The 64,907-nt window shown below is 42.7% G+C and overlaps 1 protein-coding gene across 1 annotated transcript; it reads left to right on the top strand.

Annotated features, from left to right (window-relative positions):
- Positions 1–6,319: 6,319 nt before the first annotated feature.
- Positions 6,320–59,936, top strand: LOC124622984 (venom carboxylesterase-6-like). Its single transcript, XM_047148773.1, has 8 exons — positions 6,320–6,377; positions 7,503–7,688; positions 20,096–20,295; positions 26,131–26,296; positions 36,912–37,093; positions 41,252–41,381; positions 51,069–51,201; positions 59,620–59,936. Exons 1-8 carry the CDS (start codon positions 6,320–6,322, stop codon positions 59,765–59,767), a joined length of 1,203 nt encoding a protein of 400 aa, XP_047004729.1. The 3' UTR covers positions 59,768–59,936.
- Positions 59,937–64,907: the final 4,971 nt, after the last annotated feature.

Genomic DNA, 64,907 nt, shown 5'->3' with positions numbered 1-64,907 from the left:
GAAAATTATACCCCTCCTCTATGCCCCACCTGCTTCCCCATCCACTGTCTGCAAGAAATGGTGTACTCTACCATTTCTAGGTAAGGTATCACAGACTATAGCCAAAGCACTGAAATCCTGCAAGTATAGGGTTTCCTACTATGTCAGGAACACTACAGCCCAGTGTGTTTTTAATAGCAAAGATAAGATCCAGTTATTAGCCAACAGTGGGGTATACAAAATCACCTGTTCTGATTGTGACAAATTTTACATTGGTCAGTCAGGCAGAGACATATCAACTAGGCTGGCTGAACATGAACGCAGCTGGAGGTTGCAGAATTCAGACTCTGCATTTGCTGAGCATGTACTGAGTGAGGGTCACAACTACCAGCCAGTGTCCCATGTACTTCACTTAGCAAACAAAGGCCATAAACTCAACCTGCTGGAAGCCCTGGAAATTAACAAACATCTTGCTCACAGTCCAGATCTCATCTTAAATGACCAGACACAACTCAACACTTCCCCTCTCCTAAACTTCATATAATCATCTTTGTTGTTCATTACTTCCCACACCCTCTCTTCCTACATATTCCCATTTTCCTGTAGTCATTAAGTTGTTTTTATTTGTTGCAGTTGTCTTTGTATTCCACATATGCTGTAGTTTCAATAGTTAAGGGTTTGCTTTTAACTTGTACTTGTATTACTGTCCATGTTTAACTCCCCTTGTAGTTGTCTCATCAAATACTGTTCATATTTTACTTTGCTCATTTATTTAATGTTAACTGGTATACAGCCACTGCTTTGATTATAAAGTTAATGTTAAAATGCAGTACCACCACACTCTCAAACTGTAGGTTCCCTCAAACACCTCAATTTTCCTGCATTTATTAATTTCTGTTTATCGTATTGATATAGCTTAAGTTCTTCGTGTATTCTGTATTTACATTGACAACTGTCTCTTCTTTTTTAATTGGTTGTGTATCACTCTCCATGTTTCATACCTCTTGATGCAGCCTTGCCTAGTACTAAGTTTATCTTATTTCAATAGTTTTGTTTATCAATAGATACCGTTATGTAGGCATGTTATTCTTATATTGTGCTAAATGTTTTTCTGTCAACTCCATTGTTATTTATGTACTGTTCAGTTTTTACTATTTCATTGCAAAGATGTTACTCACTGTATGTTTCTACTTCACTCTAGATGTGTTACTTCTCTTCCAGTGTTGTCTGCTAACATTTAACTTCTTTGGTGATAATACTCAGTAAATGCCTGAAGATGGCCTTGTAAGCCGAAAACCGGTTAGCAATAAAAATAATATTGTAGAACAAAAGCAAACTGGTGCTTTTCATTTATGATTCTGTATTTTAATTTTAAAAACCTACCTGTTACCAACTGTTCGTCTAAAATTGTGAGCCGTATGTTTGTGACTATTACAGTGCCATCTATCACAAAGCGAAAAAAGTGGTCCAACTAAAATATTCATATTTCTTTACGTACTATACGAATACGTTACTCGTGGTCTAAGGGTAGCATCTTTGATTCACAATCAAAACGTTTTCGGTCCCAGGTTCGATCCCCGCCACTGCCTAAATTTTGATAAATAATCAGGATTGGCGGCCGAAGACTTCCGTCATAAGAAGTCACCTTCATTCTGTCAACGGCCTTTTCAAAGAATGCCGGCACGGTAGTTCAGCGTGTTCGGTCAGAAGGTTAGCAGCCCACTGTAATAAAAAAAACTGAGTTAATCGATCAACAACGAACTTAAACGGATGTCTTACGACGTCCGCCCCGAGCAGATTTAACGAACAAAATGAGATGTTAAAAAAAAAAAAAAAAAAAGAGGGCGGAGGAGCGGATAGAGGTTCAGGGCACTCTCTTGTCCTAGGGGTGGGAAATTGCCCCTAAAGGCGGAAGAATCAGTAATGATCAACGACATGAGGATGCAGAAGGCAATGGAAACCACTGCATTAAAGACACGTAACGTGTATCCACAGGACATGTGGCCTGTAATTGAAGAAGTGTCATGACGATCTCTCCATTGGCAAAAGATTCCGGAATAGTCCCCCATTCGGATCTCCGGGAGGGGACTGCCAAGGGGGAGGTTACCATGAGAAAAAGATTGAGTAATCTACGAAAGGTTAACGTTCTACGAGTCGGGGCGTGGAATGTCAGAAGATTGAACGTGGTAGGGAAACTAGAAAATCTGAAAGGGGAAATGCAAAGGCTCAATCTTGATATAGTAGGGGTCAGTGAAGTGAAGTGAAAGGAAGGCAAGGATTTCTGGTCAGATGAGTATCGGGTAATATCAACAGCAGCAGAAAATGGTATAACAGGTGTAGGATTCGCTATGAATAGGAAGGTAGGGCAGAGGGTGTGTTACTGTGAACAGTTCAGTGACGGGGTTGTTCTAATCAGAATCGACAGCAGACCAACACCGACAACGATAGTTCAGGTATACATGCCGACGTCGCAACCTGAAGATGAACAGATAGAGAAAGTGTATGAGGATATTGAAAGGGTAATGCAGTATGTAACGGGGGATGAAAATCTAATAGTCATAGGCGACTGGATTTCAGTTTTAGGGGAAGGAGTAGAAGAAAAGGTTACAGGAGAATATGGGCTTGGGACAAGGAATGAAAGAGGAGAAAGACTAATTGAGTTCCGTAACATGTTTCAGCTAGTAATAGCGAATACCCTGTTCAAGAATCGCAAGAGGAGGAGGTATACTTGGAAAAGGTCGGGAGATACGGGAAGATTTCAATTAAATTACATCATGGCCAGACAGAGATTCCGAAATCAGATACTGGATTGTAAGGCGTACCCAGGAACAGATATAGACTCAGATCACAATATAGGCTGAAGTTCAAGACATTAGTCAGGAAGAATCAATACGCAAAGAAGTGGGATACGGAAGTACTAAGGAATGACGAGATACGTTTAAAGTTCTCGAACGCTATAGATACAGCAATAAGGAATAGCGCAGTAGGCAGTACAGTTGAAGAGGAATGGACATCTCTAAAAAGGGCCATCACAGAAGTTGGGGAGGAAAACGTAGATACAAAGAAGGTAGCTGCGAAGAAACCATGGCTAACAGATGAAATACTTCAGTTGATTTATGAAAGGAGGAAGTACAAACATGTTCCGGGAAAATCAGGAATACAGAAATACAAGTCGCTGAGGAATGAAATAAATCGGATGAGCAGGGAAGCTAAGACGAAATGGCTGCAGGAAAAATGTGAAGACATCGAAAAAGATATGATTGTCGGAAGGACAGACTCAGCATACAGGAAAGTCAGAGCAACCTTTGGTGACATTAACAGCAACGGTGGTAACATTAAGAGTGCAACGGGAATTCCACTGTTAAACGCAGAGGAGAGAGCAGATAGATGGAAAGAATACATTGAAAGCCTCTATGAGGGTGAAGATTTGTCTGATGTGATAGAAGAAGAAACGGGAGTTGATTTAGAAGAGATAGGGGATCCAGTATTAGAATCGGAATTTAAAAGAGCTTTGGAGGACTTACGGTCAAATAAGGCAGAATTTCTAAAAGCATTGGGGGAAGTGGCAACAAAACGACTATTCACGTTGGTGTGTAGAATATATGAGTCTGGCGATATACCATCTGACTTTCGGAAAAGCATCATCCACACAATTCCGAAGACGCCAAGAGCTGACAAGTGCGAGAATTATCGCACAATCATCTTAACAGCTCATGCTTCGAAGCTGTTTACAAGAATAATATACAGAGGAATGGAAAAGAAAATTGAGAATGCGCTAGGTGACGATCAGTTTGGCTTTAGGAAAAGCAAAGGGACGAGAGAGGCAATTCTGACGTTACGGCTAATAATGGAAGCAAGGCTAAAGAAAAATCAAGACACTTTCATAGGATTTGTCGACCTGGAAAAAGCATTCGACAATATAAAATGGTGCAAGCTGTTCGAGATTATGAAAAAAGTGGGGGTAAGCTATAGGGAGAGACGGGTCATATACAATATATACAACAACCAAGAGGGAATAATAAGAGTGGACGATCAAGAACGAAGTGCTCGTATTAAGAAGGGTGTAAGACAAGGCTGTAGCCTTTCGCCCCTACTCTTCAATCTGTACATCGAGGAAGCAATGATGGAAATAAAAGAAAGGTTCAGGAGTGGAATTAAAATACAAGGTGAAAGGATATCAATGATACGATTCGCTGATGACATTGCTATCCTGAGTGAAAGTGAAGAAGAATTAAATGATCTGCTGAACGGAATGAACAGTCTAATGAGTACACAGTATGGTCTGAGAGTAAATCGGAGAAACACGAAGGTAATGAGAAGTAGAAGAAATGAGAACAGCGAGAAACTTAACATCAGCATTGATGGTCACGAAGTCAGTGAAGTTAAGGAATTCTGCTACCTAGGCAGTAAAATAACCAATGACGGACGGAGCAAGGAGGACATCAAAAGCAGACTCGCTATGGCAAAAAAGGCATTTCTGGCCAAGAGAAGTCTACTAATATAAAATACCGGCCTTAATTTGAGGAAGAAAATTCTGAGGATGTACGTCTGGAGTACAGCATTGTATGGTAGTGAAACATGGACTGTGGGAAAACCGGAACAGAAGAGAATCGAAGCATTTGAGATGTGGTGCTATAGACGAATGTTGAAAATTAGTTGGACTGATAAGGTAAGGAATGAGGAGGTTCTACGCAGAATCAGAGAGGAAAGGAATATGTGGAAAACACTGATAAGGAGAAGGGACAGGATGATAGTACATCTGCTAAGACATGAGGGAATGACTTCCATGGTACTAGAGGGAGCTGTAGAGGGCAAAAACTGTAGAGGAAGACAGAGATTGGAATTTTTTTTTTCCTATATTTAGTTTCGATTCCCCCTAAAGTGGGCGGGCTGGCAGCAGCTTATTACGCCGCTCTTCAGCCTACAGAATTCATTTTAAAAATAGGAAGATAATAAAAAATAATAACAGTTGGCGATAAAACCGGTGATTTAAAGGTAAAATGGCAGAAAATTCTGGAGTGTGAAACATAAAACACAGGGTGGATGATGTTAAGAAAATACACAGGAAGCAGAAAAAATAATAGACAGACAATTAAAAAACACGTCGACAGTCTGGGTTCTGTTCACAAGAGTTATAAAAAGCACACCCAGCGACAGCATGATTTCTGTTTGCAGCATTGTGGAAGGACGCACAACACTGAACACTCACTTAAACACTGCGCTAAAAGTTGGCACAAATATGACATACCACACCCGAGAGCAGGTGGGGGGAAACTGGTCAGATGACAGGAAAAAGGGGGGAGAAAGGAGAGGAAAAGTGAAGGGGGGGGGGGGGAAAGGAGCCAATGGAAGAGGAGGATCGATAAGAGGGTTGGGGGGTGCTTAGCAGACGTGCCAGGGAGTGGGGAAGGTAGAGGAGGGGAGTACAAAAGGACTTGTGGGGGGGGGGGGGGAGATTGGAATACGTCAAGCAAATAATTGAGGACGTAGGTTGCAAGTGCTACTCTGAGATGAAGAGGTTAGCACAGGAAAGGAATTCGTGGTGGGCCGCATCAAACCAGTCAGTAGACTGATGACTAAAAAAAAAACTACACGAATATGTAATAAAACTATGGGTTCCTAGTTAAAAAAAGTGCAGTTGATACCCGTTTGGCCTATGGCAGCGCCATCTAGCGGGCCAATCATAGCGCCATCTGGTTTCCCCCTTAAAGCTAGAGAAGTTTCGTTCTTTGTAGTTTATTCGTTTGACTATTATTTCGTGAGATATTTGTCCCGGTCACCACTACCGTCATAATTAATTTTGATGTCCAAATAGAAAACTTGTCCACTACATAGAGCGTCACATTTCCCGCTCTGTTCCCATTGTTTTATTTGCGTTCATCTTATAACCTTTTTTGACAACAGTATCCATTCCGTTCAAGTGTCGTCCAAGCCCTTAGTCCTCAGTCGTTTCTTTTGGCAAACTTTCTTGGTTTTTTCATTTCTTCTCCCTGTATTTTCATTACCTTTCCCCTACTTCTCCTGAAGTTCGTTCACTCTTTTCCAGATTAAATAATGTCTTATGGGCTACAACTCTGTCTCACTCCCGTTTCATTTAATGTCCGTTTCCTGTCCTTTGCCTTTTAGAAATGAAGTACAATTTCTGAAAAATTCGTAAAAAACTTTTCGCTTTCCGATCCCTTCAAAATTCTAAAGAATGAACCCTAATCAAAATGCAACAAACTGAAACAGCTTATATTTGAAATGAATGATGTGAGTTTTTACTGAAACTAATCATAAATGTGTCACAAAAAACTTGCAACTCATATTACTTTGCTACACATTGAAAATGATAGCCCCAATGGTTTCCAACAACCTGCTACAGTTCATATTCACAAAATCCCGAATCCATACACCCAGTAAGTCTAAATATTTGAACAGGTTGAGGTACGGTACTCTATTAGTGGTTTTCAATGGCTTTCAGTTAAAATCAACCGCAACAAGAAGGTACAGCTACTTTTAGCGAAATTTCTATCTGTTGTGAAGTGTTCTCTTTTTATGCAACGAGACAGAATACGTTAATAGACACAGGGATTTCACAAAAAAATGTAAATTAGAATTGCATACTATTCAATCGCAGTCTTCATTATAAGCACTTAAGTATGAAAGTACTTCCATAGACGTCTTCACTAGCGCACTTATCCTCTGGCTCTCAGTTCAGATGTAACAGTTTCGAATCCTCTTGTTAGAAGAAATTTTGGGTGTCAATATTCAACTGGTAAAGAGAGGGGGCTACGTCATTTTCTTAATCGTCTGCTGCTGCAGCAATGCCTTGGATCAAATTTCCAATGTCTTGGATTGACTAACGGAAGGGCGGTCTGTGAAACTGTCGTTGATAGTTCGTCCTATTGTTTCCTGACATGGCCAGACTGGACACTGGCGATTGGTAATGTTAAAGGTTATGGACTGTTACAAGTAAATCTTCATTAGTCAAGATCGCAAAATCTTATTTATAATCGTCATAATCAGTTTCAGCTAAAACCAAGAGTCATCTTTAGATCAAATACTGTGAACACTGCTGTGTCTCATATCTAGGCCAGTGGGATGGCAATGTGTCTACCACCGGCCTGTCGATTAGATACGGTAGTATTTGTCCTTTTCTAATCTGAAGACTGCTAGCTGTTTAAGCTGAAACTGGTTATCACAATTACAAATAACTTCTTGCCATCTCGATTGCTGCTAATATTCCATAACATTCGTAATTCGTCTGTTGGAAGGAGCCGTTGACATCAACGATACCCTACGGCATTATTCGGCGTTGGTGGCATTTCTTTCAGTAATGTTTTTGAGCCTCAATCTTCTCTTACTCATAGTTTTCAGCATCACAATAGAACACTAAATCTCGTTATATGAAGAAATATAATCCTTTTTCCAATCAGGCTGCTGAACCTGCGGATCCAAGTCTCCCAGCCAACAGTGCAATACGATTCTTTCTTTGCTATATACGGTAATATATTCTTTACAAGTGTTAGTCTTATTTACAGGATTCCTCAGTCTGGAAGACGAGGTGGTTCCCGGTAATGCGGGTCTCAAAGATCAGGTGATGGCTCTGGAGTGGGTGCAGAAGAACATCGCAGCCTTTGGAGGTGACCCCAGCAAAGTGACCATCGGCGGTGAAAGTGCAGGAGGCTGCTCCACTTCACACCACCTGCTATCCTCCAGGTCTGCAGGTAGGTCAGAATCCATGATCGCTTCTGTACTATTATTGTATTAGGTTACGGCAGCAGTGCCGAAGTTGATGATATATTGACTGGCTAACAGACGTTTAGGGCGCTTCAGGGTCTTCTTAGGGCCCCACCAAGGGCGGCTCGTAGGAAAGTGTTACACCATGAGCACCCTGACCGAACACTTCCAAAGTGATACATCAGTATTTACACGTCTGTGGGATATGTTGTTTACAATATTATCCTTGAAACTTCCTGGCAGATTAAAACTGTGTGCCGGACCGAGACTCGAACTCGGGACCTTTGCCTTTCGCGGGCGAGTGCTCTACCAACTGAGCTACCCAAGCACGACTCACGCCCCGTCCTCACAGCTTTACTTCTGCCAGTACCTCGTCTCCCCATTCTGGAATATTATCCTTATTCGACCACATTTCCAATATAGAAAAATACCAGTACTATGGATGAAGAATGGAGTGAGCGAAAGATAGCTCTTAAATATTTATGACGTTACTGGATGTTTTCAGATGTAGATCACGACACAGCCTCTCCAGAGGACGTGCACATGCAACTTATCTCTATCATTTGGACTCTGACATAGATCAAGCCATTGGCATGACTGACATGGAAGCATCGTACCGACACATAACACCAACAGCTGATTATGCTGCAATGACTGCAGAACGAGTTGCGACAACAGCGCGGCAAGAAGGACCACCACCAGAAGATCGTAGGATTGTTAGACTGGTTCTGACGGATACACGGATGAGAACAACTGAATGCGCGGCCACGGACCGTCAGGAATAGATTGCTGTGAAACCTCAAGCTGCATCGTTTACCGCTGACGCTGTATCAGCCAACAGAGACTAGCATGGTTTACGGAGCACTGAGTGGCATCCCATGGTGTCCCACGATGAATCTGGCTCCTGTTTCTCGGTCAGATCGACATCAATGTATCCGTCGACGGCCTGATGAAACGCCACAGGAAGCAGCGACTCTCAATACATCTCCCTTCCCATCTTCTGAAATCACTGAGTGGAGAGTTATTGGACGCCACTACAAGAAGGGAGTTTGTATGCTTGCCAATATGTGAAAAGAATGGTACAACCTGTTCTCAAACCCGTCAAGACCGGAGAACCAAATGTCATATTCGAGCAGGATAATGCAATACTGAACACTTCACTTCACACCACAGACTCATTGAAGAATGAACACATCCATGACTGGCTTGCCTGTCATTTCACTTTTCCCCCGGTAGACGTGTCTGGGATGCTATCAGTAAACGTATACCTTCATACCAGTCTTTAGTCAGCAGTCTTCATGAAATGACACAGAACATGTTCCAAACACGGCAAGAAGTTCTTGATGATGACACTCTGTGGTTGTCTGCTTCCTTGCCACAACGAAAGGAAGAGTATCTTATTTGCTACATAGCATACTTATCTTGATGATGGACGTCATTTCCGAAAGGAATGAAAGTTTACAATACCCGTTCTTTGATGAACGTTTCCAAGGTTTGATAAATATGGGACCAATGCATCTTGGTGTAACACCTTTCATTTCCGTCGAAGTATCAGAGCCTTTACACCTAACATCGCGTAACACCTATCAGACTAATGCTGCCGACAACGAGTTGTAATGTGGACTCTACTAGAAAACGATAAAAGACAAGGACCACCCCAGTACCCATATATATCTATTTATTATTTATATATTTATTTTTCTTGTTAACTACATGAAAGGTATTCACAGTTCTGAATATAGATAGCCATCATCTGTGTAATGGAATGACAACAACAAAAATTTGTGCTGGTCCGGGGCTCGAACCCGGATTTCCCGCTTATTGCCAGCGGTCGTCTTACTATTTTTTTTTGTCTGTGGCAAAATATTTCTACTTTAAGACCACTAATCTAAATCACACGTAATCAAATGTTTCACATTAACAATTACTGTCAGTTTTATCCCTTTTTCTCGGAGCTATTTCATAAAACTTACTTGGCATTTATTCCATATTCCCAAATTTTCCAGCGGATCACTGTCATTTTCCAGTTTCTGACCTTTAAATCACAGCCAATTTTTTTTTTTTCCAAACGTAGCGCCAACTGGTTTGTTGTGTATCTTCTCTCAGGCGTGCTTTAATGATATACAGTATGTCGACGAAAAGCTCTCGCCTAACCCAGACACAGTTGAGCCTCTTCGTTGTACCAATCTACACACGTATATCTAATCCTAGTGACTTCAAGAAAAGAATGTAGGCTTATTTTTCAGGCTGTTGTCTTATGGAAATATCTTCGGGTTATCACACAACCGGTACTGTTGTTTCATTATGCCTGTCGATAAACACTGTTAACACTGTTATTAATTGATTTCCCTTGCTGTAGTGCATTTTGCGAATTAATCTCTTCCAGTGTCACATTCTGGGACAAACCGCAGATTAATGAAACTCCATATTAATTTATAATTTAACATCCTCGCAGTAACGGCTGTCAAGTAAGGCATCGGAGATTATTCACCCATATGCTCCTTAGGCCTCTTTTCGGGATTTGAGTTATCCTTGAACGTTGTATTCCTCACAACAAGCAGACTACTTCAAGCCAAAGGTGTACCACTACGCTATCCGAGCATACTTCATGGACAGTCCCAAACTTCTATAAGTCGCGAACCATGTGTCTACAACCTGTAGTCGTATATTAATTATGTACATTCCTGTACACTGGAGAGATTTTAATTATTGAAATTCGCAACATTGCATCGTACTTCTGAACAACACAGAGACTGAAATATCGTATTTACTTGTTAAGATTACGTTTTTCAGGCCCTCTCTTACGCATAACCGGACAAACTTAGTCAATTAATAATAAGATGTGTGTAGCGTACGAGAAGTGTAAGTGAATAAATAATAAGAACGTCTAAACGAGTAAATGATGTTTCAGAGGTTTCAGTATAGTTGAGAATGTATCAAGTGATTTCTCGTAGCCTTTGCAAGGAATCAAATCTATAGAAAAAGTTGACTGGTCTGTAGAAGAACGAACGCTATCAGGAAAAGTTACATGTGATGGGGGAATAGAACAGAAATCAGTAGGATCATAGGGACGAAAAAAGCATGAGTAGATCAAACAGAGATGGTTACACCTCGTCGCAGATGTCCGTGCATTGCAGGTAAGGTAAAAAGAGGAGCCATACAAGCATTTACGTTTTATTAGACCGGTACTGAAACTTGTATGACGCAATTTAGTATGTGCAGAGTGGTGCATTGTCATGTTGAAAGTACAGATCACCCTCAGGTGTTGTAGGCCAACAGCCAAACAACCTTCCCTAGTATACAGATAAGACTATATATTATAAAACATATGTAGATCACTAATTCTATTAAATGACTCCAATATTGAAATTAAGAACAAAGAATTTTACGAACAATGTGAATACAGAGATTTTAATTGAACATCAGGTAACAAAGGGAGTTGAATATCTCAAGTCATAACAATAAGCAAACCTTTCCGTTATAAAGACCACCGCTCCTCCCCAACCATCACTTGTGTTTCTGTTTACAATATTGCCACATAATGCTACTCAAAGGAACACAAAATGAGATTCTTCGAATTAGCTGTACACAACAGGGTTCCACATCACAATCAGTCAAGCAGATTCATATACTGAAACTGAAATCCATACCTTCATAGTCCTAATTAATGGATACAATGAATACACTTAATGAAATTTTGTCATATGAAGACATGGTTGGAGGCTGTGGCTGTTATTTGAAGACAAATGTTGATGGTGTTGAGACAGCAAACAGCCACAAATTTATTTTCAGTTCCTTTATTCATAGGGTACCGTTACCAGTTTCGAATCGTTATGATTCATCTTCAGACGGTTTTCATGTTTTCATTACATTTGGTTCGTTTTTTTACAGATTAATTTTTCTGAAATGTAAATATACGTAATTATAAGCACGCCACACAGATGGTTGCGTTATAGATTTTCATTGGATGTGACTTACGTGATATGTCGGTTTGGAGTGTTTGTTTTCATTACATTCGTCCAACAGATGTGAATACATTCACACTGCATTCTTATCGTTGCACACATACATTTTTCTCTCACTGAACACTTTAGATCTGTCACAGGCCAGATTACTAATGCGCACCACAAGTTTTGATACATACAAAGTGCTTACAAACATATGAGTGTGAAAGATGCTATGTTGTATCGTAACATTATGAAGATGTCCCATGTTTTGAAAAAGGTCTTATATTCATTGCAACTGAAACGCCTTTTACTCTAGTACAGAGATATATTGATTACGTGAGCTTTAGAGCGAATACTGTTACATTAATTATATAGTTGTTCAATACTAATTTTTTTAGTACTGTATAGGTATGACAGTACATTATTAATTTCCATTTAGCATCATGAGAATTGTAGTAACATATAAATTTGCTACTTGATCTGCAGATAGGCGTAGGAATATTATTGCTTTGGAGGGTGGAAAAAATTTTTTGGAAATTTTTCAGGAAAGGGGTGTTAGCTATCTCGGTTTGTTCATTAAGGATATAGTCTATGGTGCTATTTCTGTGTGTGTGTGTGTGTGTGTGTGTGTATTTCTATTTCTTCTAATATATTCATAGTGTCTCCTTTTTCTGCTAGATCTAAAATTTTTAAGTTGTTCTCAATATTTCTCACTGAATGGTTTTCTTCAGCAATATGGGCTGCAAATGCAGATTTTTCAAGTTTCAAAGCCTTAAAGCATCAATGTGTTCTTTGCTTCTAGCCTCTAAACTTCTGTCTGTCTGTCCAATGTACAATTTTGGGCGTATATGGCATTTCAGTTTGTATATTTCCGATTTACTGTAGGGACTCTTGGAGGTCTTTACATCATGGATTACTTTTTTCTGTAATTTATTATTTGTGGAAAAGCTGATTGTGATATTTTTCTTTTTAAATAAGTTTGCTATTTGGTGTAATGGTGGGCCTATGTATGGGAGACATGCGCTCCAAGCCAAATCACTGCGCCACAGAAGGCAAACCTATATATGCTACTCGCCCATTCATAGGCCCACTATCATACCAAATAGCAAACTTAGCATTAGCCTATCTGACCTTCGTTGGCTACAGCTTCATGAACACAAACTGAACATTATTCTCTAAAGTCAAGAAAACTAATCTTCTGCCTTGGTGTACTATTCGAAGAACAGTTCCAAACTAACATTACTCACGAGGGAAACTCTCGATCGAACCCTCCTCAGATTCAGTGGTAAAATGGCCCAGTGGACAGCCCGTCAGAAACTCGACGCAGATCAAGCATGAAAACAGGAAGAAAGCGTACTGAACTGTGAAAAGAGAAGCAACATAGAAACAGTCAACGGTCCAAGTTCAAGATGTGCAACATCAAGCGCATTACAATAATCACGACGTCGAGGTTGTGTGGTCACGGTGTTGGACTGCAGAGCGGAAGATACATGGTCAAATCTCTCTTCGTGCCCCCCCCCTTTTTTTTTACAGAATTATAAACTTTCCCTCCGGTCACTGACGTGTCTATTCTCCTACTGTAATCTTGTCAAATGTCATACTGTTCGTTGGTTACAGATTATGTGTCAGGTGATAAGTATATATTAGCGTCGCAACTTAGTGTGATGAATAGTGAGAACAGGAGAGATGTCGCATAGATCTAACACAGGAATGAAAACAATAAATAATGTGAATTATGTTACAACAAAGCAATTCGAGAATCAACACCTCCAAACCGGATAACTGAGTCCCGCCCCGATAACTGAGTGGTCAGTGCAACGGATTGCTGTCCTACGGGCCCGGGTTCGATTCCTGGCTGGGTCGGAGAATTTCTCCGCTCAGAGGCTGGGTTGTGTGTTGTTTTCATAATCATTTGATCCCATCCGGCGCGCAGGTCGCCCAATGTGGCGTCGAATGTAATAAGACCTGCACCAAGGCGGCCGGACCTGCCCTGTAAGGGGCCTCCCGGCCAATGACGCCAAACGCTCATTTCCATTTTTCCATAACGTGTGGTACTTTTGTAGAACAAACATGAGGTACGTAAGTGTGTAGGTCCCTTCCTTACACCTCGCTGTTGTGAACGAAAGTTACACGACAACACAGACACAAATATGAATAAAACGAACAGACGCTCCAATGACCGGACGGAAAGTTCATAATTTTGTGAGGGAGTCTTAACACGGATCCCCCACTTCGCCGTCCAACAACATGACCGCATGACCACGACGCCGTAGCTACTCACGTTCGATCGATGTTGCACATCGTGAGCTTGTGCTGTTCACTGTTTCGAGTTTTCTTCTTTTTCCATAGTCCACTATACCTTCTTCCTGTTTTCATGCTTGATCTGTGTACAGTTTTTGACGGGCTATGCACTGGGCCCTGTTAACACCTAATCTAATGGAGGTGCGATGTGGGGGGGGGGGGGGGGCGCTTCCCGTGTTAGTCAAATCTCTAGGCAGGCAGTCTCTGTACATACACGATAGTTTTATGCACTGTTCTGTTTCTCCTAAAAACTAAAAACTATTCATCTATCTGCTCCTGTTTCTTTCTCATTCGCGACTACAAGACATGATGAACGTTCCGCAGGAAGTCTCTAGCAAAACTCGGACTGACTTACAACTTGCTGCTCACAACTTGTCCTCCTGCACTGTTACTTAAGCGCGGGTCTCTCTTCCTGATGGCGCTGCCTCTCCAAGAGGTGTAATTCTTGCAGTCAGCGTGATTGGTTTGCGCGCAGCGATGTTGCTGCTGCGAGCGGATGTCCAAGGTACTTCAAGTACCAGATGCCGCAAACTCTTCTTGTGTGGTACCTCAGTACACTGCATTAACGTCGTGAATAACTTGACGTTTACACTCATAAAGTCGCCAAATAACACCCTCAATGACCAAGTTAAATTCATAAAAAAATGTTTCTCCAAAAATTAAAGACAATGTTGCGATAGTAACGCCTCACATATACACCTCAAGAAACACAACAATTTTGTAAAATTAATGCCCTGTTCCAGCCAGTGGGTTGCCAATGCACATATTTACTTAACTTTATCTAATTTTGTGCTCCACACTTTTACGTTATGTAAAGAGTTGGACCATAGTCAACCTAGTTATTGAAAAAATCAGCTCCTCTGGTAAATATATACAAGTTAAGTGCCTGCTCCCGCACTGTATACTTCCCACATAATTCATATTTGTGTAGTTCAAAAGGTATGGTCCCTAGTCTGGTGTGTTAAATCACACCGGTTGTGCAGTCAATATTCGGTATAGACGAGTTGCATCAATCCCTTCTCTTAATTGGTTTATACTGTTTTCACAGAAAGCTTCAATTGAAAACTATTGACAGAATGAGCGACGTTCATTTATCCTTGTGTTTTCGTTTGCTTATGATCATAAGTTTTCATGCTAAAGCCTTAATTCTGCTTCTCCCACCATTTAAGTTGTTTAATTGATAAAATTAGGACCTGTTATTTAAGTTACATGCCACACTAGACGTCTGTGATGTATAAACACACAGTGGTGTTAAGTTGTTGGGTTCCTGGCATTGGCGTTGCACCTCAGAGACCTTAAGGATCACACTCGTACTGTTTAAAGGAGGGCACGTTAAATGACATTTATCTGCTTATCGATCTCTAAGTCTTTATATTTTTGTCGTCTTTGTTGGCGCCAGATATTTAGTCTGTTCTCAGCCACATGCAGAAGGAAGGTAGTAATTGTTGTAGTAGTTTCATGGATCCTGCCGTAGCGTATGGAAGTTTCGGCCATGGCCAAGTTTCACGAGCCGGTCTTGCGTGATCTCTCCCTGAGATTCGACCGACATTCATAACTACACAAGAAGAACCGGGAGGACGTCTTCCATCTTCAGTCATCCAGAGGGTGTCGGCAACCGATCATCCAAGAGCCTGATCAATTTGTAATTTGAAGCTGTTTAAAGAAGTAAAGTAATTCCATTGAACTCAGCCTCTACAATTAACAGCCACTCATCCATTGCGATCAAAATTGGGTGTCCTAGTAGTGGAGACACAAAGTCTTTTTTTATGTTTCTAATAACGTCATGATTACGTGAATGGTACACTACCTGTTTTGAACAGACCTTGAGGAGAGCAAGTGGCGTACTGAATAAATATACAGTCTAAAAAATAAAATGAAAATCGACGCACCACGAAGGAATCATCGGAATGGGATTGACATCGGTAGATGTTACGTACATACAAATTCAAACATATGATTAAAATCTCCGAAAAATTGGATGATTTTATAATTTTTTTTCAAAATAAAGGGCTTCATGAGCAGAGCATGTCAAAAACGCGTTGGTCCATCTCTGTCTCTTACCTTTTCTATTATTCGGCTTGCCATTGATTGACAGTGTTGTCGGAATACCTCCTGAGGGATACCACGCAAAATTCTGTCCAACTGGTGCAAGAGATCGTTAATATCTCCAGTCGGCTTGAGGGCCGACCTGTAATGTTCCAAAAGTTATCAACTGGGGAGAGACCTGGCAACCTTGCTGGCCAATGTAGGCTTTCACAAGCATGAAGACAAGCAGTCGAAATTCTCACCATGAAAGTACAAGCTGGCTTGCCCTGAATGGCAAAGGAGGCGTAGAAATCGTCGACGTACCGCTGCGCCACAAGAATGCCGCGAGTGACAACAGAAGTGGCCCCGCCATGAAAAGCCATGGCGCCACAGACCGTAACTGGTGGCTGTCGCGCCGTATCGTGGGTGATCTTCAGGTTGGTATCTCACTGCTGTCCAGACGCGTCATCGGCCTGGAGTAGATTTGTCTTCAGTGATGAGTCCCACTTCGAACTGAGTCCCGATGACCGGCTAGACGTTCTGGAGACGCCCCGGACAGCGTATCTCAACCTTACCGTCGCCCTCTGGAAGACCTGACAACCAGGAGTGATGATCTGGGATACTTTTTCATTTCTTAGTAGGACCCCTTTGGTTATCATTCGCGGCAAACTTAAAGCACAAAAGTACGTCGGCGATGTTCTGCATCCCGTTTTGTTGCCCTACATGGTAAGTCATCCTGGGCTTACATTTCAGCAAGATAATGACCGCTCCCATGCGGTAAGAGTTCCCGATCGCCAGATCTCCCTCCAGTTGAGAATGATTCGAGTATTGTGAGCAGTGTCCTCCAACCAGCTTGAGATTTTGACGGTATAACGAAGCAGTTCGACAGAATTTGGCTCGATATCCCTTAGGATGACGTCCAACAGCTCTGTTAGTCACCCGACAAGCCGAATAGCTGCTTGTCTAAGGGCCAGAGTTGAAACAACACTTTACTGACTTGGTCCATTTCTGAGGTTCCATCTCTTGAATAAATATTCCATTTTTTCTGAAATTTTAAATATTTGATTGTCTGTACCTGTACGTCAGATCTCAAGAAATGCTTCCTACTCTGATAATTTCAGTTTTATGAGTTGTATATACGTGTATACCCGTCCTACTAATAATTTCGTTGTTGTGCCTTATATCGCCACAGTCCCAGAGACTGGCCGCTCCAGAACAAAATACAAACAACTGGTAAACACCCACCACCTGAAAATAAGCCTGCAGTGGCTGGAAATTTACCTAATGGAAGAATAAACTGTTTTGTTGAACAAAAGCATAACCACGCCACTGATGACAGTATACACACAAAATGTCCGACGTCTGTAAATAAGGTACCAGTGAAAATCGGTAATAGCTGTAAATAAATTGTTTCTGCAGTTAGGGGTGCAAATAAAGGATAATTTCGTAAATAATGCACACTACCTTTTTTTACTCCCTTTTTTCTGTGTCTCTTTACAGTCCTTCGGTATAGACTCCCTGCTTCTCTATGACTGGATCCCAAAGTCTCTGAAGCTCTATTATTACATCCATGACATTACTCCTCTTTATTAGACGAATGGCTCGAATAACAGTGGTAGAAAGCTCTTCCAAAGAAACATAACGACATCCGCCCATAGGTGTTTTTCAGTTGTGGGAAACGTGGAACGAGTCGAATTCTGGTGGACTCATGTCCGGCTGTAGAGAGGACGCGGCAACATTTAGCATCGTATTTGCTCATATTTAGGGCTACAACATTGCCGATATGCGAGCATTGTCGTGGAGAAAGGGTGGCCCAGCATAGACCAACCGAGATTGGCTTTTGTGGATTTTTCTTCGCGGTTTTGCATGAAGTACAATAACACACTATTGTGGCATTTGTTCCACTTGGGACTATCTGTGATGATGATTACTTGGTGATCATAAGGAAGAATTGTCATTTGCTTTAGCTTTAATTGAGCGTGTCGAAATTTTTTGGATGTGGTGAATCTGAAGCTCTACACTGTTATTTAAACTCAAGGTCAAAGTCTCTAATCCACGCTGTATCAATAGCGGCAAATCGACACAAGAATCCTTCACCTTCACGGCAGAATCGTTATTTGAACAAGGTTCTAATGTAAAGGAATTTCTGCATCTCTTCGGCAGTCAAACACTGTGGGACCTTCTTGCAGAATTTTTTTCTTCTTCAAATCATATGTCAGAATACGGAATGCTGACGTTTAGTGTATTCCCTACGCTTCGGAGAGTTCCTCACAAATCAGACTGTGGATTTCTTTAAGAGCATCTGCCATAAGCTCCACATTTCGTTCATCTGTTGAATTTTTTTGGCCTTCCAGGTCATGGATTTTCGGCTATGCTCATACGACCACATATCTTTTTATTTTTATTTATTTATTTATTTATTTATATATTTTATTTTGAGTCATCAGTCTTCTGAGTGGTTTGATGCGGCCCGCCACTAATTGCTCCCCTGTGCCAACCTCTTCATCTCAGAGTAGCACTTGCAACCTACGTCCTCAATTATTTGCTGAATGTATTCCAATCTCTGTCTTCCTCTACAGTTTTTGCCCTCTACAGCTCCCTTTGGTACTATGGAAGTCATTCCCTCACCACTACGAAAACGATTAACCCAACGTGAAACGGTACTACGATCCACTGTAAACTTGCCACAAACTTCGCTTAACGCACAATGAATCTCTGTCGGGTAAGGTTTCGAGCTTGATGCACGACCCATGGTCTTCAGCAGTCATAGTGCATCTCATGTAATTTTCATTGTTGTTCCATCAAACCCTCCACAGTAATACCTTCTTGCGCATTACTTCTGAAATGTCTGTCGTTTCTTGCCTAAAGACAGTGTAATAATATATTATGACTCCGAGAAATCTGGAGAAGATACTGCATTACCTCGTCTAAATTAAAATACAAATTTTCGATTTGTAATGTGCACAGGAAGTTGTGTGTGATGTTAAGTGTGTGTGGGACTATGCACAAATGGACCATAAGGAAGCTGTAACTACAAATTCTTCTAAATTAAGCCACTAACTTCACAAAGGATTGACAACCAACTAAATGTCACGTGTTTCTAATATACTGCAGTAAAGCCAACGAAAAGAAGCAGACTCCCATTCATCGGCAACATGATATAAAAATGGCACAACAAACACAAAAAACGCACTTGAAAATGGGAATCATTTCCCGAATCGCGTCGTGTGAAAAATGAAACAAAAAAAATGGTGTCTGGTAGCAGAAGAATTATTTATATACAAACCTATTGTTGAAACTTCCTGGCAGATTAAAACTGTGTGCCGGACCGAGACTCGAACTCGGGACCTTTGCTTTTCGCGGGCAAGTGCTCTACCAACTGAGCCACCCAAGCACGACTCACGCCCTGTCCTCACAGCTTTACTTCTGCCAGTGCTAGTCCTGCAAGGTTCGCAGGAGAGCTGCTGTAAAGTTGGGAAGGTAGGAGACGAGGTACTGGCTGAAGTAAAGCTGTGAGGACGGGGCGTGAGTCGTGCTAGGGGTAGCTCAGGTGGTAGAGCACTTGCCCGCGAAAGGCAAAGGTCCCGAGTTCGAGTCTCGGTCCGACACACGGTTTTTATCTGCCAGGAAGTTTCATACCACCGCACACTCCGCTGTAGAGTGAAAATTTTTATTCTAGTAACATCTCCCTGGCTGTGGCCAAGCCATGTCTCTGCAATATCCTATCTTTCAGGAGTGCTAGTTCTGCAAGGTTCGCAGGAGAGCTTCTGTAAAGTTTCGAAGGTACGAGACGAGGTACTGGCAGAAGTAAAGCTGTGAGGACGGGGCGTGAGTCGTGCTTGGGTAGCTCAGTTGGTAGAACACTTGACCGCGAAAGGCAAAGGTCCCGAGTTCGTGTCTCGGTCCGGCACACAGTTTTAATCCGCCAGGAAGTTTCATATCAGCGCACACACCGCTGTGGAGCGAAAATTGCATTCTAGAAACCTATTGTTGTCACAGTTGCAAGCTTTCAGAACCATTTATAATGGACCAAATCAGAATTGCCTTGTGGCTGTTGATCTGAGGTGTTTTACGTCCTCGCTAATTTTCTGAAACATACGGTTGACTCTGTGTGTGCACAGGCCTGTTCCGCGGCGTGATAAGCCAGAACGGGCAGGCGGTGGCCCCCTGGGGCATCGCGCCCAGACCCCGCGAGATGGCGCTGCGGCTGGCGGCGCTGCTCGGCGCGCCTACGCAGGACTCTGAGCAGCTGGTCGCCTTCCTCAGACAGCAGGACGCCCAGCTCTTCATCAACCGCGACGACGAGCTCCTCACCGAGGAGGTGAGCGCTGCTGTTTGGACTGTTCTCACCTTACGGGCCAGTTCTTTATGGCCGGGATAGCAGCTGACCACTTGGCGTTCCACGGTTACTTACAGGGAGAGTTCAATAAGAAAAGCAACACATATTTTTTTCTGAAAGCGGTGGATTTTGTTCAGGATTCAAAAACACCATGTAATTCCACAATCTTTTGGTTTCCAAAATCGTATTTTTAATATGATTTCCGTTCCATGCAACGGCCTTCCGCTACCATATTGGGACTGCCTGTATCCCCGCACAGTATTATTCTATACGTCGACGTTGGAGCCAACGACTTGCTGCATCAACAACCTTTCCATCATCCACTTACTGCTGCCCGCAGAGTTAATACCTCATCGGGCCAAGCAGATGGAAGTCGAAATCTGCGAGATCCGGGCTGTAAGGTGGATGAGGAAGAACAGTAAATAAAGGTTTGTGGGCTCCTCCTGGGTGCGTTCTCATGGAGAAAGAGGTTTGCATTTTTATGGCGACGAAGACGCTGAAGTCGTCTCTTCAGTTTCCCAAGTCTAGTAAGACATACTTCTGAGTTGATCGTTGCGCCATTAGGGAGGACACCAAAAATAATATCTCCTTCACAGTGTCAGAAGAGCGTCGCCATGATTTTACAGGCTGAGAGCGAGGTTTTGAACGTCTTCTTCGAAGGACAGGTAATGTGGCGCCATCTCATGGAGTGCCGTTTTCTTTAAGGGTCGAAGGGGTGAACGCATCTTTCGTCAGCTGTGACGGTATTTCAGAAAGGAGTGTCGCGATCAGCCTCGTAACGCGCAAGCAGTTCGCGCAAACGGTCCTTCTGGTCTTCTCTTAGGGGATGTGGAACCCATCTGGCACGCGCCATTGATTACCCAACCTACCGGAGGAGTATGTCAGCACTACCAGCGGTAACGTCCACTTGAGTAGCAAAGTATTTGTTGTGAGAGAGTTCGCACATTCCAGTATTGCAGGAGTCACGGCAATGTGCGGCCGGCTACCATAAGGGATGTCGGTCAGGTTTGCGTGACCTTTTTGCGATGATAACAGGCGCCTCGTCCAACGACTGACCGTGCTTCTGTTCACTGCCAGGTCTCTGTATACATTCTGGAAGCGACTATAAATATGTGTGATGCTCTGGTTTTCCGCCAAGAGGAACTCAATGACAGCTACGTTTGGTGCAGCCACTTGTCTGAATATCATTAAATTGTAGGTACTGAAGAGGGAATATTCCACAGTAAATTCCGCATTCCTTCAATCGAAACTGGGTGGGAAAAAATGCGTTGCATTAATTACCGAACACCACTCCTACTTTTGTTTCACATCATTCCCATCCCTATGCCACGAATTGTGATGAAGTGTTATTGGGATCACGATCAATCAGTCAACGACCTACAAATCATTCTATTCACAAATGTCCATCATTTGGGATTATTTCCCATGTCACAAAGTTTCCAGCCCCATGCCTATGCAGTGGTATAAGGCAACCTGTCACCAGTTTCCATTTTTTTTTCAGTTTGTCGATAATATGTGTACCGATCTTGGTTGAAACCGTTCCACATTTGTTGCGTCTTTGTTTTCCGTGTTACCTCTCTCCTATTCCCATACTACAACCAATCCAGATGTATCAATTTTCACGGAGACTGTCACCGTGAAATCCACCAACATCAAATACTGCAGATAAAACGCTAATATTCGTCATTTTCGACCATTTCACACTCCCAGCCATCTCCACCATTTTTAAATGTACCATGGTGATGTTTTACAGACAGTAAAATTTTGCGAGTAAACACGTTTAGATCGCTTCATACGCCCCCGGAAAAGAAAGGCAACAGCCTCAAAGACCAGTGAGGTGACAGGTAGTTCATCGTTGAAGGAGTGCACGACAAAAAATTCACACCAAATGAAATACACATGTTAAAGTAAAGGGTGTGCGAACTGTGTAACACTCTCGGGCGGAAACGCAGGCGTGTATTGTAAAATGACTCATAAAGGTGTCGAGTGCAGTCCTGTGATGCATTGTCCCTAACACCTGTTGTTGCAATTCAGCAGTGGTTCTTGCAGGCCCTCGAGAACGCTAAGTTTCCACTTTATTTTGTCCATACGCGTTCAGTTAGCAAGGGATCTGGTGTTCTTGCTGGCCAGGACAGTTGTAAATGATAAACAGCATATTACGCCACAGCAACCGTATGTGGACTACACTGTCTTGCTGAAAGAGCACGTAACCTTCCTGTCGAAAAAATGGTAGTAGCACGGGGATAACAGTCTGTACAATGTAGCGACTCCTGGTCGCTTTGCTCTGCGGAAACAACAGATGTGGACGCAAGTTGTTTCTCATGCCCCCTACACTACGAAGCCTTGGATGGAATGTGTTTTGTGGACAACACAGCGCCATTCCACTCTCCAGTTAACTCTGTCACGACACCAACACAACCACGCATGGTGGTGTGGTGGTGTCAGTGACAGCGTGAACAGAGTCACAAGCGATCTTAATCCTGCTGTAAGCAGACGGTTCAGTCTGGTTCATGATAATATAGCAAGTGCAACATGTACCCGGATTTCGTGCCTGTGTGTTGTTCGCTCAGCGATCGCTGTTCGCACAGTGAATGGATGTAGAAGAGCATCTGTACTACGCGGACGTCGGAAACCTGGTCTATAGGTGTGAGTTTGTTCCGCAGCCCATTGATGATACGCTGTGCTCAAAAAGTATAGCATTCCATCGATACGTTCATTAAGCTTCCTACAGGCACACAGTGCGACGTCGTTCAGATGGCTTGAAGCTGATATAGAAGAGTGCACACTCGTCAGTGGGGTATGGTTTTACGCTAGAATGAATGTTGCAAACACTGTTCCCCTCTAAAACCGGAAAATTTATTGCCTGAAGAGCCAAAATAGAGGGTGTACAGGCAGTTGTCTGAGCGCCATCTGATTACCGATGAACGTGACAACTGAATCACTAACACTACAGCTCCTTAGTACGCATAAATTGTAATTTGGTGTCACTCAACACAGTCCTTAAGGGTGTTGAATTTTTTCTGGCAGTGTTTTTCTTCCATTGTACAGACTTTTCGGTTCCAGGCATCATCAGATTTGTAATTAAGATTAAAGGAGCATTACAATGATAGGTGTTTGTTATGAAGTATCAGGATACAAAAGATGAAAAGAAATGTAAAGTTAATTTAAAAAGTCGACTCACCAAAAGTCAAAAATTGTCAAACAACGTACACTGTGAGACCAATAAATTCGATTCCTAAATGGGGCATGACATGTGAACTCAGTTAATAAAATTGACGAAAGCTCCCTCAAAAGCGTTAGTGTCTGTGACGTTGCCTTAACATTTCTTTATTCTTATCAAGTCGTACTTATGACTGATAGTCTGTAAAATGACAAAACTTCGAAGTTAAAACATAAAACAACACTTAACTCAGAAATTTTGCGTGGAAACTTCAGTGACAGTGGAAGCTTGAGTCAGATTATCTAATGGTACAACAGTTTATGTGTCATGTAATTTTATCGCATCTTCATTGAAATTATCGCCACTTTCATTCATTTCGCTTCGGGGACTTTCATTCATTTCAGATTTATACGTGGGTGTAGGGCTACACTTTTACCAGATTTCTGTCAAAATTACGTAAAACACTGAACAAAAATCTTTTAAACTGTGGTTTTGCAAGAACAGTGGCACTAATAATTCTTCGGTCGGAAAAGAACACAATTACCCACAAAAATTTAGAGATAAGTAGACAAACCAGTCGAAAGGCCAACATCCAAAATTTTATTTATTACGTTGGTAGAAGTATGCAAATCTTTGGACATAAAACCTTGAAAAGGGAAATTTCCAACTTCAACAGACATTTATTGTCAATTTATAACCTGTCTGACAAGCATCTCTTGACCGAACTACACGGAAAGTAGTAAGTAGTGCGGCTACTTAAAAAAAAACTATGCCAATTTGTCCTACAGCATTTCAGGGAGTGCAGCAGATGATTAAAGTACGAGGGCTACTCAGAAAGTAATGAATGATCAGTCGCGAATTGGAAACGATAATTAAATCCGATGAAACTTTGGGCAGAAATGTTGGGCTGTGTCTTTTGTATGCTCGTAGATAGCGTCACGTCGCCCTTCCCAGCTCTGAGCGCATAGAGAGCTCGTAAAGACACGTAGAAAATATTAACTCCTGCCTAGTATGGGTGCCTTCCGGGAGATTTCCTCTGATTTTATGCAACCCCACATAACGTAATATCATGCAGTTCCTTCTTCATGACAGATCTCGGACGCACACTGCAACGGTAATGAGGACGCTTCAGCAGCGATTTCGATGGGAAGTGTTTGATCATCCACCGAACAGCCTGGACTTGGCTCCATCGGCTTTTCATCTCAGCTCAAATGAAACGCTGACTATGAAGACAACATTTGGCACAAACAACGAACCGCAAACCAGCGAAGAAAATTGTCGGAAAGCACAGAAGTCTGCCTTTTACCACGAGGGTATTGGAAAATTGGAGCGGGAACTGTGTGAAGAAATTGCTGCAAGGTTGCAAAGTAAAGTTTTTATTTTCAGTGAGGTTTCCATTTCGCAACCGATCGTTCCTTACTTTTCGAATAGCTCCCTAGGTAAAAATACAGGGCTCAGTTGAAAATCGTTGATATGAGAGAGTAAATTTTATTGATGAAAGGTGAAAATTTGAAAACTTAGCAAATTATAATGGTGAAAGGGAATACAGGAGTCAAAAATCTGATATTGGAAAAAACTGCAAAACGGCTAAGGAGGAATGGCTAGAGCACATATGCAAAGCTGTACATCTATGCATAACTGGGGCAGTCAGGTGCCCCCTATAGGAAAATTAAAGAGACATTTGGAGGAAAACAAGCACCTGTATGGATAGCAAGAGCTCCGACAGGAGGCTAGTACGTAGCAAAGAAGGGAAAGTTCAAAGGTATAAGAAGTGTATAGAGGAGCTACACAGGGTGAATTGAACCTTAAGACAATACTGTAGAAATCGAAAAGGACAATCATCAATATCAGATGGAAGATATGATACTACGTGAAGAATTTGTCAGAGTACTGAAAGACTTAAGTGGAGTAGATGACACAGTCTTAGAATTGTGGAGAGCCTTCGGAGGGACATCCGTAACAAAACTGTGCCACGTGGTATCCAAGAGATGTGAGACAGGCGAAATACACTCAGACTTTAAGAAGAATGTAATGATTCCGATTCCAAAGAAGACATGTGCAGACAGTGTGAATAATAACTATCAGTTTACTAAGACATGACTGAAAAATACTGACGTGAAGTGTTTCCAGTAGAGTGGTAAAAGTGGTGGAATCCGAGCTCGGGAATGATTACTTTAGGTTCTCGAAAAATGGAACACTCAGGACAGTATTGATCCTATTTATCCTAGAAGTTAAGCTGAAGAAAAGCAAACCTTTTGTAGATGTAAAGAAAGGTTTCGGTAGTGATGACTGAAATACACTCTTGTAAATTATGAGGGTAGCAGGTATAAAATACAGGGAGCGAAAGCTTAATTTCAACTTATACAAAAACCAGCTTGCAGTGTAAGACTCAAAGGACATGAAAAGGAAGCAGCAGTTCAGTAACGAGAGAGACAGGGTTGTAACCTATCCCCGATGTTGTTCGATCTATACACAAGTCTTTCAACTTAACTCTAAAATACGGTTTTTATGTTGTGTGTGTGTGTGTGTGTGTGTGTGTGTGTGTGTGTGTGTGTATGGCGCGCAATGTTCGACTGTCTCCTTGCTTGAGCTTGCGCGTCATTTGAATGTTTTTCTCACTCCCACGAAAAATCAAAATGGCGCATCATACGTTTCAGGAAAAGTTTAAGATAAACCACCTGCCATTCAGTCCTGTCATCGAGCCCGAAGTGGAGGACGCCATCGTGACGGAGCATCCGATCAAAGTACTGAAGGAAGGCCGCTTCAACAGGGTTCCCGTGCTCACTGGAGGCACCTCTGGAGAAGGCGTGGGGTTCGTTGTGGGTAAGTCTCTGTCACTGTGCATCCTCCAACCTAGTGCCCTCTCAGACCGATGTCACGTCCCATTGCTGTAGTAACGTACTCCGGCGATGGTATTTCAGACTATGAATGCACAACAGTAAAACAGAAATAAGGGGGTGGTCGCGGCAAATGAGCTACATGCGACTGATTGCTAAGGTACCGTGCCATCTCTATAAGTTCCAAGTGGGGGTCTTTGAAACTATCGGTTGTAGAGCAACGATTTAGCTGTGGATTTGCTGGGAAGAATGCTTCCTCTGCTAAATACTCACGCTCCCACTAAGGGTGTGTCGCCTAGTGTCTAGATAAGGACGCGGATAGCACTGAACTTTCCGTGTGCCTTCTGCTTCCGCAAAGTCAAATATCTTCCACTACCGTGACACATGTGGCCAAGATGTTACGTGAAGAACGTAATTTCCCTATCCGGTTTAATTAGCACAGAGCCGGCAAGGAAAATATTTTATTGGTGGATTACAATTTTCCTTATCCACTGCTAGTGAGATAGTATTGTTCGCCAATTAAGAGAAATTATCCATGATTCCTGGATCACTGCAGCTACCTGACTTTACAACTGTAAGAAAATTCCTAATCAGACCCCTGGGTGAAAATTTGCACACTGCTGGGACAGCGTACTCTGTAACCCACTTCACTAGTAGTGAAAAGTTTTAGGCACAAGGCAATTTACAGCGTATTTCTAACTCATATTGGGCAGATTCCACATAGCAAATTAACAGGAAAACATGTACATTATAAACGCTCTAGAATGGGTTTTCGGTGGAGGTAGGCGCACTGAAGTGTGCTAAACTGCAACGTGCCATTCAACAACGAATTACTGCCTCAGAAAAAAAACTGGACTCCGTATTGAATACAGGGTGCTTATAATAAAATTTTCGCAACTTGAGCCAGTGTAGGCGGAAAACTATTTAACGTATGGTTACCTAACTTTATAGGAAATGTTCAGACTGTGCGCTACAGGGTTTTGCTTTGTTAGTAGTGTGCCATCGAGTTGCCGTTTGGCGGCAGTGCTCGTGCGGCGAAATAAGGTTGAAACACAAGCATCTGTTGCAGAGAGGCAATATGTTTCTGGACAAGGTGAGCAGAACTTTACTTGTAAAGCAGGTTTATCAAAATAACAGCAGTAGTGTTGCTGTTCTTCCCAAGTATCGACACATTACAGGAATACGGAGACATCCTCTTTCCGCACCGGGGTTGAAAACATGATGCTGAACTTCGAATTAACTGGCGATTAGGAAATTGTGTCTGGGAGAGGCCGACGGCCCGTTCTGCTACCAACTGTTGAACAAGTTACTGTTGCTTTTGTATCCTGATCGACACTGTGGAGTCTTGTGCCACAGGAATCAAGGGAGAGGATGATGTTTGGTGGCTGGTATCTTCTTTCTCCAAGACAACTGCACACATGAAGTAACAGAATTCATAATTTACATGAACAGGAAGCTACTTGTCTTTAACACGGTACAAGTCCCGCTATGCGATGAATGACAGACGCCAACCTGGAGTGCCAGTTGGTGCGTCAGTGACTGAGCCAGTGACTAAGAGACTGTGGTAGTGCTAGTGCTAGTGAACGAGACCCTCCGGTCAGCAGCGACGATCTAAATACTACATGAAGATGGTATCTGTTAATTCGGACATGTCTGACAGAACAGATACCATCTTCATATACATAAGGCTTACTGGCCAATGATCTTCTTCGGCGCGGATGTGCATTGCCCGAACTCTTACGGGAATCGGTAGACTGACTGCCGCGAGTAATGAGTGCAATGGGCAGGGGCACTACACATGTAGTGTGTGGGCAGCAAGTTGGGAATTTGGGTCTCACGGGGAGCGTGCCAGAGATACGTCCCTGCAGTCACACTATCCTCTATGTCCTCTGTGGCTCAGACGGATACAGGGTCTGCCGTGTAAGCAGGAGATCGCGGGTTCAAGTCCCAGGTGGGCAACACATTTCCAATTGTCCCCACTGATATTTATCAACGCCTGTAAGCAGCTAAAGGTTTGGATTTCATTGTTCTCTCGATCTAAATGCTTGCCGTGGAGAGGACGTTGGTGGTCTGTTGCTTGCGAGTCTATCTTTGGCCTGTCCTCTAATAGGCGAGCTTGATCCAGTGCCTACTATCGATATTCTCGCTACATCTTTACCGAACGGAGTGCTGGCGACAGCTTACACCAGCACAGTTGTCATGGCTTATAATGCTGTATGCAGTGTGCGATCTTCAAGTAGTGCACAACCTGTGTCGTGATAACTGAACATTCCGTGTTTCACAGTTCGAAATGTGCTGTGAACAGTTGTGAAATCGTATCTCTACTATGGTTTCAGGCTGTCGTGGATGCAGGTGGTCCCCACCTTGTGCAACGTTTGTAGCCTGGAATGTAAACGCGATATGCTGTTAACAAATGTTACCTTCTCGTGAGGAAAGTAAAAGATGTTTATTTCAATGATTTATTCGTTATTTCTCTTTCGCGTGCCCTTGTAAGTATTTACACATAATGTTACTGTTCTGTGATTACTCGTTTTTCATGGCGGCTCTCTTAAGTAGCGAAAGCTTACTTATAACCACCCTCTACATGTCTCCCTATTTATTTGTCTCCAAGGAGTCTGCTCGCGCCGTCCGCTGAGGCCGCGTGGTTCTAGGCGCTTCAGTCTGGAACCGCGCGCCTGCTTCGGTCGCAGGTTCGAATCCTGCCTCTGTAATGGATGTGTGTGATGTCCTTAGGTCAGTTGGGTTTAAGTAGTTCTAAGTCTAGGGGACTGATGACCATAGATGTTGAATCCGAAAGTGCTCAGAGCCATTTGAACCATTCTTTTGAATTTGCTCGCGGTGGGTTAGTGTACGTTAATAGAATATCATATCACAAGCACAGAAATTTCCATGTGCACAATAGCTGTAAATATTTACCTTTGTACTCAGATGCTTAAGCGAGGGCCCCAAAGCTATTCGCTATTTGAAAATTAGTGGCTTATTTTGATGAAATAACATTAATTAAAGACTTGCATTCACACACTTGCCATATTACGTATATATTTTGTAAAATAACAAACAGTCTAACATCATTTTACGTACATGCCAACATGATTCAGGTGCAGCCAGCTAAAAATCATAGACAGCCATAACACACATCATCTGGTTTTCATAACGCACAGCAATCTTCGTATTTTCTCCACGGCTGTTCCACTTAACGGGTAAAAATGTTAGGTATGCCATCGTTTATATGTTGAAATGCTCGCCGGCCTGTGTGGCCGTGCGGTTCTAAGCGCGTCAGTTTGGAACCGCGTGACCACTACGGTCGCAGGTTCGAATCCTGCCTCGGGCATGGATGTGTGTGATGTCCTTAGGTTAGTTAGGTATAAGTAGTTCTAAGTTCTAGGGGACTGATGACCTCAGTAGTTAAGTCCCATAGTGCTCAGAGCCATTTTTTTTTAAATGCTCTCTCGGCAACATTCTTGTTGGCTGAAGGGGACATACCAACATAGAAAAGGCACAGGCTGCAATTTTAAATGGCGTGCCTCAAAGATCGCAAGTCTTTTGATGCGGAATCAATATTTATAATTATTTGAAGTAGGTTTACAAGAAGATGACGTGGGTGACGTTCACAAATAAAGATAAGTAAATTTTCTCTAAAATTAAAATTTGGTAGAATAAAATGATGACGCATGGTATTCAGCTGCTTGATATTACAATTTGCGTGCGATTAACGACCGTGAAGTAATGGATGTTTTAATGTGGTTATATTGATTAATTCGTAGTTTTACTTGCGTTCTGTTGTCTATGCCGAGGTATATGTTGTGTCTGTTCGTCACTTTGATGCTGCAGTCACTTTCAATAAAGACACAAGAGAATTACAGATATTAGCATCTTCTGGGCTTTGATTTACATTAATGGTGCAAGTTGAAAATTAGTTCTAGACCGACTGTCGAACCCGGATCACCCGCTCACTAGGCAAATGCGCTGACCACTATGTCGTTTGGACACAGTGGTCCCTGCAACTATATGGTCTACCCTAGCACGCCTCCCATCACACAGAAATTCTCAATTTATATCACACACTACAGACATAGTGCCCCTGCTGATTAGCCTCATTACTCGCGGCATGTCGTGCAAAAGAACAGACACCATATATATATAATTAATGGGCTACAGATCTCTTTTCAGAAAACTGCGTTCTTCTGCACGAAATTAAACATACCAAATTTGAACACAAAATATGGCAAGATCAACAGAGTCACACACTTAGCCTAGGTGAAGTGCTCGAACCGACAGGAAAGGAGAATATTGCCCAGAACACTAGGTTATTGAAAAAGAAGAGAGCATTATGCAAAACACAGGGTATTTACAAGAAGAAACGTATGTCCACCTGCACCAAAATTTGTCACTACAACACTGTAATCAAACCTGAGGCGCTACACGCCAATGAGACACTGATGTTACACACAAAGGCCGCCGCGCGGGATTAGCCGAGCGGTCTCTGGCGCTGCAGTCATAGACTACGCGGCTGGTCCCGGTGGAGGTTCGAATCCTCCCTCGGGCATGGGTGTGTGTGTTTGTCCTTAGGGTAATTTAGGTTAAGTAGTGTGTAAGCTTAGGGACTGATGACCTTAGCAGTTAGGTCCCATAAGATTAAAAAAAAAGAAAACACACACACACAAAGGCCGACCTTGAGAACATTCTAACACAGGAAAGAAAAATAATTAGGAAAATTTTTGCACCAAAACACACGGATGTAGTATATAGGCTTCACTCCAGGGACACCACAGAGAAGTTTTCCAACATCGCAGCGGACATTATAAAAAGACGACCACAATTTTAGGGACACATCAGCAGACTCCAACAGAACAGACTCGTCAACAGAATCCTCAGGTACATCCAGGGATTCAAGACGACTACACTCTGGATGTCACGAGTTAAAACTGATCTGGAAAGACCTCAGACAGATTCAGCGGACGTCATGGACAAAGGCGTCTATAGACACAAGGTGAACAAGTGGGAAGTGATGTCAGAGAAAACAGCGCCTACAGCCCAAAGTCCAAAGTGGACTGTGGACTGAATGAAGGAAGAGAGCCCTTAATGAACGGATGAGGGACTACTGGAAGAACAGGAAGAACAAGTTGTCGTGAATGTTTCACGTGGTCTGATAAAAGGCCTGTAACGTGTGTAATAATAATAATAATAATAATAATAATAATTAATTGGGGCAATGATGGCCAATGATCCCTTCAGCGCAAATGCACACCAGGCTTGAACTCTTCCCAGAATATTTGAGATACCACGAGTAATGAGGCTAATTAGCTGGAGCACTACATCTGTAGTGTGTGGTATAAGTTGAGAAGTTGGGTCTGGTGGGAGGAGTGGTTGTGTAGTACAAGCAGGTGAAGTGACTACTGTGTCCGGATGGCGTAGCGCTAGCGCATCTGCCTCGCAAGCAGGCGCAGATTTTCAACTTGTTCCATCTACATAAATCAAAGCCTCCTGGTAGTTTATGTCTTTAATTCCCTTTTGTCTTGTACCCAGGTAGTTTGATATTATGTGTCACTCTGACGCTGCACCGCAAATTCTGAAGGTCATCACGTATCAGATGCGCTATATGATTTTGATAAAATAGTACCTTTCGAGGCCTGTTGTAACTAGGCCTACTCGTGTCTTCCAGTAATGTTAGCATCAGTTGGTTTGTATACAAAAGAAAGAAGTGGAAATTTTATTTCATTAATACACAATTATCAAAACAAATGAATGTATGTAGTGTGCCTGAATTCAAACAAATCAGAGTGCTACTTGTTGTCTTAATTATAAATTATGTCGAAATTTAACTGAAAAAGTTTATCTTATGTCTGAGGTAGCTTGCGAAGGTTCCACGTTAGTAACCATCATGAATACTGCCAATGCCAAATTTGTTTCTCAATTGTCTACTGGTGATAACGTACATTCGATCCAACTGAATGAGAACGACAAAGTCTGCCATTTAATAGCCAACACGTAAAATGACATACGGCTAACCAAACCTTAGAGAATGAGACAACAGCATTTCCATGGAAACCAGTCGGTTATTAACCTTTAACATGAAACCGACCTGTTTTGCGCGAAAGAGAGCAGATTTGTTGAATTTTCTTACAGTGCAACGCTACACCCGTCCAACGTGTAAGTCAGGGCCGGCCACAGAGTGCCAGACACCACGTGGGCCAGATGTGTTGGCCGCGAGCGGATCTCGGCTCAGCCTGCCTCGGCTTCGCTCGTTCCTACCCGGAAGCGCTCGCTAAAGTGCTACATTCCATTTAGTACTGCGGTGTGGTAGTTTTCAGTCGGTACACCTCTCTTCAGGTCGGCAGAATCGTGTTATCAGCGTTGTTTACTTTTCACTATTTCTTCACGATACGATGGACGTTCTAGAGGATGTCTGCACAAAACGAGGCACTCTGGCGATCTATCTTCACATTCCTCTATAATGAATTGGAATGACAGAAGAGAAGAATGGGAATTCTGAGTGTATATTATGCAGTCTGATAATCGACGTAAATGACTTTACAACACCATGCAGAAAGAATTTAAAGATTTAGTTGAAAATGAAAGAGCAACAAACTAAAACCATCACTGGTCGGGGTTTGTTGTTCTGTACATCACGAAACTAAATTTACAAGCGTGGAGTACATGACGATATTGGTCGAACTAACAGTAAAATTTATGAAGTCGCAGATGCAACAGCTTTCGATGGAATTAAACGAAAGAATATGGAGACATTTTACACTAAGATACTCGATACGATTTGAAACGAGACTCGTTCGAACAATCAACATGTTTCCAGTCATCAACAGTTCTATGTTCCTGTTGACTGGCCCAGGCGAGGCGTAATGCTTTGTGTTGCGCAGTCATCAAGGACACACGAGTAGACCTTCGGCTCCGAAAGGCCGTATCGGTGATGTTTTGTTGAATGGTTTGCACGCTGACGCTTGTTGATCGCCCAGCATTGAAATCTGCAGCAGTTTTCGGAAACGTTACACTTTCGTCACGTTGAATGATTCTCTTCAGTCGTCGTTGGTCCCGTTCTTGTAGGATCTTTCTCCAGCCGTAGTGATGTCGGGGATTTGATGTTTTACCGGATTCCTGTTATTCACGGTACACTCGTGAAATGGTCGTACGGGAAAATCTCCACTTCATCGCTGCCTCGGAGTTGATGTGTCCCATCTATCGTCAGCGACTGTAGCGCCACGTTCAAACTCGCTTAAATCTTGATAACCTGTCATTGTAGCAGTAATAACCCATCTAATAACTGCGTCAGGCACTTGTTGTCCTGAATAGGCGTTGCCTATCGGAACGCCGTATTCTGCTTGTTTGCATGTCTCTGTATTTGAATATGCATGCCTATACCAGTTTCTTTGGACTTTCAGTGTATATTATTGCAAAGTACGGTGGTTAAGTCATGGGGAACGTGGGACAATTTTTCGATCCGTTATTGTTGAATTCATGAAGGAAAATGGAATGCAAGATGGAACTTAGCACATACAGAATAAACCTCTCATCTTAAGTGGAGTTGATTGCAGACTGCGCGCAGTGAGCCACTGCAAGGTGTGAAACAATTTATTTCTGGTTTAGTTGGGATTCACAAGCAAAACAGCATTGTAGAAGCGACAAATTCTGTCAAAGCCAGTCCAGTTCCGTAAACTCACTGGCGATGAAGAAAATGCTAGGCTTGGAACATTAATTGTGGTCTTCATTGAATTACAAGCATAGTTTTCTAAAGGTTTTGAAGACAAATCTGATCCTACAATGGTTTTCCAGCTGTTTTCGAGACCGTTTGCCATTTCAGGTGAAGGCGCTCCTTTGAATGTGCCGTTGTATCTGACTGATCTGCAACGAATTTGTTTTAAAGATAAACCCTTTAACACTGAAATTGTCCAGGACATCTACACTGTTTACCTCAAGAAGAGTTCCCACGTCTCCATAACGAGGTCGCAAAAGTTCTTCAGCAATTTGATCGAAATTTGTTTGTGAAAGACCTTTTTTCCGTTATGAAACTAAATCAGTCACTATTACATGGCAACGTGAGTGCGATAATCTTTGAAATTTTTTGTGTCGCTCATGTGCCTAAAGTTTGTACCAGGCAAAATTTATATTATGTTCTCAGTGAGCCAAGAATAATTGAGCAATACTGAAAGTTCTTTTTGTGATCTATGTTGTTGACGAAAGTGAAATATAAAACCAAATCCTATGCAGTGCGACTGCATTGCCATTTAAGTACAGCACGTTCGGAGCTTTTCCCTCTCTCTCTCCGGCTCAGATAGCGTAGTGTGGCGGTGAGGGACGTGTGAAGCGAGGCTGAGCGCTATGGCACTCACGCTAGGGCAAGACCCGCGAGCTGAAATCTTTGGCTGCCCATGGTTTAAGTGGATGGAGATGGCACACTTTCCCGCCAGTAGTAAGTGCTGCCGACGGCGGAGAGGACGGGGGGAGGACGCCGTGACGCTGATTACAGTGCAGCCATTAGCGTAATGCAGAAATGGAGCGATTTATCTGACTACCGAATAGGCATGACCATTGGCTTTCGGGCCAAAGATAGAAGCATTTCCAAAACGGGTAAGTTTTTAAAATGTTATCTTGCCACCGTAGTTAATGTGTAACGTGAATGGCAGAATGGCGCTATCCGAAACCGGCAACGAGGGAATGTTTTCGTGGTGTTCTATGGGTAACGTCATTCTGGAAGGCACAGTGGATCAACGGTAGACTGCATCTATCCTTGGAGACCATATCCAACCATACTTGCAGTTTATTTTTCCTCGGCACGGCGGCATCCACCAGCAGAACAATGCAACATGTCACACTGCCCGTTGTGTATGTGCGTTGTTCTAAGAGCACCAGGATGAGTTTACCCTGCTCCCCTGGCCACAAAATTTCACGGATTTAAACCCAATCGATACCCTGTGAGACCACCACGATCGGGCTGATGTCGCCACGGATCCTCAACCGAGAAACTAGAGCAACTGGCCTCGATACCAGAGTCAGCGTGGCTCCACATCCCTGTCGGTATGTTCCACGACTCTCTTCCTGTAAGTCTCGCAGCGGGATGAGCTGTGAAAGGTGACCATTCATACTATTGACAAGTGGCCAAATTAATAGGGGTGGACAATGCATGTGATGAAAACGAGTTATGTTTCGTGTAAGAAGGAGGAACTTCTAATGGCACGTGTCAGAATGCGACAGCAGCAGCATTGTGCCCTATTGAAACTGCGAGTTGTACTTTCCCTATTTTGTTACTCGTATTCGTCGGTAGCGAGACTATCTTTCGAACATGGAACCGACGGGTTCAGGAGGACCAAATTTACGGCAGTGCATGATCCCAAAGGCCCCACGTACCTAGCGCCCGAAAGGGCAAAGAGACTGTACGCTCATCCAGTCGTTGTTACACCACCGCTTCAGAAATCTTGAGTCACGAAATGGGTTATTTCCAGCAAGACAAGTGTCCACACGAACGACGTCTTCTGTCAGCACAGCGGGCGCTGTTGTTGGTTCCCATGTCGGCAATAAGGGGCCGTGTGCACAATGGTGCACACACTTATAACACTGACACAGGAGTGGTACCAGCTCTTCTCTTCAGAAGAGTCCTGCTTCTGGATGCAGTATCACGATGGACGTATTCGTTTGTGAAGGCTCCGAGGAGACTTTCCAGATTTTTTCATCATTGTGTTACGGATCCAGGACCATAAGTAATGTTATGAGGTTCTACTGGGTACACAACTCTGTCACATCTGTTTCGCATAGCCGGCCGCTGTGAGGCCGAGCGGTTCTAGGCGCTTCAGTCCGGAACCACGCGGCTGCTGCTGTAGCCGGTTCGAATCCTGCCTCGGGTATGGATGTGGGTGATGTCCTTAGGTTAGTTAGGTTTAAGTAGTTCTAAGTGTACGGGACCGATGACATCAGACGTTAAGTCCCATAGTGCTAAGAGTCATTTCAAGTATTTGTTTCGCAAAGCCGGTAATTTGGTTAGCTTTCATTTCGGATGTGTCAAGGCTGTTGGCTGTGTGCAAGATAATGGAAGATTGCATGTTGTTCGTGATGTACCGAATTACTTCGTATAAGGGGGTGTTTGACTGTTTCCCTGACAAGCACGTAATTTCGACCTCTCACCCACTGAAAAAAATTAGTTTTGCGTTGCCGACAGACTGACACGTTACCACTTGCAGTTACAATGATTGATGAACTTTGGTCCAGAGTTTAATCAGAACGCAGAGCTGTGCCCTTATTACTGACACGACATCAGTTCGACGCGATGCTAAGCCAGGTTAGAGACTTTCTATTTACCTGAGATTACCGCTCTGTGTACTAAATTTGGCTGTGTGTATACTCTACAATCAACAACAAATTTTATCGTTCATTCTACCTACTGTGCTGTCCACACACAAAAAGTAAAATCTCGTTATTTGCTCTTCTGGGTGTTGCAAATTTAATGGCCAGCTTTTCGATTGCTAAAACACTCTGCTTACATACAAACAAAGTAGTGAGTTACAGATTTGTTCTTGCCGGTAATGTCGTTTCTGTCCGTTTTTGTTTTGTTGGTTTCAGCTATAACATGACCTAATAGCATCTCCGCCGACTTTCAGATGGTGGATACCTGAACGACACCGAGAAGCTACAGACTTTCAACGACAACTTCGAACTGGCCGTTGCACCTTTGGTGCATCTCCAAACTGAAGAGGAACGCATCAACGCCACGTGGAAGTTGCACGACTTCTATTTCGGTCAAGGAGACATCACATTCGACGATGCCCAGAGCTTCGTCAATGTGAGTTTGCTATAAAATATCACCATCAAGGACAGTTGCGACACTGCTACTACTGTTTGTTGAGGGTTTTTATCGGCGCTGATCGGTATCATTTTTTCATTTGTGTAGGAACTCTACACATACAGGGAGCGAAAGGCTATTTACAATTTGTACAGAAACCAGATGGCAGTTATAAGAGTCGAGGGACATGAAAGGGAAGCAGTGGTTGGGAAGGGAGTGAGACAGGGCTGCAGCCTCCCCCCGATGTTATTCAATCTGTATATTGAGCAGGCAGTAAAGGAAATAAAAGAAATATTCGGAGTACGTATTAAAATCCGTGGAGAAGAAGTAAAAACTTTGAAGTTCGCCGATGACATTGTAATTCTGTCAGAGACAGCAAAGGATTTGGAAGAGTAGCTGGACGGAATGGATAGTGTCTTGAAAGGAGGATATAAGATGAACATCAACAAAAGCAAAACGACGATAGCGGAATGTAGTCGAATTAAGTCGGGTGATGCTGAGGAAATTAGATTAGGAAATGAGACACTTAAAGTAGTAAAGAAGTTTTGCTATTTGGGGAGCAAAATAACTGATGATGGTCGAAGTAGAGAGGACGTAAAATGTAGACTGGCAATGGCAAGGAAAGCGTTTCTGAAGAAGAGAAATTTGTTAACATCGAGTACAGATAAAAGTGTCAGGAAGTCGTTTCTGAAAGTATTTGTATGGAGTGTAGCTATGTATGGAAGTGAAACGTGGACGATAAATAGTTTAGACAAGAAGAGAATAGAAGCTTTCGAAATGTGGTGCTACAGAAGAATGTTGAAGATTAGATGGGTAGATCACATGACTAATGAGGAGGTATTGAATAGGATTGGGGAGAAGAGACGTTTGTGGCACAAGTTTACTAGAGGAAGGGATCGGTTGGTACGGCATGTTATGAGGCATCAAGGGATCACCAATTTAATATTGGAGGGTAACTTGGAGGGTAAAATTCGTAGAGGGAGACCAAGAGATGAATACACTAAACAGATTCAGAAGGATGTACGTTGCAGTAGGTACTGGGAGATGAAGAACCTTGCACAGGATAGAGTAGCATGGAGAGCTGCATCAAACCAGTCTCAGGACTGAAGACCACAACAACAACAACAACAGGAACTTTACAACATTCAGATTTACTTTCGTGCCTAATTATGTTATTACATCATTCTTCCTGATGTTTTCTCCCCTCCTTGTTGGCTTTTTATATCAAGATGCGTAGTAACATTCTCATTATAAAATATGTAAACATAAAAATCACAACACATTACCTTGCTTACTTAGGTGCAGGAAAGCAATTTCCATTCAAAAGAGCCTCCAGTAGTCCTGGAATGGATACACACAAGCCCTGTATAGTTTTCAAGGAAATATTACACCATTCGTCCTGCAAAGTGGCGGCAAATTCAGGTAACGATGATGGAGCTGGATAGCGATCGCGCACCCTTCTCTCCAAAGTAGACCACAAAGGCTCAGTCCTGAGCGATGCAAGTTGTGTGAGCACGGACCCTATCATCTTGGAACACGGCATCACTCTTACGGAAAGAATATTGTACCATGGAATAGACCCGATCAGCCAAAATGGTCACGTAGTCCTTGGCACTAATGCGACCCTGAACAGTAATCACGGGGCCAATGAGTATGGCTGCCGAAATCATCACCTAACCCCCGCCATCGGATCAAAGGATATTCTTCCGTTGCTCCACAGTCCAGATTTTATGGCTTCGGCACCACGTTTTCGAACGACAGGCATTTGAAAGAAGGATGTGAAGTTACGGAATTCCAACTTTCCTTGCAATTTCCAGCTAATGGAACTCCCTTCCTGTTGTAACTATTCAGGCTTTCCTGGCGAGATCTTAACATGTGGAATAATCGGGTCTACTGCAGGATGTTTGTGTCGCTCTGGCACAGTATTTCGGCCAAGTAACTCGTTGCCTTCTGCAGGTGCTACCGTATTGGAGGATCTTGTCCAGTATTTATGCCCAGAGGGCGCTGGGCACTCTGTTTGCCGTCAGCGCCCGCCTGGCGCTGCTAGTCTCTTCCCCGGTGCTCCCTCGGACGTCCGCGCCCCACTTGGTCGCCATCTGTGGCAGCTCTCTGAGGCCCGTCCTGCGTCGGGCGCTCTGTTGGCGCGGACGGCAAACAGAGCGCCCAGCGCCCTCTTGGCATAAATACTGGACAAGACCCTCCCTTCGTGTTGGTTTGGCGCTGACAGGATTTGCGAATGCGACATCCACATCTGCAGTGTCTTTTGCAGCTGTCGTCGTCTTATTTTCCGTTGGAATTTGCTTCAGTGACCGCTCATCACGATCACTCAACATAAACTTTTCTCGGGCGTTGTATCATAGCGGATGTCGCTTTTCTGCTTTCCCTGTATTCGGTATGTAGCTTCGATACGCTCCCTCTTCAAACACCACACGCTTCGGCTAGCTTGGTTAGGGAACCACACACCATAGGAGCACCAAAAATTTTCCGACTTCGGAATCAGTTAGCTATATACTCACGACCACACAGAACACTGTCCTGGTCAGAAAGACACTTCCAATGTGTTGAGGACATTGCACAGGCTCCATTCATGGTCAATACAACAGTGCTACTTGCAGGATTCGCTAGCAGCTGCGTTTGTGTTCAAGCATACATTTCTGACAGTGTTTCCATATTTTTGGCCACACCGTATACACTGAAACTGTATTTTTGTTCGTACTGTATATTCTAGAGAAGGAAATTCAGAAGCATAGCTGAATTTAAATGTCTCAGTTTTGAGACAGAGTGATCACTGTCGCAAACAAAATGGGCTATACTTACATATATTAAGCTACTGAGTCTGTGACTCCCTGCCTAGTGAAAGCCGTTATTTCACACCTGGCCCTAATTTCTTCTCCAGCTACTCCAGTGCTTCCCAAAACAGTTGAAGGCAAATGTTAGCTTCGTTGTTTAAGCAAGACTAGAACGACCTTCCCTCACCTAGTCAGAGCGTGTGCTTTCTGATCCCCCAGGCTTCAACAGTTGCTGTTCCTTACTACACGATCCAGTCACATGAACGTAACCATCACCTACGTTCGACGTCAACGTGCATTGACCACTCACAGATGGTAAACGGCAATACTAGCAATGGTATATGAAACGAGTCGGGAGAATGTGGTGGAAAGCAGTGAAGTCTTTGTCGTAATACGGAAACGGAGAGATTTATCTGAGATACAAAATCGTGTGGTCATTGTCTTTCGAGTCACGGATGGAAACATTTCCGAAACGGCTAAATCTGTAAACTGTTTGCGTGCCACCGTGGCTAACGTATATCGTGCATCGCGCCGAGGCAACTGCAGTGCAACACGCACAATAGATGACAGGGGTGAACGATGGCTGCAGAGATGTGCAAGAACGAAGAAAAGGCCAACTGTTGAGCAACTGACGGCCTACATGAACCAAGGGGCAACCAGCACTGACTCCTCAACGGCCGCACAACAGACGTTGCTGCGTAGCAGGCGTCTGTTTCATGTACCCATGCTGACTGTTGTCCATCGGCGACAAACGCATCTACGAGCAGGACAGTACGTAAACTGGACATCCACTGAGTAACGCCAGGTGGCCTTTTCAGATGAATAACGTTTTATACTTCATCGTGTAGATGGCCATTGGCGTGTACGCGTGAAACGTCCGAAAGCAAACACCCCGCAAGAGTTACTATCTCGACACGATGACATCTACCAGCAGAACAATGCAGCGTGCTACACAGCTCGCAGCGTAAGTGCGTGGTTCTAAGAGCGCCTGCTTGAGTTTACCAACTTCCTGGCCGCCGAACTGCCCGGATTTAAACCCTATCAAGGATCTGCGGGACAATCTCGAATGGGCTGTTCGCGATATGGATTCTCGGTCAAGAAACCTTGTGCAGCCCGCTATAGCACTGGAGTTGGCATGGATCCAAATCCCTGTCGGTACCTTCCAGAACTTCACTGACTTTCTTTCACGTCTCGCAGAGTTCCGAGCTGAAAATCGTGGTTACTCAAGTTTTTGACGGGTGTTCACATTAATGTGGCAGGAGAATGTATAAATGACTACGCAGGGTATATTTTCCTAACTCCTCCATGATTACTCTGTAGATTCCCTTTGTGCAGTGGGCACTGACCCAGTGCCCTGGTGTTGTTGCAGCTGGTGACGGACCTCTCGTTCTCAGAGCCGACAGACTCGCTGGTGCGGTACGTGTCGCAGCTCTCGGACCAGCCCGTCTACTATTACGAGTTCGATTACCGCGGCGAGGTGCTCGGCAACACTACCTACGGTAAGCCGCTTATTCATTACACTACCAGCACATTATGGCTTCACACAAGGGAGCAGAGATTCCCACTTTCCGCTGACTTCTTTGTTTATTGAAGGAGACTCTTTGAGGTTTGCAGCTTATAGTAAGGGAACAAAGTGGTGTCATTGTATAAGCGAAAGAAAGCGAATACACACTAGACCATGACGTAATTAAATAAGGTATTTCAGTAACACATAGATCCTCCATTCAAGCCTTTTGCACTGTCTACGTCCTGGCTCTAGAGACTACTTTCGCCGGTGGCATCACTTTACAATTTAGAGAAACGTCAAACTTCACTAATTCTGCAAGACATTTTGAAAGCTGATCCTTAGTATTGATAAAGAGAATTTTTCATGTTCCTTCTAATGGAAAAGCTGCTTATAAACTGTTCCTTTTTTCTGCCCATCGGAAATATTTTTACCTAGAGCTAGATATGCGAAATGCCAAGGTATAGGGAGTGTGGGATCACGTGCTGTATGTATAACCTGTAGTACAGCTGTTTTTTACGCGTGCTGTTGAATGTCTACCAGTTTTTCTTTTGTAAGTGGGAAGAGAACACCTAGTGATACAATCTCAGAGTAGCAAACTAGCCAACAGACTAGAGATAGAGAGAACTTGCTATGCTCCTGCAAATCTTCTGAGAAAAACGATATAAATTACGATAAATGGTTGCTGGAAAGACTAACGTTCAGCCTTACACAAGTATGAATTTTTTCACTTGACAGTGCTCTGTGCATAATGCTGAAGAAAATAAACCTGAAAACCTTGCATCCTGCAAATAAAATACACTGTCGTGGTGGAAAGAAAAAAAATCTCAATGACTGAGTGAAAAATTTTAAAAATGTTTGGTCCAAGTAAACCTTAGACTGTGTTAAGCGTGTGTAATGTCTCTTGCAGCGGTCTCTCCGCGATATTTTCAGAAATTTTATAAATTATATAACTCACTACATATCTCGAAATATCTCTTCTTATCTTACCCATTCCTAAACTTTAATATACGAGGATTATCAATGCAAAGTAGTTTCAAGCCCTATTATTCCTTGGAGCGTCCATTTACTCCATGGAATAGCTTCTCTGCTATCTATGTTTTCTCTTATCAAAAAGAATGAAGGAGATCTTGCCGATTAGCCGTGAAAGAAGAAGGATGTATATGTATGTATTGTTGAGCTAGTCGTCATCTTAATGAGATTCCGTATGAGAAGGAATTTAATACATGAACTAAACTAAAGTAAGCGTGTTCGCGTATTATTTAACTGATTATTATTGACAGTGTTTGCTTACTACGCTGTGTTGCACGGGATCAGTGGGGAACGTCTGATTTACACTGGACGAACCTGCCGTTTTGTATGCTCAAGATATCCAGTTTATTACTTCAAATAAATAGGCTAACACGGTCATACCAGGAGATCTCCGGTCTTCCCCATGTGATCACCGAAAGTTAATAATTATTACAAATGTTTTCAGGAGATCGATTGACAATTTTCGTCTCACCGAGACTTCGAAATTGGTTCACTGCCTTATGGAATTTAAGTTAAGCTCAATTTAATCAGGATAGAACAGTATTGAACTGCGTGAATGTGATAAGCCTGCTTTGTGAATGAAAATTCCATTAATATAGGCATGTTTTTACTATACTGATCAGTGAAGCTAAATCAGGGCGGTGTGAGAGAGGTTTTTTAAATTTTGGATCCCACAAAAAAAAATATTAAACGTGGACGGATGTTTAGTCGACAACGTATTTTCTGCTTTATGATTACCCCCGTAATATAGTGAACAGAATCCATTCGAATTTATTTTGAACGTAATCATTCAAAATATGTCACAATCAAACATCTAAATATTTTTGAGTGGAATGTTTGAAGCACGCTATGGGAAGCAATAATAAACAAGTAAGGGTAGGTGACTGTATCTAACTATGAACACATCAAGAAAATGAAAAAGGATAGCTTTCCTACTGATGCTTTGATAAAGGAGGAACTCTAACAACTGTAACACAGGTTGAACATGAAATCAGAAATGAAAAGAGTGGTCAGGACCCAGATACTGTCATATCGAACTGCTTGGAAGTTCTACCAATATGGTAATAAGGCTACTAGTACAGCTACTTTCCTTCACAATTTAAAGACTTGAGATTTGCTGAAGATTTACGACTAAGAACAGTACTCAATAAAAACCTTTGTCGGAAGGTAGTGTGGTTGTTGTTACGGTTTGCAATCGCGCAAAATTACGCTAATATTTCACCAGTGTTTCCTAGTGAAGTGTTCTTGCCCCACCGCTCCCACGTCAACCCAGGTGTCCTCGCTATAAACGTATGCCAATCAAGCTATGTCTGACTCGCAATCTGACCGTTAATTGTTGTTTTACAACCCGGTAATCAGAGTATCAGGCTTTAATAGCACAGTTTGGCGCCAGTACAGTTCTGTTCCATCAGGACAATTAGGAGTGATACGCGTTCCTCCAGCAGACTCTACCTATTGCTTGAATGCGACGAACAGAAGCTCCATCTGTATACTATTACGTTTCAGCGACATCATCTATGACAATAGTACAGTCCTAAGCTGTAGCTATTTCCAGATATTAAGATCATGCGAGATGTGTTGTAACTATCGTAGAAACAATGCAGTGCTTATTAAATGATCTTTTGGATAGGGTGGATAGCAATGTGCGGCTGTTTGCTGATGATTCTGTGGTGTACGGGAAGGTGTCGTTGAGTGACAGTAGGAGGATACAAGATGACTTGGACAGGATTTGTGATTGGTGTAAGGAATGGCAGCTGACTCTAAATATAGATAAATGTAAATTAATGCAGATGAATAGGAAAAAGAATCCTGTAATGTTTGAATACTCCATTAGTAGTGTAGCGCTTGACAAAGTCACGTCGATTAAATATTTGGGCGTAACATTGCAGAGCGATATGAAGTGGGATAAGCATGTAATGGCAGTTGTGGGGAAGGCGGATAGTCGTCTTCGGTTCATTGGTAGAATTTTGGGAAGATGTAGTTCATCTGTAAAGGAGACCGCTTATAAAATACTAATACGACCTATTCTTGAGTACTGCTCGGGCGTTTGGGATCCCTATCAGAACGGATTGAGGGAGGACATAGAAGCAATTCAGAGGCGGGCTGCTATATTTGTTACTGGTAGGTTTGATCATCACGCGAGTGTCACGGAAATGCTTCAGGAACTCGGGTGGGAGTCTCTAGAGGAAAGGAGGCGTTCTTTTCGTTAATCGCTACTGAGGAAATTTAGAGAACCAGCATTTGACGCTGACTGCAGTACAATTTTACTACCGCCAACTTATATTTCACGGAAAGACCACAAAGATAAGATAAGAGAGATTAGGGCTCGTACAGAGTGATATAGGCAGTCATTTTTCCCTCGTTCTGTTTGGGAGTGGAACAGGGAGAGAAGATGCTAGTTGTGGTACGAGGTACGCTCCGCCACGCACCGTATGGTGGATTGCGGAGTATGTATGTAGATGTAGTTGTAAGGGGAAGCACCAGGAAATGACTCATAAATGATATCTTGAGTGACGTCCTCCGTAGTAATGACGTGCTGGAAATCATAGCCACGTTACATTATCACGTCCGTAATGATGAAACTATCAGTGGTCAACACGGTGGATACAGTCCGAGGATGATATTTGTAGCTCAAGACATAGATCGCTCTTAATGATAGACCAACTGGCTGGCGTTTGATCTGTTCCATGCTACAAGAAACCACACACACACACACACACACACACACACACACACACACACACCGACAAGGACACAGGCAGTGACATCAGAAAATAATAATTAATAATAAAAAACCACCAATTTACAGTGTGATAAAGTGGGGACAACGTAGTCCCTAATTAAAAATTGTTCCAATGTCACTCTGGCTGAACTTTAGAGATATCTGTTAAAGTGGAGCACTGAAAATTAGTACATCGCTCGATAAGTAAAGCGTCATATTTTTGACAATACCTTTAATGAGCGACAAATTGACAGTCCTGTCATACAAATGTCCGAAGCTAACAATTTGTAGAAATGTAATATGGAGCCAAACCTTTGCTCACTTGGACATGAAGGAAATGCCAGACTGTAATTTATATCAACCAGCCCCTCCCCTTTTTTAAAGTCCCTAACGTATCTACTAGATCACGGAATCAAACATTCCAGGCTCTGATCGGTAGTCGTCCAGTTCTGTTTGTACCAATGACGACATCCTCCTGTGCAGTCCCCGCTCGGAGATCTGAATGGAAGTCTATCTCACCTCCAGAATATTTTACCTAAGTGGATGCCATCTTCACTAAAAATATACTAGAGTTAAATGCCACCATAAAAAGTGATGCTGTAATTACCCATTGCTTTAAGCATTCTCAGTATCAGCACGGCATGGCTACGTTAGCTAATGTCACGTGGCCAGGTCAGTCACTCATACAAGCTGTTGGTCCTGCAACTTCTGAAAAGTCTACTGCCCCTCATAAGGAAAAGAGCGTTAGTCTGATACCCTTCTAATGTAATAAATTTGGAGCCATAACTCTTCAGCATACCCTCTTATTTTTATTCTATATTTTTACGGAAAATTTTACCATCATCACAGTGTCACTTGTAAACGCCAAAATGCCATAACAAGATTGCCGTGATATACATATGATGAATTAATAACATATCAATAAAAAGTAGCAAAAACTTGGAAATTTTTTTGTAATATGTTGTTCTTCGACCTAATACATGCTGCGTGCTCATATGATAGAGAACTTTTGCGTTTAACACCTACTCTTGTGAAAGTTCCTGGCAAATTAAAACTGTGTGCCCGACCGAGACTCGAACTCGGGACCTTTGCCTTTCGCCGGCAAGTGCTCTATCATCTGAGCTACCGAAGCACGACTCACGCCCGGTACTCACAGCTTTACTTCTGCCAGTATCTCGTCTCCTACCTTCCAAACTTTACAGAAGCTCTCCTGCGAACCTTGCAGAACTAGCACTCCTGAAAGAAAGGATATAGCGGAGACATGGCTTAGCCACAGCCTGGGGGATGTTTCCAGAATGAGATTTTCACTCTGCAGCGGAGTGTGCGCTGATATGAAACTTCCTGGCAGATTAAAACTGTGTGCCCGACCGAGACTCGAACTCGGGATCTTTGCCTTTCGCGGGCAGGTGCTCTAGCATCCGATCTACCGAAGCACGACTCACGCCCGCTACTCACAGCTTTACTTCTGCCAGAGTGAAAATCTCATTCTGGAAATATCCCCCAGGCTGTGGCTAAGCCATGTCTCCGCTATATCCTTTCTTTCAGGAGTGCTAGTTCTGCAAGGATCGCAGGAGAGCTTCTGTAAAGTTTGGAAGGTAGGAGACGAGATACTGGCAGAAGTAAAGCTGTGAGTACCGGGCGTTAGTCGTGCTTCGGTGGCTCAGATGGTAGAGCACTTGCCGGCGAAAGGCAAAGGTCCCGAGTTCTAATCTAGGTCGGGCACACAGTTTTAATGTGCCAGGAAGTTTCATATCAGCGCACACTCCGCTGCAGAGTGAAAATCTCATTCTGGAAACACCTACTCTTATGTCATGATGTTTAGACGTTTCCACCACTACTCCCGTCGAGGACCTTCTGCTCACTTCCTCCAAATATTTGTAGCACAACGTGAAAGATTCTAATTTGCGCTTTTACTCAGACTCGTTCATGACTTATACCAAGTTCCTGACATTGTTAGTGCATGTTCTACATGCTTCACAAAATTTATCTCAAATCTCACAAAATACAGAAAGCATAAACAGGCACACGATTAATTTAAATTTTTACCTATGAGATGTATTTGACTTAATCAATCACAAAAAATAGTAAACGCATTTAGATATCCGATAAAAAATATATATATTAGCGATAACGATGTTGTACAGTCACAAGGTCTGCCACCATTCTGGAACGTAATCCTCCCACAGGACACCTCAGCTGGGCGCGGAGGTTCGACCAGAAGGCTGGGGCACAGTTTGTCATTCAGGTACTGTAGGGTCTCGCTGCTCCTAGTTTTGTCAGGCAACAGTTGGGAAAGTACTGACGGCATTGGTATGCGCAACAGCTCGTCTCTATGGGCCATCGGGTGGTTTTCCGAGGTCAGGCACAACGAAAAGTTCACGTTGGCTCCAAGCAGCCCACCACAAATAGATGGACGAACCGAACAGCAGCCAAAGTCAGGCCGAGATGAGTCTTCCTCAACTACCATATGTGCCGTTGTTGTTCCTCAGTGCAGCGCTTAAGATGATGTTAGCAGCTGTTATTTCGCGTAAAATCAAATGAACTGATATAACTTCTGGACGAACTTAACTCCCCCTACTTTCATTCATTATTTTATATGTAAAACTTTTTTCTTTCTCCTTTATCGTATTACCTGAACAGAACCAGATAAGACTAAGGAAGCAGAGACTAGCACACTGTAGGTGTACAACAAAGCGTAGGTCTCTAGGCAGGGATATGCTGAATGAAACGCGTATGGCTCCCCAGAGATCTATGCTTAATGCCTTCCATGACTAAGAGAGCCTAACGTTATTGAAAGCTCTTTCAGAGAACCTAGATAACTTCCGCTCGTATGTAAAAGCCGCAGTCGTACTAAGATTAGTGTTCAAACACTCACGAACGAGATGAAGTCTGAAATTGAGACTAGAAAAACAAGAACTGAAACGCTGGAGTCTGTTTTCAGATGTTCCTTTACAAATAAAATGTCCGGAGCCTTGCCCCAGTTTAATTATTACAACACTGCAAAGATGAATTCTATAGATATTACGTCACTGGTGTTGGAAAAGAAGTTCCACGAGCCGAAAGAATACTTATTACATTATATAACAAATTTTCCGCTATGTTAGCCTCTCTCTTAAGCATGAAATACCTCAGATACCTCGAACAAAAATCGTATGCAGGCAGTACATGTCACATCCGTCTACAGGAGCGGTAGCAAAAATGACCCGCGGAACTATTGTTCAGCATCCGTGAATTTCATTTGTTGTAGAAACTTAGAAGAAATGCTCAGCTGGACCGTAGTTTGGTATCTAGAACAGAATCACCTCCTCCATGGCAGCCAGCATGGATTCCGAAAGCAAGCGAAATTTGTGACTAGACTAAGTTTGTTGGTAGAGAGGACGCAGCATGTTATATTCGATGTAGAATCATCGACAGATATTGAAGTAACTTCGGGTGTACCCGAGGGAAGTGAGGTTGGACTATTGTGGTTCATGTTGTATTTTAATGCCTCTGCAGATGATGTAAATGTTAACATCAGAGTTTTCGCAGATGACGGAATTATCTATAATGCACTACTGTCTGTGCATAATTATTCAGTTTGGTCTTGATAAGATTTCAGAGTAATGCAAGGATTGAACACTTGCGCGAAACGTTCAGGAATTATTTAATATTGCGTTCCTCCAAAAAAAAAAAGCATTGTAATGAGTAGAGTATCAATGAGTCACAAGCGGAGTCGGTCAACTCATACATATATCGGGGTATATCATTTCGTAAGATTATAACATGGAATGATAACATAGGCTGAGTCATGGGTAAACACAATATCGTTTATTGGTAGAATACTGGGGAAATGCAATCGGTCTACAAAGGAGATTGCTCAAGTGTGTGGGACGCAAACCAAATAGGACTAACAGGGGAAACTGAACGTACACAGCGAAGGGCAGAACGAATGGTCACAGATGTGTTTCCCACCTGCGAGAGTGTGACAGGGATACAAATGAAACTGAACTGGTATACACTTGAAGACAGAAACAAACTATCCCGAGGAGGCCTGCTTAATCGTTCAAAGTTTTAAGAATCAGCTTCAAATGATAAACTTAACGTAGAGCTCGCGAGGACAAAATCAGAGATATTACAGTGCGCACACGGCTATTTAAACAATCATTCTTGCAGCGCTGCGTACATACATGGACCGGAAAGAAGATAGAACGGGAATAAGACCTAATACCATGTACGATAGAACGTTCCTTCCTCCAGGCACTCTGCAGTGATTTCGACTGTAGATGTAGATGTAAGTAAACAAGGAAAACCACAAACATCATGGTAAGTAAATAAGCTTTTACCGCATAAATCGAACTCATTGCTTAAAACGCTTCTCTTATCCAGTAGAGACACGTATTTGTTTCATGACAGGCACAAAACAGCACCGGGTAAGAGCTGGAGATACAGATCGAGACTCATAAATCATGGTTTAAATAATTTACTACTTGATAGCTGTCAATGTGCAAAACTATTTCTTCACCGTACGCTGCGTCATAGCTCTGTAGCTGCACGAAGTTTGCACTAGACCAATTAGCAAGTCCATTGCCTCAATTATACGCGCAACAGAACTTGTAAAAATACTCACGCTCTAAATGATGTATGTTCTAAGATACAGATTTGTGTGGTATCGATATTCTAAGCTGTACCCAGATGTCTAACTAACCTTCTGATATTTGTCCTCTTACTTTCCACATTCGAATGATATTTTATACTTCGTGTTTCACGAAAATAAAATTGTTACCAAGGTGTGTGCTGTAGTGGCCAAGTACTTCTATAGATTCGAGATCCCGATTACTGGTTTTAAATCTCCGCCTCTCATGTATTCTCAAATTGTACTTCCACAACTTTTCAAGACTGAACTGCAGTTATCAAGAATCTTTAAATTTTCTGCATAGCAATTTCTATGCTGTGACGAATGTATCACTCTGATCGGAATGTTTCTGCTTACGTCTCCTTAAATTCGAAATCTACATGTTGAGTGTAAGTACAGAAATGAACGATGGGTAGTACAAAGAAGAAGCGACTAGAAGCTATTTAAATGTTGTGTTACAGAAAATACTGAGTGGCAGATCGTGCAACTGATGAGGAGGTAATGAATCTGATCGGAAGAAAAGAGATTTGTCGCATAACTTGGCAAAAAGACCGGTTGATACGATACATCCTTTGGCATCAAGCGGTAATTAATTTGGTATTGGTGGGAAGTGTGCTGTAGGCGGGTAAAAATTATACAAGGTTCACAAAGGCTGACTACAGTAAGCAGGTTTTTATTCATGTATACCAGAGAAAACACCATGTCAAGGAAAGATCCTTTTCTGTTTAGTAACTCAATCGTATTTTACCTTTTATAAGCAACGGAAATAAAATCAACTTTTAAAATTCCGAGTACTAAACTTGCTCAGTGTGCCTGAATACGTCTGCTCACTTCTTCAACGCAAAAGGCTGTTGGTTTAATATTTGTTGCACTGATTGATCTTTATCATTACAATATTGTCATTTTCTCTTTTGATAATGTGATTAACTTTCAGTTAATACGTAAGGCATATGTTGTTTAAACCTTTTCCAGTGATAACCAACTTATTTATGTAAGGCTATCGTAACCGAAACCTTACTAGAACAAGGGACCTGCTTGTATAGATTCATAAGAACAAAACCTCAGGTTTTGCCATGCCTCGTTTTTAGAAAATGAGAGTATTACGTATGCCTGTTTCTGGCGCATTCAGCTATGGATTACGTTCACTGAATGCAGACTTTTCCGTGCCGGTTTTTATGATGCATACTGCTTTGCATCGCTAAGATGTAGTTCTTTCTCATAATTAGTTTACAGTTACTGAGTTAATACGTATTGAAGGGAGCGCATGTACATCCTCATTCGTTTGTAAGTGCACTGCGTGGGTATTATTTTTACAGGCACTCCTCATGCGGGGGAAATAGGGTTCCTGTTCCTCGTCGAAAACATTCCAGTGGCATGGGATCCCACAACTGTTGAAGGGGCTCTGAGGCAGAGGGTGGTTGACAGCTGGAGCAATTTCGTGAAGTATGGGTAAGTACGCTGGAAACAAAATCCTATCTCTAGTAAATCACGGTGTCTTGCCGTTACTCTTGTCCTCTTTTTCGTTCGTTATCCACAAGGTGCATCGAAGCACCGTATGGTGTTGCGTAAGTCAATGCGTAACTGAGTTCCAAGTATAAACTGAAACAATCATTTCATCATGAAAAATGTTCACGACAGCTCGCTTCAACGGCTTATAGATTTGTTCATTGCTTTGAAACCACTGAAGAAATGACGTCATTCCATCGTTCCGGTAATATTTCCGCCAACTCACGTTTGTATTTATCGCTCTGTTTATGATTTTCAGCTATAGGAACTCATCTTCAATCTCAGAATACAGAGACAAGTAATAATTAACATGCGTAATACAAAGCAGCCAATATAAAACTGTCAGAGGTAAGAGCAGCGATTAGACCTGGACAATTACCTCATGTACTTTGCTAGCTGTGCAGTGAAAACAACAGAAACTATTATTGTGACCACAATGATTAAGTTCCTGTAATGATATTAATGATTGTACGCTGCTCTCTGCTTCTATGGGCACAAAACCAGATAGCGCGATTATATGTGTTCTGAGGTACAGTTCATTCAACAGGTACTTGGACCTCGCGTTATAGCTGTAGTGACTGACATGTTGTTTTTCAGGCGCTGTTGTTGGTAAGGGTTTTCTCGGACACAACAGATATATTTTTGAAAATACATCAATGTCAATGGAAGGTATTAAGCAATGCACAAATTGACCGAGCTATGCCGAACCCTCACCTTTGGCTTACCAACATTACTGAGTTAGTCTGCTTGAACAAGTGTTTTAATTTTGTATCCACTTTCTCTAACCTTCATTTCGGCTTTAAAAATTTCAGAATGACGACAAATTTAAAGACACAGTATTACTTTATAATATGGAACCAAGTCAGGAGCTATAATAATTTTAAGGCTACAGTCCGCTATACTAAAGCAACAAAAGACGTTATTTGTTAGACAATAAGGTTTTAAGGATTGTGCCGCCTCTAATTTATTCATAATAAACTTGAATCTTGGATTAGAACCCCAATTGAGACCTATATCCTTAATCAAAAGCGTCAACTTCATTAATATGGCGTGAACCTACTCGGATAGCCGATGTCTATACATCAGGGTGCCCGTCCACAGCTCGTGGTCTAGGGGCACCGTTGCTGTCTCTGAATCACGGAGTCTCCGGTTCGATTCCCAGCCGGGTTCGGGGTTTTCCCTGCCCGGGGACGGGGTGTTTGTGTTGTCCTCATCATTTCATCGTCATCATCATCATTTGTGAGAGAGACTACATTGGATTGTGAAAAGAAAATGGACTGTGTAAAAATTGGGACTTCATATGGGCGCTGATGACCTCGCAGTTGGGCTCCCTACAAACCAAATATCATCGTCATCATCACCATGGTGGCCTTTCTTTACCCGATTTTCCTCGCCAAACATCCGGTTGACGGTATCTACTAATAGCTCCATATAAGCTGTACTTAAAACAGAATTGCAAACATTATCACCCACCCATCACTCTAGCCTGTAGGTCTAGGTCTTCTCAGGACCCAACTAAGTGGCTGATTGGCTGCCTCCAAGGTAAACCTCGATACTACAAAAACGTTCTAAACACACAGAGAGCAGCTCTCCCTAATACTTCCAGGACTTGTCCTCAGGATCTGACAACATATGTGAGGCATATGCCAAGAGCTGTCTTTCTGACGGATATTTGCGAAGCAATACAGTGGTCACATGCTACAGAAATACATTCGTTTGCACCTATACAACAGCCCGATTAACGAATATACCACTGGAATAGTGATGCAAAGAACTATTGCTTGAATCAACATTGTAAATGGTGACTCTGGTGACACATCATAAACTATTTAATCAATAGGATCACTTCGAACAGTAACCAGTCTGAAATACTTGCAGCTGTCATGGGAGGAACCTAACACCATCTGACTACCCCATCTCGACACATGGAACTCTGCAGTGTCAAGGCGTTAAGTTACCCGGACACTACCACAAGCACACGTAATGGTTTGCTGACAGCAGTCCAGTACGTTCTACCAACACCCTCCCTACCAGACTTCACGGCCCATGCATGGCCAGGCGGGCCAGATTCTGCTTGTGAAAATTCGCTATGAGGGCCTGAATAATACTGAGGTTGCACAATGGAAGACACAAGCCCAGTGAGTGGCGAGCAAGGTTACCTCTTGTTGCAGTATCTCTGCCCCTTGCATAACTAGAAGCGACGTCTTGTGAAAACACAAACGCTCTGAGAAAGTAAAAGTACTTTCTCAGGTCGGTTTCACAAACAGTACTCTACTGCATTGGTCTCTTACTTATCTTACATCTACCACGAATCTCTCGCCCAACCCAAAGTGCCAAGCGACTGAAGGAAATCTCAGGTGACTCCTGTGTGTAAGAAGGCCAAAGAACGATCCCGCAAAATTATAGATCAATATTCCTAACACTGGTTTGCTGGAGAATCCTTGAACATATTCTCAGTTCGAATATAATAAATTTCCTTGAGGGGGAAGAGCTGCTGTCCAGTAATCTGGCCGACCGTGGTGGCCATGCGGTTCTAGGCGCTTCAGTCCAGAACCGCGCACTGCTACGGTTGCAGGTTCGAATCCTGCCTCGGGCATGGATGTGTGTGATGTCCTTAGGTTAGTTAGGTTTAAGTAGTTCTAAGTTCTAGGGGACTGATGACCTCAGATGTTAAGTCCCATAGTGCTCAGAGCTATTTGAACCAGTAATCTGCACCGTTTTAGAAGGCACCTCACGTAAGAAACTCACTCGCCCTTATCTCATTTGATTTCCAGCGAGCTTTGGAAGAAAGGCAACATGCGGATTCCATATTCCTAGATATCCGAAAAACATTTGACAGGGTTCCCCTGTGGAGACTGTTGAAGTTCCGAGAATACAGGTTCCCAAATCTGTGACTAACTCGAAGACATTTTAAGTAATGGAACCCAGTACGCAGTCCTCGAAAGCGACTGTTCATCGGAGACAAGGTATCGTCAGGAGTGCAACAGGGAAGTGTGGCAGCACTGCTGTCATTTTCTGTATGCATACATAAATGATCTGACAGACATAGTATGCACCAGTCTGCAACTGTTTCCTGACGATTCTGTGGTGTTCGGAAAGGTGCCAGCATTGAGTGACTCTAGGAGGATACAAGATGACTTTGGCAAACTTTCTGGTAGATGTGATGAATGGCAGCTAAAACTAAATGTGAAAAATGTAAGGTAATCCAGATGAGTAGTAAAAATAAACCCAGAATGTTCAAATTCAGTAATAGTAGTGTCCTGCTTGACACAGTTACATCGATTAAAATGCTAGGAGTAACATTGCAGAGCGGTATGAAATGGAATCAGAATGTAAGGATTGTAGTAGGGAAGCGCATGATCGACTTCTGTTTATTTGGAGAATTTGAGGAAAGTGTGGCTCATCTGTGAAGGAAATCGCACACAGAACACTGGTGCAACCCATTGTCGAAAACTGGTCGAGTGTCTGGGAGCCACACCAAGTCGGGTTGAAGGAAGGCATCGAAGCAATTCAGAGGCGAGCTGCTTGATTTGTTACCAGCAGCTTCGAACAACACGCAAGTATTTGTGAAAGTTCCTTCATCTCATCTTACAGAGGAATAAAACACTGAAGAGATGCTTCGCGAAGTCAAATGCGAATCATTGAAGGAAGGCGACGTTGTTTTCGAGGGGCACTATTGAGAAAATTTAGAGAACCGGCATTTGAGTTTGACTACAAAACGATTCCGCTGCTGCCAAGGTACATTCCGCCTAAGGACTACAAAGATAATATTACAGGGCTGGGTCTCGTACGGAGGCATGTAGCAAAAAGGAATCCGTCTTCAGGCCACAAGTGGCCCATTGGGACCATCCGACCGCCGTGTCATCCTCAGCTCAGGATGCGGATAGGAGGGGCGTGTGGTCAGCACACCGCTCTCCCAGTCGTTATGGTGGTTTCCTTTGACCGTAGCCTCCACTGTTCGGTCGAGTAACTCCTCAATTAGCATCAAGAGGCTGAGTGCACCCCGAAAAAATGGCTACGGAGCATGGCGGCCCGGATGGTCGCCCATCCAAGTGACGGCCGCGCCCGACAGCGCTTTACTTCGCTGATGTGACGGGAACTGTGTATCCACTGCTGTTGCCTATGGAGGCACATAGATAGTCGTTTTTTCCTCACCATATTTGCGAGTGCAACAGGAAAGTAAATAACTAGTACTGGTGCAAGGTACACTGCACCGCATACCATGTGGTGGCTTGCAGAGTGTGTTTGTAGCTGCAGATGTGAAACTGCTGCCTATGCTGAGAACTACCCCACACCAGCCGCTGACCCGCTGTAGGTCACCTGTGAGTTTATGTACATGTATGTGTTGTACACGATTTCGTGCAAAATGGTAAGGAGAGGCGTGCTGCATCGCGATGTGGCAACTGTCATTGTAGGAAAGCTGGACATGAGCAGAAATAATTAGTTAAAGAAGTTAACAGAATAATCAGAAGATTTACTTAACTTTTATTTCTCCAGTTTACGATGACTCATTACAAGTAATAAACAAGAAACAGAGTCCAGGTACTGCTATGTCCACAAGGATGAGGCATGAACGAAGGTGTCGTAACGAAGTGGCTCCGAGCACTAGAAGGCTGCATCGCTGCCGTCGGCCATCCTATATCGGGGCGGCAGAGGTCGCTCGTCATCCAAAGCCGCTTGTCTCAACTGGCGTGCTCCAGTTGGTCTCCCGGATCCCGCACGACCTCTATCGGCGCTGCACGGAACTTCCAGTTCCGTTTGCCAACTTAATGACACCCATGGTTTGAGATCGATACATGGTTCCATAGTATCTGTAATAAATCCCAAGCTCTGCTTACACTGAAACCTCCGTTTCGGTTAATGTTTTCCAACATCCTTATTTTGATACACTTCGTAGTTACACTCTCCCCAAAACTGGATATTCTCACCACAATAAGGAACTTATATCATTCCATCATCGTATTTTGGGTTGGAGGTTCCACATTAACCAACAAGCCATTTGAGAAAATCCCTTCATCTCATCTGCCAGAGGTGTAAAACACTGGGGAAATGTGCATCTCTCAGAATAACTGCACAATCACAATGAAACGAATGAGAAGCAGTCGACTTTTAACAGGGTCTGGACACAAACAATAGCTTAGTGAAAAGTGAGCAGACGCATGAGCGTGTGGTTTTTATGGTCGCCTCACACATTTGATTGTACAGTAAATAAACCGCGGCGAATTTTACTTTAGACTAGGAGGCAGAGACGACCTAAGCTGGGTTCTGTCCCACTGCAGGCAGCGCCACTGGGACAGAGCATTTATCAATTAACGTGTATGGGTGTCTCATGCAAGTAAACAAGGAACATTGCTTTTTAGAGTGCAGCGAAGGGATGGCCTGACATTCTAAAGCCAACTCAGTCAGACATTCTTAATAAACGTTTATAGAAGAATTATGAGGACCGAGAGAATGCCTAACTTGATACTGTGATTGTGCCATTACAAAAAAAAAAGTCAACTTGGTAGTTGACGAAAAAAATGATCTTATCATTTTTTCTGAGAGATTTAAAAGTTAACGACGAGCACTTACTTTTTCTCGGTCTTCAGAGTGCACTTCCACTTTAGCTCGCGTTGGAGTTGAGATTGGGTTCGCACATAGTCTTCTTGCGGCACGTCATAAAGATTTTGTTTTCACAGCTCTGCGGACAATGTGTGTAGTAGCAGAGACTAAAGTGAGTATTACCGACTTATATTTTCAAAATAAAATGAGTCACTAAGTTTAGCAAGATTGCTACTCCACTTACATTTTCGAAATGATGCTCCACAACTTCTAATTTTGTTAGTCTTTGTGAGCCACTGTACAATAGAATGTTATATGCTGGTGCCACGAGTTCCATTTTACGCTTCCCCGTGCGTTGGTTAGCAGTCAAACAGCAGAGGGACAACTGTGCGGATGAAACTCAGTATCATTTTTCATCAAGTTTCTGGGGTATGACGCGGCCTGTCCTGAATTCTCCCTTGTCGCAACTTCTTCATCCAAGAGTAGCATTTTCACCCTACTTCTTCAATTATTCGTCGGATATATTCCGACCTCTGTCTTCCTCTTTTGTTTTTACCCCCTACAGCTCCCTCTAGCGCCACAGATGTCATTCCCACATCTCATCAATCGTCTTGCCCCGTCTTATTGTCACTGTTTTCCACATATTCCTCTTCTAGACGATTCTACGGAGAATGTCTTCATCTCTTATCAGTCCACCTAATTTTCAACATTCTGCTGTAGCACAACTCAGTCGATTTGATTCTCTTCTTTTCTGATTTTCCAACAATCCGCGATTCACTTCCATTGTATGCTGTCTCTAAACGTACATTCTCAGAAATTTCTTCTTCAAATAAGGCCGATATATGGCACTAGTTGACTGCTTTTAGCGCCCCCTGCCACGTCTTCACCGTTGTGTCCCCCCTACCCTCCATCTCTACACCCTACATCTCCTTTACCAAGGTGGCTTACATCAGCTCCCCCTCCCGGATGATGCCCTCCCTCCATTTATACTTCCTAGCAACTCTGATCCTCCCCCCCCCTCCTTTCCTCCGTCCTTTCCCTGGGCTCCCTCTTCCTCCCCCCTTCCATCCTGTGTTTTCTCCCTGCCTATCATCTCCTTCCCCCCCCCCCCCCCCGAGTCCTTTTGTACTCCCCTCCTCTGCCTTCCCCAATCCCTGGCACGTCTGCTCAGCACCCCCCACCCCTCTTATGGATCCTCCTCTTCCATTGGCTCCTTTCCCCCCCCTCCCCCTTCACTTTTCCTCTCCTTCCCCCTCCCTCCCTTTTTCCCATCATCTGACCAGTTTCCCCACACCTGCTCTCGGGTGTGGTATGTCGTATTTGTGCCAACTTTTAGCGCAGTGTTTAAGTGAGTGTTCAGCGTTGTGCGTCCTTCCACAGTGTTGCGAACAGAAATCATGCTGTCGCTGGGAGTGCTTTTTATATCTCTTGCGAACAGAACCCAAACTGTCGCCGTGTTTTTTTAGTTGTCTGTCTATTATTTGTCTGCTTCCTGTGTATTTTATTAGCTTCATCGACCCTGTGTTTTATGTTTTACGCTCCAGAATTTTCTGCCATTTTTACCTTTCAGTCACCAATTTTATCGCCAACTGTTATTATTTTTTATTATCTTCATCTTTTTAAAACAAATTCTGTAGGCTGAAGAGCGGCGTAATAAGCTGCTGCCAGCCCGCCCCCTTTAGGGGGAATCGAAACTCAATAAAGAAAAAAAAATGCTTTTAGCCAAGCGCGCACTCTTTTCTTGTGCTGGTGTGTTTTTTATGTAAGTCGTCCTTTCTTATTACGTCATGTCTCACTTTTCTTCCAAGGAATCAAAATTTCTTAACTTCGTTTACTTCTTTGTACCCGCTGTTGAAGTTAAGTTTATCTCGAATCTCATTCCTTCTAATTCTCACTTCTTTCCTCTTTCTGCGATTTGTTGCCAATTCGTAGTTCATGCACCTTGGATTATTCATTCCTGTCAACAGTTCCAAAGTTCTTCCTCATTTTCGCTGAGGATAGTAGTGTCATCCGCGAATCTTATCATTGATATGCTTTCGTCTTGTATTTTATTCCTAATCCTTAAACTTTTTTAAAAATTTTCGTCATTGATTTTTCGGTGTATAAATTCAGCAGTGGAGGTGTAAGACTGCATTCCTGTCTCATACCCTTTTTAATCCGAGCACTTCTTGGTCTTCCGTTCTAATTTTTATTTTTTCGTTCTTCTTCACTTTGTATTTTAACCCTCTTTCCCCATAGCTTACATGTATTTTCCTGAGAATTTCGAACATCTTGCACCATATTACCCTGTCGAACGCTTGTTCTACGCCAACAAATTCTATGAATATGTATTTATTTTTCTTAACTCTTTCTTCCGTTATCAAGTGTAACGACTAGATTAGTCGAAATCTGAACACATATTGCCAGTGTTCAGTTACCCTCTTTTTTGTGAAAAACATATTTGCTATTTTGACAGTTTCGGTCCTATCACCTGAGTCATTGGTAAATGCAGTGAAGTTGCGTTTAGAACAGTCAGGTCCAAATTCCCATTCCACTGTTATGATTCACGTCTTCTCTAACGCTTGAGGAGAAAGCTGGAATGGAACATTTCAAGAGACTACGACCTGTTCTTTAATTATTGTCCAGACAAGGTAGTGGTCATTTTCTAATCATCCTCCCTGCAGCCTCTCTTAATTCGTGGATGTGATAACGTCTAATAAGATTAAATGAATAGAAATGTTTTCTTGCTACATATTGGACTTAACCGTCTTCTCAAACTTCCATAAACAAAACCATTCTACAGCCATAAATATTTTCGTAAATCTCAATGTCGTGTTACAGGAATCCCAATTCTGGCAATGACAGTGTGCTGTGGGAGCCATTCACCATGTCGTCGCCAAACTTCTTACACATTACGACGGAGTACAGTCTGGAGCAGAACAAGGACAAGGAGCGGATGGACTTCTGGCATGAGAACATCCCCATGTAAAACTGCTGAGCCTCTCTCTAACAACTCATCTCGATATATCAGCAAACAGTGGCTTTCAATAAAATATTAAAAACCCTCGCACTACAGATTATTGCTTCATAAGAAATTATTCAGTTACGTCCGCTGATTAAACTAAATAAACCGATATAACTATATAATAATATCCCCGCTTTTCCTTTAGAAACTATTATTATTATTATTTTCGTGTCAAGAAGAGTACAATACAGTTATTTACAAATTAAAAATAATACAATAGTATGTGCATTAGACTTATATATATAAACCTGTATACTGGAGGTTTGAGATATTATACCAACATTGATGCGTAGTTGATTCTGTTACGATACATAAGAGAATATCCATTCAGATGTAGTACAATGCAATACAATCTCGATAACTAAACATACAGCGGAAAATGTTACGTGAGTGTAATAGCGATAAAGATAATAATCCATAATTTCTGTCCCGGGTTCGATTCCCGGCGGGGTCAGGGATTTTCTCTGCCTCGTGATGGCTGGGTGTTGTGTGCTGTCCTTAGGTTAGTTAGGTTTAAGTAGTTCTAAGTTCTAGGGGACTTATGACCACAGCAGTTGAGTCCCATAGTGCTCAGAGCCATTTTTGAACCATAATTTCTGTCCCATAATACAGTGCATGGTCGCTCTGAGGAATAAACTCTGCTCCACTGTGTGTAATAGATCGATGGATATTTTCTTCTTTTGTATGTATATCTTTCAGTCCCTTCTCAAAGGGTCAGGATGGGCCTCTTTAGAACTCTCGGTTGTTTCCAGCCAAACCGCAGAGATGTGGAATCAGAACAGCTTAGTTCCCAGCAATGCAGAGTGAATACCTGTTTCAGCAAGTAATAGTTCCAAATAACATTAGTCGGAACCACTGAATGGACCTAAACCCCTTTTCTTTGATGATACTTTCACTGACAAAAATATTGAATGTGTGATGTTTGGGTGTTAAGGAAAGTACCAAGGATGTTTCGTCAACATAGTGCAGTAATTTCCAGATGCACATGAATGATCGTAGGTGTTGCGTTTGTTTCTGAACGGATTCCGAGCAGTTCTCAGACACGCTCGGTATGATTCATATCCTGGAAGCGTGCGATCACTTCATTCACACGGCACCCTCTATTCTGTCGCTCGCCATTCACCAGGTGAGGTCTACGGGCACAACCGTTGTGATCATAAAACTAAAATCGCAAATAACCATCAGCATTTTGTTGGAAGCCAGTGTCAGTGTCTCGCTTCCCTGTACTTTCGAACTATAACAATTCGGTTTTGAACTATTGTCAAAGTTGATCCCTGACCATACGATCAATCTATCATCCCGATACTGGGTCACGGCTGTGCAAAGTGATATTTTTCGCGTTCCACGGCCATTCAAACTGTGAACATGTCAACATGGAGCCCAAAATAGCAACGTGACTAAGCACAGAATAATAATACGTCGACATCCGACGTGTCGTAGTCTATTGACGTCTCGTAGTCTATCGATATGTCGTCGTCAAAATAGTTCTTTTGTCCATTGTCTTCTGGCCATTAAGTTACGGGACACACAGAAAAATCTTACATGAATACTGACCAACTCGAAGAACGAGACAACGGACGGCATGAAAAGATATTCCACACGCTGTAGCTGTTTGCTGGATTTGGTCATACTGAGCTACACTGTCACCCCGACGATCTGACCACAAAATTCTGCGGCAACAAGGGCACTAAGGTACACAGTAGCATAGAAAACAAGTAACATGTACACAACAGTCATTTCTCAGAATAGCAAAACGCTGGACGAAGAAACGCCTACACCTAGTAGGCAGAACAGGTAACGATCTTCAGTCGTAGCTACACACAGCTAAAAAGGTACCAAGGGCAGGATGAACTATCATACCGTTAGATCACTGTGCTTGAAACAGACACCAATTTCAAAGCATAACAAAACCTAGTAAAAAAATTGCGATAAACTAATGAAATAAAGTTCGAAAGAGTGAAGAGTGAAACGGCACAGATAAATGTTCTCACACCAAGTCTTTGCAATGAATAACAAAATAATGAAAGACCTAGTTATCGATCGAAGCTATCTCGAGTTGTAGAAAAAATTCACAAATATGGCCACAGCACGAAACAAATTATTGTTGCTTTTGTTTACATACAGCCAAATTCGCGCTCTTCTTAATACTTTCAACATAATTCTTCTTTCTAAATTAATTTGACCATGAGTGAGAAATATGAAAGCTCTTATAGGGCAGTAACTGGGATGGCTAAGGGCAGAGGGGGGAGGGGGATTTGGATTGGGAGGTAAATGGGAAAGAGGCTCTTCTTGGGACTGAAGAGCACTCAGCAAGAACTTAGTACTTCTTCTCCTTTTTCCTGTTCCCTTGTGCCGTATCGGTGGAAAGTCGGCAGTTTACCGGCTTTGGCATAATTAATTCAAGGGGTGGCGGATACCCTTCCTGTCGCGACCCTGGTACCCCTCCCTTCCCCCCCACCCCTCCCAGGTTAGAATCTGTGTACGCTGCGTCTACGAGTAGTGTTATTCATGACATTGGATGAGATGTATAAAACCGTCTAAAAACCACAGACCGCATCCACGAAGTACGACATACCTACCGAAGTAGTTAATCCGTCAGGTGGATCCGATCCGGGGCCGGCGCACAGCCTCGTCCCGGAAGCGGCTATACAGGCGGGTGGCAGGAAAATTCTGTTTAGGGAGGAGAAACGGAAAATCTGTAACCTTCAGGCACACTTGGAGGAAGCAAGAAAGGAATTGATCAAGATCAAGAGGGGCAGAGAAAATGAGGGTGGGTACAGGCAGCTGGTAGGAAGGCAGGGAGGAAGCGAACGCGCTCCGATATTTTCATTATAAACACTAAAACAGTTATGAATCACTGCCATAGTGGGGAAGAGTTTCAAGAGAAGTAAGTGTGGTGCGCACTTCAACCAGGATTAGGTAGCCTAAGATTGCGCAGAATATTGCAAGAGGAGAGTGCTGTCGCATGCATGTAGCCTTGGGCGTGGTGTAGGTCCTCAGTTACAGGAAAGGGCAGAGACAGCGTACCAGGCCCCCAGCATATTCAAACCAAATCCAGTGCTAATTCAAGTGACAGAGGACTTACGGTCCTTATGAAAATATTTTTCAAGGGAAGACGATGTAAAGACAGGAATACGGCCGGAAACAGTTTGGACAGAGATAATGCATATGAAATGGGTTGTGAGCTGGACCAGACAGCTTCCCTGACTCGCAGCACCAATCTACACCTTGCTGAGCTTTTCCAACATCATGATCGGCCACGCCTTAATGAAGCTGTGAATCTAATGTGGGGTTGGAAATAGAACTGACTGCTGCCGACTTTGCAAATATTACTCTGAGACCTTTCAGGTAAACGATAGAGGAGATTTCACTTGGCGTAGCCAACAACAAAACATGACTGGGATGGGAAGATTGGTACAACTCATGCACGAAAGTGTAGCGGGTGTATCTCAAGCCTTCCGTGGTAAAATACCTTTTGTCATGGGTGGGAAAAGAAGGTCTCTTTTACGACAAATCCAGACGACAAATTTCGCTACCTAAATGATATTTCCATCATTTTAAAAACTCTGCAATAAGAACTCACAAGATAAATTCTGACACACCAACTGACACACTTACTGCTTTTCAAAAAGAAAAGGAACCATTAGACGGAGTAGCACGAAATATTTTACAAAGAATCCTTTCTCAAAACATACAATGCGGAAAATATAAAATACAGCGTTTAGTTGTTGAGCTACAATCTTTGAACTGCACGGTAGTTCGTGTCACTGAAAACAGGCGTGGGGATACAGAAAACCAACATGTAGTGTAATCAAGACATGGCAGAGCATACTATTAATGCAGGACTCCTTCAAGGTATGAAATCATGCCCCTATATCAGAAAAGGATCAACGTTTAATTCATGACACGACTTTAGTGCGGTAGCTGAAGCCAAACTCCTGGAAATATCATTATTGAATTAACAGGAGTTGGTAACAACAAGAAATTAATCATTGTGTGTCTGTGTGTGTTTGTGTGTGTGTTTTTGTGTGTGTGTGTTTGTGTGTCTGTGTACGTACTGAGTACCCAACGATAATTTTGGCACGTTTTTCAATATATTAACTAAAGCTTGTATAAAGTCTCAAGTACAAAAACTCAACATATTTTTTTTGGAAACATACAGACAAGTATCACTAATAAAACTAGTAGCAAGCTCATAAGTACGCTTCAGAGTTTGGCTTGTTCTTATTGGGCAATAGCGCAACAGAGACTGCATCGATAATCGATCATTTGGCAACAAATACGCGCAGGGAAAAGTGTGATGTGGCCGTAAAAGATCTTGCACTCCCAGACCATTTCTTACAAATATGAACAGTAAAACCAGACATGGAAAAATTTCTGAACTGCAGAGTCCAAACTGCAACATTTTCCAACACAACTAGGAAATAAGCTTTTCCACGAAACGTTTAGAGGAGTCTATTTAAAAACAAAATTCTCTAAGTTCTACGAATTGTTTAAATTAATCTTTAAAAAGTCATCTGCATAAGTACTCACATCAGTAACAGTGTCTCGGAAAAACAAACGCATAATATCAGGTATTACTACTCCTCCAAAACCTTAAGTATCTCACTCCAGTGAGAAACAGTCATATTGAGCCAGGGTTCTAAAGTTTTTACCACAGGTACAAAAAGCTGTATAGAACAATGCTGATTGTTATGATTGTTACAAAGCAGTTACTTGATGACAAATTACAATGAAAAGAATAAAGGTAACGCAGTCTTAGATGTTTTCGAAAAGGGAGATAAAAAAGACAAAGGCTTACACGATTCTCGTTAACATAGGTAATCTCTGTACATGAGCATTTTTCAAGTATTTCATAGAAATTAGAGTAAAAGTTTCGAAAAACAGTTACAACACCAGTTAATAATTAGGCACGACGTACTGTGAATCCACTGTCAACTCTAGAACATAAAGTCAGTAAAACTGTACAAATTCTAGGGAATGAAAGCTCAATAGTTCTAAATGAATCAGCAATATATGGGCTGAAGCAACGCACACAGTATACACAAGCTTTCTTAACAAATGTATTCAATGAGTTAGTCGCTACAGAGTAATTTCAAGAATA

The sequence above is a fragment of the Schistocerca americana genome, chromosome 7 (assembly GCF_021461395.2).
Source record: "Schistocerca americana isolate TAMUIC-IGC-003095 chromosome 7, iqSchAmer2.1, whole genome shotgun sequence".
NCBI lineage: Eukaryota > Metazoa > Arthropoda > Insecta > Orthoptera > Acrididae > Schistocerca > Schistocerca americana.
This window is presented reverse-complemented; position numbering and strand designations above follow the sequence as displayed.

Coding starts and splice junctions, on each gene's coding strand:
- LOC124622984 (XM_047148773.1), top strand. CDS start 6,320: ATGGTTTCCAACAACCTGCTACAGTTCATATTCACAAAATCCCGAATC. Junction 6,378..7,502: donor ATCCCGAATCCATACACCCA/GTAAGTCTAAAT, acceptor TCTTATTTACAG/GATTCCTCAGTCTGGAAGAC. Junction 37,094..41,251: donor ATGCCCAGAGCTTCGTCAAT/GTGAGTTTGCTA, acceptor GTGTTGTTGCAG/CTGGTGACGGACCTCTCGTT.